A 72,089-nucleotide genomic window follows, 5' to 3' on the forward strand; every position below is an offset into this window, starting at 1 on the left:
GAAATTGCCTAAAAGGTTTCTTTCCTTAATTGATTATTAGTTGCCTTCTATAATTGAGCTTTAATAGGAATTAACTATGAGTCAATAAATATTAATGATTTTTAAGAAAAATCAATGTTCAAAATTTGAATACTACCTTTTTAAATGTAGAGTGGAATTCAAAATAAAATTAAATCCTTCATTTTAGTGATATAAAATCTTATAATATAATTTTAATTGCCTTTAATAATTCTGACTTAATAATATTAATAATACTTATTGTGAAAATCGTTATCATAATATTATATCAATAATCTATAATCTATTATCTGTAATTTATACTATATATAAATTTGAAAATAGGGGGAAAATAATGAGCTGATAGTGCCTTAATGAAATTTGGAAGATTCTAAAATAACCTTAATTGTAGTTAATTAGAAAATTACATTTTATTAGTTGATCGAATATAATTAATAAAAATTATTTTTTGAATAAATACATATAGATAATTAAACATAAAAACAAAGAAATAAATATCACTTATTAAAATAAATATTGTGATTTTGATAGATATATTAAAGCACCTAAATATCTCAGTTGAATAATCGAGATTAAAACCTAGATTATTTTAGAAAAAGGTTGAAAACTTTTTGAATTAGTGAATTAGAAATAAATTAAACTTCAAAATAGATAATTAATTCAACTTTTTAGTGGCTTAAAAATTCTTACAGTTAATAAGTAAATTAAATGCAACCAAATTAAAGCCTAAGATAATTTAATTAAGTATAAATTAATTATAATTTATCCACTTGATTAATTAGATAATTAAATTTAATCAAAATTAAAAGAATTTTCAAAATTAACTTAAGGTTATGTCTAAAATAAAATCAAACGCATAAAGATATAATGAATGTCTTGCATTTTTTTATTCCATAATATGAGGACAATGTGCTTGAAAAATTATATATAATGCACTTATTTGCTATGGGTTGCTTCAAAAATAATTCATATTAAGTCCAAACCCTTATAAACTACAATTGAATAAAACTTCAATTAAAAGAAAAAAAAACTTCAAATCCTTCTTCCAATTTTTCTTCCGTGGACAAAGGAAGAGTATATAAAAAATTACTTATTAGATGTTAAATAAGTTTTAAATATTAGAATTTTCTGGCATGTAACTTCATGACAATTAAAGAGATTAACAAGACTCCTATAGAATTCTATTCAAAACAAGAATTATCTATAAGCTTAAAAGAATGAAATTTGGAATATCTGAAATAATCTTAGTCATATCCAATTAAAAAATTATATTTTATTAGTTGATTGGATATAATTTATAAAAATTATTTTTTAAATAAATACATATAAATAATTAGAAATTTCAAAATTTTAAGTTTTATCTTTTTTAAATTTATTTTTTAATAAATATATATGATAATGAGACATTTGAAATTTTTTATATTTTATTTTTAAATATTTTAATTTTAATTTTATTATAATTTAAAATATTTTATTTAAGAGAGAGATAAAAAAATATATATTCTTTTTTTCTTTATGTCTGTATAATTTGATTGGATATATTTTTTAAAAAATAAATTTTTAAATAGAATATAAATAATATTTTATTTAGGAGAAAGGTAAAAAAAGAAAAAACTATATTCTTTTTTTTTTTTTTTGTATGATTGTAGGAAATATTGAGGATTTATTTGGAGAGAATATAACGTTTTTTTGTGTAATTTTTTTTTATTAATTAACTTATAGATAATTAAGAATTTCAAATTTTAAATTTTATCTTTTCAAGATTTATATTTTAATAAATATATATGATAATGAGACATTTGAACATTTTTATATTTTCTTTTTTAAATCTTTATTTTCATTTTGATTATAATTTTAAATATTTTATTTAGGAGAGAGATCAAAAAGAAAAAATATATTTCTTTTTAACCTTCTTTATTCTTTATGTTTGTATGATTTGATTGGATATATTTTTTAAGAAATAAATTTTCAAATACAATATAATATAACATTTTATTTAGGAAAGAGATAAAAAAGAAAACATTATATTTTTTATGGTTGAAATAAAATTTGAAGTTTTATTTGGAGATGATAGAATTTTTTTTATGTAATCTTTTTCTATTAATTAATTAATTCTAAATTTATAACTAAAAACAATAGAGAAATAAAATACTTAAATAAATTCATTAATTGACCAATACCGGATCCTAGCGTGATTTGCTTTGTAATTTTCATTTATTAATTTGACTTTAGTTTTTTTTTTTTTTTGTCCATCAACCTTAAATTTCATTAAATTATGACCTTTCCAATTCGAGAAGATGTTGATTTTTGAAATTCAAATTTATATTGTTGATATGATTTGTTTCTTATTATATTTAGAATTCTAAAATATATTTTATTTTTAATATTAATTTTTATTGTCTTTTTCGTTATTGAATTTAATTTTTAACTAATATCACTTTAATTTAGTAAGAGATTTAAGAGTAAGTATTTTTAATTTTTTTTTAATATTTTTTCTCTTTATTCTAAATCTGTTTAACTTGAAAGAAAATATTGTCTATGAAACTGGAAAAAAAATAAAATTATATATTTCTATTTTTGGTTACTTTTTGGAGTTTCAAGGATGTGTGTGTATGCATATATTCATTTCGTTAATGCACTAGGTAAGTAATATTGCTACTGTAGTTAAAGTGATTACTATTATAATTCAGATAATCTTTTCATTTTTTTTACCTAACAGTAAAAAATATTTTTTTTATTATTATTCATTATATTTTATGTGATGTTGATATGGTGTTGAGGGCCGGAAAAGAGATTGAGCGATGATTTGATTTTCTTTTTGGGCACCTATTAGGGTTTTAAGAATTAATATTTATAAATTAGGGACTGAAGGATTATGTTTAGGGATGATGTTGAAGTTTATTTTCAGACCATCTTCATCATTATATAAAAATAAATTAAGTACATAAGAAGTAGCATTACAAATAGTTTGTACGGTAGTCTAAAACAAATTAACAAATTGTATTTATTTTCATCTAAATAAAAACTTATACTGTAGTAGTATATAGATAAATTAAACGATTAAAACAGTGTTAAAAATGAGTATATAACCAGCATAATCAACGTACAATATATATTATAAAAAACACTAGTATGTTTAAAAGTACGAATAAGGAACTTTGGCTTTTTAAAACACCCCTATTAAGTTTATGGATTGACAAAAATATCATTGAAAACTTTAATTTTATTGGTTGAAAAATTTAGATAGTTTAATTTTAATTGGTAATATTAATTTCCAATTTAAATATAAATTCTATTAAGAAGTTTAATTTATTTCTAAATAGGAAATTCTTAGGATTTTACTTTTATTGGTTGAAAAATAAAAGTGGCTTAATTTTGATTAGATGTATTAATTTCCTATTTGAATCTAAATTCTATTAGAAAGTTTAATCAAATTCTGAATAGAAAATTCTCACTTTTAATCAAGTATGTTTTTTATGCTTTTATTAAAATGGACATGACAAAAATCTTCATAGACTCGACAAGTCGTCTTTTATTTAATTAAATATTATTTGATCTCATCTCTAATACACATTGCTTTTTTTCAAGTTAAGAGAAATAAGAATAATTTTGCATATGTATTGGCTAAAAAAGGAGTTTGTGCGCAAAATGATTTTTTGGCTTGGTTATGAAGAGTTTATGTTCGATTTTATTTCAACTATTTATTCTCTTATCTCAAGAGAAATAATAATTAGCCTTTATGAACTTTATATTGTTTAGATACCACATTTTACCTAACATTTTCGGTTAGGTTGGATTGTTTGGGGTGAGCCTATTGGCTTGGGTCTAGATACCTGAAAATGTTAAGTTTTTCCTGAATTTATAAAAATAAATAAACTGTTTTTTTTTTTTTGAGAAAAAATAAAACTAGAAATTTCATTAAAAGGAAACTGTATGTAGATATGGGATATAGATCAATATGTTTCTATATTTTTGTATAGGAGTCTAATAATAAACCATTTATAAAAAAACACAATCTTGATTTGAAGTATTTGATTGAGTTGACAGAGCATAATATTTGTGCCATCGGTGATCGCTTGCTCCACTTGGTGGCTATTTGTAATATCCCGAATTTTTATTTTCAAAACTTTAGAATTTTTATTAAATCAAAAATCCGAATTTTTTTTAGTATGGGTCGTGACAAAGTTGGTATCAGAGCGTAAGTTGGGACTTAGGAATCAATTGCGGAACATAGGAATTTAAATAGAGAACTCCTCTGTTGGGATCGGCCGTAACCAACAAAGGAGCTGTAGTCTGGATTGAATTCCATTTTAGTGCCGATGGACGCATCGTGCACGAGGATGGAAGGAAATCTGTATCAAACTTAGGATGAGAACTAAAGGTACATAAATAATAGGAAATTAAAATAGGTCTGGGTAACTGACATTTATAAACGAAATATTTTGAGTTTGCTAAATCCCCTCTATAAAATTTTGAAGTAGAGGATCAGTTGGAAATTGGTGTAATGGCCTGATCACCCAGTACACCTTGATCCAACAAGAGACACTGCTTCGAAAATTATTTAAAATGGTTTAGAAAAAAATTTGGAGTTTTAAAGACAATAAGAAAGTGAGTTTATTTGAACTATGATTTGAGAAAAATGTTTTATTCTTTGCTTGTTGGAAATTGTTTTTATTGTGAAGTTGCAATTAATTGTTTGATTTTATTATTTTGTCGGCATGTCAAAAATTTATTTGATTTTAGAATTTAAATTACTTATAATGATCGCATGTTTGATTAATTTTTATCATATTGTCTATCCCGAGGACTAAATTAGGCTTGCAAAAGTTAATATTGATAAAATAATAATAAATGGTATAGAATATGAATTAGAATGAACATTTCAATGAAGATAGAAATTAAATTCTAGAACTGTTACTGTTAGGGAATAAAAAGTGAAAATTGTAATTTACATTACATGAAGGGTAAAAAAAAAAAAAGAGGATCTAAGACAAATAAATTAAACTCTCAATTATTCAAGGCTAAACTCTAGGATGTAAAAAGAGAAAATTTGTAAATTATTTAAGTATAACATTAAGGAGAATAGAGACTTATTGGCATAATTAAAAAGAGTTAGACGTGAAAACAATAAGTTGTGTCTAAATACAATAAAAGGTATTTGATTGGTCAAATCTCGATATACAAAATTTAAATGGAGTAATTAAAGCAAAATAAAAGACAAAGGTAAATCAATTATGTATTTGGTTTTCATAAAGAAATGTGTAATAAAATTTAATTTGGGAAAAATATAAGTATTAAGCATTTTGTTGTAAAGCTCGGTTAATTGTAAGATTTTTATTTAAAGAAAGATTTTCTAGCAACTGTCCGATGATAGTTTAGAGGCTAAAGTAACAAAGCTTCCTATAAGTATCAGCTAGGTGGTATTGTATAGCTTGAACGAAATTTTGGTTTAAATATGATTGGTGGTAGAAATACAAGCAGAATACCTCATTCACTTCGTTTCCTCGATTTATATTTTTGCTCGCGAGCTGTCTCCTTGGTATTGGAAGCAATTTCATATAACTTTAAAATTTCCATGCATCCATTCTTATTCTTTCCCACTAGATTCAATTCGAGGACGAATTGTCTTAAGGGGGGGAGATTGTAATATCCCGAATTTTTATTTTCAAAACTTTAGAATTTTTATTAAATCAAAAATCCGAATTTTTTTTAGTATGGGTCGTGACACTATTCATAGCCACTGTTCGACTTTATGGTCTTTCTATCAGTCCGATCTGATTACCTTCAAATTTCTTCTTGAAATCTATACTTATTTCTGCATAGCTATCCAAATAACAAAAGACGCTAGACAAAATCATCATAATGGTGACAACAATAACTTATAATTTGATCTGAGAACAAAATTCCAATATATGAGCGATAATAAATCCCAATAATTGGGCGACAATAACTAAGATTTGTATATAGATCTGAAGATTATTTGTAAAAAAAACTAAATAATGTAAGACAAAAATTATAATCAATATTTAATATTAAAAAAAAAATAAAAATAAGTATAAATAACAAGTAAAAATGAGCAATGACATAAAAAATTAAATAAGTACAAATAACGAGTATAGTCAAAGTGTAACGCCCATCATAAAAAGTCCCAATCAAAAGGATTTATTAATAATGAAAAATGGAGTTAAGAAATCAACTCGGCCAAATATGTAAATTTACCCCTGAATTTTTTTATTTTATCCTTGTGGCGTCATATATTTTAAGATTAACCCACCATGCACTTGAAGTTTTATTTTTTATAATTATGATGCACTTTGTCACGCTGGAAAGGCAGAGCATGTCTTCGAATGTCCTAGAGAGCGTGCTAGCTTGATATTTACCTAAAATGGCTAAAACGATATCATATAATATAGTAGGATATTTGGATATTTTCGCCCTTCTTTGTCTGCTTCTTTTTCTAATTCTCGTTTCTTCTATCTACTCCATCTCTTTTTTCTTATTCTTCTTCACAAATTGAGGTTCTCTCTTCACAAAAAAAGCACATGAAAGACCCTTCTCTCTCTCTCCATTCGAAATTTGAACCCAAAAGCTATAGTTTTGAGATTTTTAAATTTCATAGATCCTGTTTTTTCTTTCAGATCTCTTCAATCCCATAATTTCCTTTTCTCTACCCTTTCCTATCACTTAAATCACATAATATCTTCCACCCTATCTTTGTTGTGGAAATTGGGCTTTTTCCACCAAAAGCAATTTGTGAATTACTGTACTTACTAACTACACTAAGTAAATTCCCAGGTAAGTGGAGGAGTCACAAATGGTCTCACTTAAAACCCACTTGCCTAGACAGAATTTACCTAGAAGTAATTAATTAGACAATAACCACCAAAAATATTTTTGCCCAACAATAGCTATTAAATAAATAAAGACAAAAGCAATAAATAAAAGAGAACACCAAAATTTAACGAGGTTCGGCCAATTTTGCCTACGTCCTCGGACACTACCAAATTTATATTTCACTAAAGAAATATACAAATTGAGGGAGGAGAGTATCTTGTCTAACCCACTTAAGAATTGGAAGACAAGTTTTGGAATGATTTTAAACTTAAGGAGCTAGGCTCCTTTTATAGCCAAAAGGCTCCCTATTCTAATCCTAGTTTCCCAATGTGGGATTTTTGCCACATAACCAATAATCTTGAATATGTAAACTGTTTTTTTTTATGTTTTTTGTGAGATAATTATAAATTTGAAAAATTTAGAGTTTGCACATCTGAAATTCAATACTCCTGCAAATGGATTTAATGCAAGAATTCCATAAATATAGTAAGTTGTCCCGTTTCAAAACTTTCATCTTTAGAATATTTGACCATGTGCAAGTAATCAGTTGGAGTCATATCCCAATCCATATTAACATATTCATGTTGCTATCTCGGTTAAATGCATATTCAAAACAGCTAAAATCATAAGAAAGTCAAAAGTGATGAGAACAGAGGAGTATTTTAGAAAGTGAAAAGTGCTTACCAAGATTACCCTAATTTGCTTTTACATAATTACAAAACAAAATTACATAATCTAAAATAAAAACTAAAAAAATTAACTAACCTCGAATAACAAATAGATTATAAAGAGCCCTCGTCATCTATCATTTTGCCATTCGTAAAAGACCAACAAACTATAGAAACTTAAACACCTTTTTTCTTTCTCATTTTCACACGGCCATAATAATATATTTGCTTTAACATAAAAAAATAAAGAAAATGAAACGATGTTTGTAATAAATGAATAATTTCATAAATTCATTTGATATTTAATATAATTGAAATTAACTTGATTCTAGCATTTTGTAAATAATTACTTCTCATTCTATCATTTTGCATATCATCAATAGGAAACAAGAAACAAGGATAAATTAGTTGTTTTATTTACAAAATGAATTAAAAATAATAGTATTATTTGGATAGTTTGAATAGAAATAAAAACAGAGAAGAGGAAAGACTTTGGTATTAGACAAAAGCTAAAAGATGTGTCAAATCTGTATTAATACGTGTAATTTTATTTTTCATTAAGTTATCCTAATTAGCACTAGTGTTATTCACATGCGTCAATGAGCATGGAGAGGTGCTATAAGATTATTTTTTGAAAGTTTTGGACAAATTTATGTATTTGGCCAAATCAACTCACTCAAAATTCTAAATCTTCTATCATAATTCAAAATTCAAATCAATTTTCATCTAAAAAATCACAAAGCAAAGGAAAAAATCACCACACGCAAAATCATGCTCGACTCTTCTCCTCCTTCACTGGGAAATCAAAATTGAATTTTTTTTTAAAAAAAAAAGATCTCTGCGTCAATAATAATGACCACAAATAGAACACCAAAAGAAAGAAAGAAAGACGACAAACAGGAAGGGGATTGATTGCATCAGCGATGATGCAATAACAAAAGATATAAATCCAGCACAAGCTTCATTATATAGTCAAAGATAAAATACAAAGCCGCCATAAAAATTCTAACAAGGGAAAAGGTTTTTCAATTCAACAATAAATTAAGACATATAAGTAAATTAATGAAAAGAGACTAGCAATGAACTTTTACAATACTTTTCATGTTTTTACTCAATAAGCCCATTGGGGTGGAATACTTTGCTCGTTCTTGAAGAAATTTTTAGGATCAACCTTCTTCTTCACCTCTGTTAACTTGATAAAACTATCCTTAAAGTACTTGCTTCCATAAACCTTAGCTTTCCCAAAGTTGGTCCTATTGCTTGCATTGTGGCCTTCATTTCTTTAGGTTGATATTAATTTGATATCTTGGCTGCTGTATTTATAGAGGGAAAAGCATTTATAGGCTAGGTTGGGGTTTTTTTGAGATAAGTCTAATGACTTGAGTTTAGTTAGGTTTAGACGTTAAGTTTTATCTGGATATGTTAAAAATTACTCCGTCCATTCCAAATATAAGTGTTTTTGAATTATTATTTTATATCAAAATATAAATGGTTTTGAGTATTTGAAGAGTAATAAATAACGGTTTCCAATATTACCTTTATTTATATTGGATACAATAAATATCTTCACAAATTACTCTTGATTTTAAGATAACAGATAATTTGATCAAATTACTCTTAGTTTTATTATCTATTTTTGGTATCACCAATACAATAAGTCAATCCCATAAATTTACTTAGTGCAAACTAGGATATTGTAATATTTTTTTGGTCGAAAAAAAAATAGTATTCTCTCAATTCCATTTTCTTTTTGTGAATATTCTCTCAGTTCCATTTTAATATTATAGCTTTTCAAAATTTGAAATAACCCGAATTTTTATTTTCAAAGATTTTTCATTTAAATTTAATAAACTGACAGCGTGGAAAATGTATTTAATTATTTAAATGCAAATTAATACTTCGCACTGTGATAAACCGAACTGAAAAATCAGTTAAAAATTCGAAAATCAAATGCAAACCAAAGATTCGAACCGAATCGAACTGAATCGACCCAAATCATCTAGAAACATCTTCTTTCTTTTATCTTCACGCTAAACTCATCTCACTCACTCAGTCCAGCACCTTCTGACCACCACGCAGCGCCACCAGACGCCACCAGCCAGCCTCGTCCTCCTCTCTTCTTCTTCTTCTCCTTTCTTCTTTTCTTTCTTTTCTTTCTTTTTCTTCCCTGCGCTTGTGACTCCACTGCTGGCAGAAGCGGATCGTGCCTCCACCAGCTCGAGCGTAGCTGTCGCGCGCCAGCACCACTCCTCCGCCGCTCCTCGTCGCATCACGCCAGCAGCGGCGCTCCACCCTCTGCCAGATCGCGCATCGCGCAGCGCACAGCAGCCCCTAACGCAGCACGATCTCCAGCTCGTCAAGCCGCCACCAGCCTTCTGCAGCAACGCCACAGCCTGCCGCTGCCACTGCCGTCGCTTCAGCGCGCCTCCAACAGGTCCGATCTATCGCCGCCGCCGCTTCTCTGCCACTGCCAGTCAGATCGCGCCACCCACCTACAGTCCCAGTGCGTGTAGCTTCGATCCGGCACGCGTAAATCCCCGATCTAGCAAGAAAAATTTTATTTGGGGTATAAATCAATTTTTGCTAAATTCTCAGAATTTATTTTAGTAATTTTGGTATAATTTAACTTAGTAATTTTAGTTAATTAAATTAATTTTAGCAATATTGATTAGTTAATTTAATTTAGCAATTGTGATTAATTAAATTTAATTCTAGTATTACATAAATTTATTAGGAAATTTTGATAACAATAAAACTTATGGAATTAAAGAAAAAAAAAATTATGAATTAATGGTGATATAGAGAATATGGAGGATGGATTAATTGACTGAATTGATTGCCCGATGGATGGGCTGTGAGAATTTGATAGTTGACTGATTGAGTTAATTGGTGGATAGTTGAATTTTAGGGGAAATGCTGCTGAAATTTCAGTAGAAAATAAAATTTATAATAACAATTAAATTACTTATAGAGATTAAATTGTTTATAGAAATTAAAAATATAGAATAAGATTATCAGAATGATAAATAAATAAGGAAACCCAATATATATTTATAAATATATATATAGTTTAAATTAATAAGTGAATTAAATGACTGGTAACCAAAACTAGTAAATGAATATGAAATAGAATTTTCAAATTTAAAATTCTTACTTAGTATGTTATTGTTTATGTTAAGGGTTTATAAAACTCCGTAATGCAAGGACAAAGGCTCGAAGCATGTGACTAGAAAAGCAGTTCCCTTCGAGGACAATAAAGAACTGTGAGTAGTGTTGGATAATTCGCCTCATCCGCCTGCATTCATGCATTCACGGCTAAATGTTATCATGCATTATTGCCATATTGTGATGCACTATTTATTGATATTAAATATTGCTTGATTATCTGTGAATGTGATGTTGTTGTGTCTTGTTTGTGTGGAATTGGGATGAAGTGGGTCACCATGGGTTTGTGAGATTGTTACTGTTATATGGATCCTGATACTGATTACTGTTAGCCGGGTAAATGGGAGATCGGCGCCCCCGTGTGCACCTACTGTTACCGTTATTGTTAACCACAGGTTGGCTTCTTTATTTGGGCGCACCGGATAATCTAGGTTTGATCGCAGCCCGCAGGGTGGCCTCCTGTTGTGAGCACCTGATGATCTAGATTTGATGGAGACGACCGGGTTGCCTCCTGTTGGTGTAAAAAAAAAAAAAAAAAAAAAAAAAAGAGAATGGAAAAACAATGAGAGGGCTGGTCAAGTGAGGATTAGACCGGTCGGCCAGAATGGGGGATCGGCTCCCTGGTGCACACGTGAGAGGATGGGCCATGTGGGAGGACGGCTCATCGGGGGATTCGGTGACTCCACTGACTAATTTCCACGTGATGTGATTATATGAAGGTGATAATAATTGTGATTGCTGTTGTATTGCCATTTGTGTGACAAACTGCATGATCATAAAATTAATCGGTGACCAGACAAAAATATTTTTAGCATCTGTGTGATTGTGTGGGGTGAGAGGGTTATCTAACCCTACTCATTGAGTTTGGCGCTCACCCCTGCCTACCTATTTTTTTTTTCAGGTAATAGAAGAACGAGAAATCATATGGAGTTGAGACATTAATTATAGAAGACTGTTAACGATAGAAATGACGATGTAAATGTAAAAGTAGAGTTCCGCAATTGTATTCCGGTTGGGTTGTAAATGAATAATAAAAGTCCATATTAAATATATGAACTGTATTAGTGATACATAATTGAAATAAATTATTGGGCCTGCATCCACAGTTATGAATAGGAAATGAAGTTTGCATAATATAGGCTTACTACGGGCTTCGGGGGCCTTAAGCCCACCCAGGTCCTAGTGCCGGTCCGGTCCATGGAAATGGGTCGTGACAAAGTTGGTATCAGAGCATTAAGTTGGGCCTTAGGAATCAATTGCGGAACATAGGAAATTGAATATAAAACTCCTAAGTTGGGATCGGCCGTAACCAACAAAGGAGTGACACTAAATAAAAGACGGTCTTGGTGCAGGTGGACGCACTGTGCACTAAGGCGGTTACAGAATCATAAATAAAATAAATAATAATAAGAAATAAATAAATAAATTGGAAAAGATAATTATATCTATAAATAATGATATTAACAGTTAATCAAAGCTTTGACACGCAGGAGAAATTAGAAGGAAGTGCAGTGGCCTGATCAACCAATGTACTCTTTCTAATGGAAACTGTGTCCTTAGCTTAAAATTTAAATTTTCTTCTATGGAATAAATAACGTTTATATAAATTAATTATGTAAGTGATATATGATTAATAGGTTGAAATTAAATGGTAAAAGTATGCTAGTGTATTTAATATGTGTTGGATATGGAAATACATATATGAAAATACAGGAATGTGAGTATATGTGTGCCTGTGGAAAATATATGTTGAGAATGAGTTGTTAGTGTGAACTGATAAGAAAACTAAATGATTCGGATTCGAGGAAATTAGAATGTATTTAATTAAAGTATTGAATTATTATATGTATTTGATGAAATTGACTTGATGTTGGTTAGTGGAATTTCTTATAATTATTGAGGTAAATATTTTTCTGGATGGAATAGATATATTAATTAGTAAAAGTACATAAATGATTTTATAAGGTTTGAATATTGAAGGATTTGGTGTGATTTGCTATAATAATTGGTGGTGAGTATTTTTCATAAAGAATAATATTGGTGGAATTATCATATGAAGTGAGTTTTATTTATGAATAATCACTGCTTGTTAAAGTAAAGTATATTGTGATATTCATCAAGCATTTTTTTAGTGTGTATATATAGGGAGTAATATAAATTATTGTGGTTATAAGAAAAGTATGTTGTGATTCTTAGTAAGAGATAAATTACTTTGATCTTTATGTACCTAGTGACGGATATTGTGTGGATTGTGAAATTTTATGGTTTAATATAGTATAAAGAAGAATAAAATCTAATGGTATTTAGTCTTTTGATGTTTAAAATAGTTGTACACTCGATCGTATGTAAATGACAAACAATGATTTTTGTTTAACGGGAGATTCTATAATCTGAGGAACGACTCTATAAGGGAATTAAGGTACTTATGTTATGTAAATAGTGGGCTATGATGATTAAGTGTAATGATGAATGACATCGGAAATGGAGAGATAATTGTCCAATTATTGACTTGATGTTATACGAATGAATTAGATAAGTAAGGATGGATCTAGTCCTGTTATTGTATGCATATTAAGAAAAGAATCAATTACAGAAACGTGAAGAGTATAAATTAGTATGATTTAAATGAGGATAGTCAATATTTAGAGGTTTAATAAATTAGGGATTATGGGTAACAAGATTCGATGAAAATAGGAATAATGATACATCAGCGGATTTAAGATAAAGACTTCGATATTTTGGGATTTCATGAGTGTAGAAAACTTGTGGTTTACAAGTCTTGAAAGAGTTATGGATCCATGAGTGATATAATTAAGATCCTAGTAAATGTAGGATGTTTAATAAGCTAGACTAAGCTTATGGACCAAGTATAATAGAATAAAAGTAAAAGATAACAAAGGAAATTAGTGGTTTTGGGATTGAAATGCTATTATATTAGGTGATAATTATATTAGGAAAATTATAGCTTGAATATAATTTGAATATAATTTGAACATAATTTGAATATAAAGAATAGAGGAGAATAATATTTGTATAATTGAACAGTGTCTTGTTATATCTCTTGAAGAATAGAGCTAAGGTGGATATTAAGAACTTAAATGATCATGAATAGTAATTTTATGCTGTAAATAAATTTAAGATTTATGAAAATTTAGAAAGTTAAAAGATGCTTTAGAATAAGTAGATAAGAATATGTAGTTAGACAAAAAGAAGTGAAATATGATTAAAGGTAGAATGATGGAACATGTATACTATTGAAGGTAGGAAAATGGCTTTGAGGTTTAAAATAATTATCACTGTCGGTGAGAATTCTAATAGAATATTAAATAAATAATTGATAATGTTATAACCAAACTTATGATTTGAGTTAATCGGTCTTTGCAAGGTGAGTTTCGAGAATTTAGTGGATCATAAATAGTAAATTTAGAAGCTAAAAAGAGATCAAATGTAGGAAGCTATTGAATGTCTTGTAATAAACAAATAGATAACTGAGTCGAGGATTGTAATCCTGATGACGAAAGAACTTAGTACTTAGATTCAGAAAGAAAGATAGATTTTCTGCTTGAGAGAAAGAGATAAGAAAATTTTGACTTCTGTAATTTGATAAGTGTATTATGTTTTATGAGTTATATTAATTGAACCCATATATTGAGCTTATAAATGTATCATGTACAAGTGATATGTGTTATTAATAGTAATAACTGGGAATAAGAGTTGATAAAAGGTCATGGGATATAGCTTGAGATGATAATGAATGTGAATAAATGTAACTTGTTGGTGGAAAGTGCATACATAAGGACTTTCTATTACTTGGTGCATATTTTGTAAGTACTTATTCTATTGAATGGAGAAGAAAAGTTATAATTATGACCCTAGTAGAACATAAAGGTATTTGGAATATTTGCATTTGGTAACAAACTAGCTGAGTTTTAATTTACTATGCGTTAGAACAGTGAAACTTGGTATAAGATTATTGGATGTGATAACTAGATAGGATTACTTCTTAATTATATTGGAGTGCCAACTCATGGGTGTTGATCAGATCATTAATCAATGAAAATTGCTCATTGAATGATTGAGATACCAATTAGGAATGAGAATCATTAAGACATGATTTGGAGTCGATGTAAACCTATTCTGAAATTCTTAGTAATTGGTAGCAATTATGATTGAATGAATAGAATTGTGTTATAAATGGCAGTTTGTGACATATCTTATGGTTTAAGGGAACACTTAATTAGTTAGGTCCATTGGAGGACTGGTACATTAAAACTCAGATGTTGAGGAATTCAATGAGGTATTAACTTTGTTTGGAGTAAAGAATATAGAGAGAACATAATTGAGGTTGAGGATATTCCTAGATCGTGTTAGGTATAAATTTTATAGATGATAGACATTAAGATAGACTTGGAGAAAAGGAATAACCCAATGATATTATTGTCTGAATATTCATAAGCATTCACGGGATTAAGAATAAACATAAAATAAAGGACATAGTCTAGTCAGGAGTTGAATTATGCTTTTAACATTCTTAATCATTTACTTAGCTAGAGCAAAAGACACTACTTGTTTAGGATTCTTGATTTCTAGATAAGTAAATTTCGGTCTAAAAGATTGATTAAAGACAGAACAAATAAGTAAATTGGTTTGGAGAATTTTACATCACGATTCAGCTTGTATAAAAAAAAATGTAGGCTGGATTTCTTTATGGAATTGAGTATAATTGAATGACGTTTGCAAATTTTCGAAAATGAATTAAGAATTATCCGGCATGACAACAGCTAACTTGGCTAGTTGCATAAATTCTTGTCATAATTAGTTAAGAAATTGTATGGTATGACAATTTGGGAAGAGGGATAGAGAAGTTAATAGTTAAAATAGGGACTTGATGGTGAATTTAAATTCTCTCTACATAATTGATGTACTACTTGTTTTTGTGGGATTCTCATTAGTAGGATTTGAAAAGAGATTGTATATCTATCTTTCGTTGGAAAAAGGTTAAGTTGATAAAGAGGTGATGTGCTTGGGATAGAAGCCAGGATCTCCTATCAGTTGATAGCAATTAGCTAGAGAAATGTCACGATTTTGTTTGAAATAAGCTTGTAGTAGTGGTAAGAATTTGTTCTCTTTAATTGGAAATGATCAAATAGTACTTCATGGCAGAATTTGATAATAATCGAAAACCTTCTTGAATTGGCAACAACCATCTTATCTAATTATAAACTTTTCCATGATTACTGGAGTAATGATATCAATATTTGGAATTGATGGAAAATGGACGAGTCAACATGTAGGTTTTGAATTTTGAAATAAGGATTCTAAATTGGATAGTAGTAAATTTGATTGAATATGTGGATTCTTGTATCAGTAAGACTTGGTTTGTGTATGAGTGTTTTATTGAGCGATGATCATTGCCTATAATAGCCAGTGAGAGATAAATGAGGCGATACATCAATGTAGGTCACATGATATATAGCTAATGAGATGAATAATCCTTACTTGAGCAGAGGTTATAAGGGACTTAAATTCTTACGTGTGAAGGTGAATATTAGTGTCGAATCTGTGTCTTGGGTTATGAATATTTGACTTGAGGTGACGACTTGTAGATATAGTACAACTCAAGTTTAAATTAATTATGATGATAAGGTAGATAACTTTGAGGATAGATTCATCTCATAATCATCCTACCCTTCCCTAAAAATTAGATTTTCTTCTCATATCTGCTCGTTGGTTTGTCTTAATAAGTCAACAAAAAAAAATAAAAAAATAGTTTCACCACTCTGAACTCAAAAATTTTTATCTCATCCTTTTGATTCACCCTAGTATTCTTTAGAATGTGAATGTAATAATTTTTAGCAGTTGCAACATTATGTGAGAAGCACAACCACCATTGTCGTAAGCAACTGTTGCATCCTAGTTTCTTGTTATTTTCAAAATTCGAGGACGAATTTTTTTTATAAGGGGGGAAGACTGAAATAACCCGAATTTTTATTTTCAACGATTTTTCATTTAAATTTAATAAACTGACAGCGTGGAAAATGTATTTAATTATTTAAATGCAAATTAATACTTCGCACTGTGATAAACCGAACTGAAAAATCAGTTAAAAATTCGAAAATCAAATGCAAACCAAAGATTCGAACCGAATCGAACTGAATCGACCCAAATCATCTAGAAACATCTTCTTTCTTTTATCTTCACGCTAAACTCATCTCACTCACTCAGTCCAGCACCTTCTGACCACCACGCAGCGCCACCAGACGCCACCAGCCAGCCTCGTCCTCCTCTCTTCTTCTTCTTCTCCTTTCTTCTTCTTTTCTTTCTTTTCTTTCTTTTTCTTCCCTGCGCTTGTGACTCCACTGCTGGCAGAAGCGGATCGTGCCTCCACCAGCTCGAGCGTAGCTGTCGCGCGCCAGCACCACTCCTCCGCCGCTCCTCGTCGCATCACGCCAGCAGCGGCGCTCCACCCTCTGCCAGATCGCGCATCGCGCAGCGCACAGCAGCCCCTAACGCAGCACGATCTCCAGCTCGTCAAGCCGCCACCAGCCTTCTGCAGCAACGCCACAGCCTGCCGCTGCCACTGCCGTCGCTTCAGCGCGCCTCCAACAGGTCCGATCTATCGCCGCCGCCGCTTCTCTGCCACTGCCAGTCAGATCGCGCCACCCACCTACAGTCCCAGTGCGTGTAGCTTCGATCCGGCACGCGTAAATCCCCGATCTAGCAAGAAAAATTTTATTTGGGGTATAAATCAATTTTTGCTAAATTCTCAGAATTTATTTTAGTAATTTTGGTATAATTTAACTTAGTAATTTTAGTTAATTAAATTAATTTTAGCAATATTGATTAGTTAATTTAATTTAGCAATTGTGATTAATTAAATTTAATTCTAGTATTACATAAATTTATTAGGAAATTTTGATAACAATAAAACTTATGGAATTAAAGAAAAAAAAAATTATGAATTAATGGTGATATAGAGAATATGGAGGATGGATTAATTGACTGAATTGATTGCCCGATGGATGGGCTGTGAGAATTTGATAGTTGACTGATTGAGTTAATTGGTGGATAGTTGAATTTTAGGGGAAATGCTGCTGAAATTTCGGTAGAAAATAAAATTTATAATAACAATTAAATTACTTATAGAGATTAAATTGTTTATAGAAATTAAAAATATAGAATAAGATTATCAGAATGATAAATAAATAAGGAAACCCAATATATATTTATAAATATATATATAGTTTAAATTAATAAGTGAATTAAATGACTGGTAACCAAAACTAGTAAATGAATATGAAATAGAATTTTCAAATTTAAAATTCTTACTTAGTATGTTATTGTTTATGTTAAGGGTTTATAAAACTCCGTAATGCAAGGACAAAGGCTCGAAGCATGTGACTAGAAAAGCAGTTCCCTTCGAGGACAATAAAGAACTGTGAGTAGTGTTGGATAATTCGCCTCATCCGCCTGCATTCATGCATTCACGGCTAAATGTTATCATGCATTATTGCCATATTGTGATGCACTATTTATTGATATTAAATATTGCTTGATTATCTGTGAATGTGATGTTGTTGTGTCTTGTTTGTGTGGAATTGGGATGAAGTGGGTCACCATGGGTTTGTGAGATTGTTACTGTTATATGGATCCTGATACTGAATACTGTTAGCCGGGTAAATGGGAGATCGGCGCCCCCGTGTGCACCTACTGTTACCGTTATTGTTAACCACAGGTTGGCTTCTTTATTTGGGCGCACCGGATAATCTAGGTTTGATCGCAGCCCGCAGGGTGGCCTCCTGTTGTGAGCGCCTGATGATCTAGATTTGATGGAGACGACCGGGTTGCCTCCTGTTGGTGTAAAAAAAAAAAAAAAAAAAAAAAAAAAGAGAATGGAAAAACAATGAGAGGGCTGGTCAAGTGAGGATTAGACCGGTCGGCCAGAATGGGGGATCGGCTCCCTGGTGCACACGTGAGAGGATGGGCCATGTGGGAGGACGGCTCATCGGGGGATTCGGTGACTCCACTGACTAATTTCCACGTGATGTGATTATATGAAGGTGATAATAATTGTGATTGCTGTTGTATTGCCATTTGTGTGACAAACTGCATGATCATAAAATTAATCGGTGACCAGACAAAAATATTTTTAGCATCTGTGTGATTGTGTGGGGTGAGAGGGTTATCTAACCCTACTCATTGAGTTTGGCGCTCACCCCTGCCTACCTATTTTTTTTTTCAGGTAATAGAAGAATGAGAAATCATATGGAGTTGAGACATTAATTATAGAAGACTGTTAACGATAGAAATGACGATGTAAATGTAAAAGTAGAGTTCCGCAATTGTATTCCGGTTGGGTTGTAAATGAATAATATTTTTCCTTATATATCTCTCTCCTTATTAAAATCTTTCAAATTATAATCAAATATTACAATAAAAATGATATTATTTTTAAAATTAAAATTTTAATTGACCAAGACTAAGAATATATTAGGGTATCTCATATTTTCTAAAAAGTGTTTCGATTTTATCATTTTTTTTTTCAGTGTATGGTCAGAAACACTCTCGTTTTAATAAAAATACTGAATTTTATTAATTAGTTCCATGGACCGATCTAGATAAGTTTTTTCCACGACCTAATATCTGCCACCTACTAGTCCCCCGTTATCAAAGGAGCTGGGCCTGGGGCGATCCTTGGATAATACGAAGGAATGCTTTGCTCATTCTTAAAGAAATTACCAGGATCCACTTTTTTCTTGACATTAACCAACCTCCAAAAATTATCCTTAAAATATTTTCTACCATAAACTTCTGCTTCCTCAAAATAGGTTTGATTGCTAGGGTTACTACCAATATCAAGATCCCTATAGTTAAGAAAAGCCTCTCTTGGATTCTTGCTCACGTATTGAACCATTGCATCGTAAACTTTTCTTGACAAATTTATGTAATTCTTAGAAGCCTCATTCCCTTCTTCGGTCCATGCAGTATAATACTGAATTTTAAACAAATATCCATTTCTATGAGGAAATGGGGTTTCAGTATCCGATATCTCACTCATTCTTCCTCCGTAAGGATTCCATTGCACGTACATGTTCTCTACCTGCGCTAATATTTTCCATATCTTCTCCAAATCTTGCTTCGGGATTATGCTTTTCACATAATCGGACCGGCTTTTAAAATACACTTGAGGTTGAGAAGTTCTATTGAGTAAAGCATCAATAGATGTTCCAACAGGAAATTCAGCCCAGAAAAGTGTTGATTCTATCCAACTCACTCCCTTACAATCTTTTTCCTCTAAACCCAATATTTGGAATGTTTCATTCATCAAAGAAATTAGGGGTTTGGTTTGCCCTAAGAAAAGTCCAAAGAAAGAAGCTTTAATTGTCTTATTTTGATCTGAATGTAATTTTGCTCTTATGAAAACTTCTTTATCTAATTTACTAGCAATTTCTTGCCATCTATAAACAATATCAGTTGCTCCTTCTTCTAATGTTCTTTCAACCCTAAAAACTGTAACTATATTAGGGACTTGAACCAATTTGATTTTCCAAGAAAGGATAACTCCGAAACTTGCTCCTCCACCTCCTCTAATTGCCCAAAAAAGATCCTCTCCCATAGATTTTCTATTAAGAATATTACCATTAACGTCCACTAATGTAGCATCAATAATATTATCGACAGTAAGACCGTATTTTCTCATCATATTCCCATAGCCGCCTCCGGTGAAGTGACCTCCAACGCCAACTGTAGGGCAAACTCCGGCTGGAAAGGCGTGGACTTTGCTTCTATTAGCAATGTTATAATAAAGTTCTCCAAGAGTTGCTCCAGTTTGAACCCATGCAGTTTCCGTCATAATATCTATATCTATGTCCCGGAGATTGAACATATCAAGAATCACAAACGGAACGTTAGATATATAAGAAAGACCTTCGTAATCATGCCCGCCACTCCTTATTCTGATTTGCAGGTCATTTGATTTTGCACAAATAACAGTTGCTTGGACATGCGATTCGTGCTTAGCGGTAACTATAGCAACTGGTTTTGGTGTTTCAGAAGTTAGAAACCGGCGGTTTCTAATGTAGGCACGAAGAACATTGTCGAAAGAGGAGTTTCTGGGGGTGTAAATGGCTTCAAAGATTAGATTAGGGTTTTCTACATGATTGGGAAAACAGTTTAAAAAATTGTCAACTGTAGCTAGTACTGAAAATAACGGGAATGAAACAATTAAAAATGATATGAAAACCTTCATTTCTATGCGTTGAATTAATAGAGATGCCGTTGTAGACTCAAATGAAGCAGAATTCTTAGAAAGAATGCGGTTGGTTGGATGTGGAACACAAATAATAGACTTTGACGCTGATGGAAAAAATTTAACAGGTTGAATTCTTTGATCTCATCTCTAATATAGTTTCTTTTTGTCAGATTAAAAGAAGCAAGAATAATTGGTTTGGTTAAGTGATAACTTGACTCGATTATGAAGAATTTGTGTTTGATTTTATTTTAACTATTTATTCTCTTGTATTGAGAGAATTAATAGCTTTCCATATGAACTTTATATTATTTTTGATTCTAGGTTTTTATAACTAATATTTCCATATTAGGTTAGCTTTCCATATGAATTTCTTATTATTTTGGTTCTAGGTTTTTATAACTAATATTTCCGGGTTAGCTAGGTTAGCTTTCCATAACTTTATGTTGTTTTGGTTCTAGGTTTTTATACCTATTATTTCCATGTTAGGTTAGGTTGCTTGAGATGAGAATATTGATTCGGATTTAGACACATGAAAATATTATATTTTTCTGAGATTTATAAAAATTAATAAAATAATTAAATTGCCCATAAAAAAAATTAATAGAGACGCAAAAATAGAAATATATATATTATTAAAAAAAGACTTGTGTACACTAATCGGTGTATGGTGTATTGTTCGTTTTACATCAAGCCAATTAAAAAAGATTTTTTTAAAAAAACTATTATTGTTTTATTTTTTTTAGTATATGGTTAGCAATATTTTTTTTGAACTAAAAGACCGTTTATAATTAATTTGATGTATAAATGAGTTCATATGTCGGATGTAGGTAAGTATTTTTCACACAAAACCATATATATTGATGTGGGTAAGTCTTTTTCTTGAAACCTAAATAATGATAGAAAGAGAATTGAAGAGTGAAAATAATTTACGCTAGATTTTTTTTTTTTTTTTTGAATTCAGTTGCTCCAAATGAATTTACTAGAAACGGTAAATGGAATGCTGAAACGAAAATTGAAAATTCAATAAATGGATTCATTACCAAAAACACTGATTGCGGTCAAATCTCATTTAAAGGCTATAAGTATATATAAATTCATTTGGAAGCAGCAAACAATTTATATGTTTAGACTAAATTATTAGCTAAATTTGGTAATAAAATTGAGTTTCTTTTATTCTAAAAAAAAAATTATTTTCACAAAGTATTTTGATTTATTTTTTAGTTGACCAATAAAAAATTCAATAAAATTCTTATAACATAACCATTTAGTTAAATTATAACAAAATAGAGAGACTGTCTAATTACTTTCAAAATTTCATCAAAGTATAAGAATTGGATAGAAATTAAAGCACTAAAAAATCAATTTGAAGTACACTTTTTTAATCAGATGCATTTAGTTTGGAAATTTTAATTAAAAAGTTATAATAAACCATTTTATTTAATAAATTGTATAATACCTAAATTTTTACTCCATTTGTTATTTCTTTGTTTTTCGCATTTTATTATTTTCTAATATCTTTTTTCTTTAAAAATGTCAACTTTACCGAGCTTTTCCAGAATCGTTAATATCTTTTTAAATATCTTTTTTCCTATGCTTGCGTTCTATTAAAAAGTGAGATTGTATAAGATTTAAGTATTTGGTTTTTACTTGTATAGGAAAAATTTCAGATTTTATTAAAAATAATAAATTTTTTTAGATCATTGAGGAGAGGATTTGAATCTGGATCTATTGTCAATTTGTATATGCACTTATCGCTAAAATTGCTTAAAAAGTTGCTTTCCTGAATTGATTATTAGTTGCCTTGTTTAACTGAGCTTTAATAGGAATTAAATATGAGTCAATAAATATTAATGATTTTTAAGGAAAATCAATGTTCAAAATTTGAATACTATCTTTTTTAAATGTAGAGTGGAATTCAAAATGAAATTAAATCCTTCATTTTAGTGATATAAAATCTTATAATATAAATTTTAATTGCCTTTTATAATTCTGACTTAATAATATTAATAATACTTATTGTGAAAATCGTTATCATTATATTATATCAATAATCAATAATCTATTATCTATTATCTGTAATTTATACTATATATAAATTTGAAAATAGGGGAAAATAATGAGCCGACAGTGCCTTTAATGAAATTTTAAAGATCCTAAAATAACCTTAATCGTAGCCAATTAGAAAATTACATTTTATTGGTTTATCGAATATAATTAATAAAAATTATTTTTTGAATAAATACATGTAGATAATTAAACGTAAAAACAAAGAAATAAATATCACTTATTAAAATAAATATTGTGATTTTGATAGATATATTAAAGCACCTAAATATTTCAGTTGAATAATCGAGATTAAAACCTAGATTATTCTAAAAAAGGTTGAAAACCTTTTGAATTAGTAAATTAAAAATAAATTAAACTTCAAAATAGATAATTAATTCAACTTTTAAGTGGCTTAAAAATTCTTACAGTTAATAAATAAATTAAATGCAACCAAATTAAAACCTAAGATAATTTAATTAAGTATAAAATATACTTAATTTAATTAAGTATAAATTAAGTATAATTTATCCTTTGATTAATTAGATAATTAAATTCAATCAAAATTAAAAGAATTTTCAAAATTAACTTAAGGTTATGTCTAATATAAAATCAAACGCATAAAGATATAATGAATGTCTTGCATTTTTTTATTCCATAATATGAGGACAATTTGCTTGAAAAATTATATATAATGCACTTATTTGCTATGGGTTGCTTCAAAAATAATTCATATTAAGTCCAAACCCTTAATATATAAAACATTACTTAAAAATAAGTTTTAAATATTAGAATTTTCTGGCAAGTAACTTCATGACAATTAAAGATATTAACACGACTCCTATAGAATTCTATTCAAAACAAGAATTATTTGTAAGCTTAAAAGAATGAAATTTGGAATATCTGAAATAATCTTAGTCATAGTCAGCTTAAAAATTATATTTTATTAGTTGATTATGTATAATTTATGAAAATTATTTTTTAAATAAGTACATATAAATAATTAGAAATTTCAAAATTTTAAGTTTTATCTTTTTTAAATTTATTTTTTAATAAATATATATGTGAATGAGACATTTGAAAATTTTTATATTTTATTTTTAAATCTTTTAATTTTAATTTTATTATAATTTAAAATATTTTATATAGGAGAAAGCTAAAAGAGAAAAAACTATGTAATCTTTTTTTATTAATTAACTTATAGATAATTAAGAATTTCAAAATTTAAATTTTATCTTTTCAAGATTTATTTTTTAATAAATATATATGATAACGAGACATTTGAACATTTTTATATTTTCTTTTTTAAATCTTTATTTTCATTTTCATTATAATTTTAAATATTTTATTCAGGAGAGAGATCAAAAAGAAAAAAATATATTCTTTTTTAACGTGCTTTATTCTTTATTCTTTATATTTGTATGATTTGATTGGATATATTTTTTAAGAAATAAATTTTCAAATAGAATATAATATAATATTTTATTTAGGAAAGAAATAAAAAAGAAAAAATTATATTTTTTATGGTTGAAAGAAAAATTAAAGTTTTATTTGGAGATGATAGAATATTTTTTTATCTATTCTTTTTCTATTAATTAATTAATTTATTTATTTATTTATTTTAAATTTGTAACCAAAAATAATAGAGAAACAAAATACTTGAATAAATTTATTAATTTACCAATACTGGATCCCAGCATGATTTGCTTTGTAACTTTCGTTTATTGACTTGAATTTAGTGTTTTTTTTTATTTTTTTTGTCCATCAACATTAAATTTCATTAAATTATGATCTTTTCAATTTGAGAAGACATTGATTTTTGAAATTCAAATTTGTATTTTTGATATGATATGTTTCTTATTATATGTTGAATTCTGAAACATATTTTATTTTTAATATTAATTTTTATTGTCTTGTTCGTTACTGAATTAATTTTTAACTAATATCACTTTAATTTAGTAAGAGATTTATATCTCTCTTACTTAATGAGTAAGTATGTTTAATTTTTTTAATATTTTTTCTCTTTATTCTAAATCTATTTAACTTGAAGGAAAATATTATCTATGAAACTGGAAAAAAAATAAAATTATATATTTCTATTTTTGGTCACTTTTTGGAGTTTCAAGGATGTGTATGTATGCATATATTCATTTTTCTAATGCATTAGGTAAGTAATATAGCTACTATAGTCAAAATGATTACCATTATAATTCAGATAATCTTTTCATTTCTTTTTTTTTTACCTAATAGTAAAACATATTTTTTTATTATTATTCATTATATTTTATGTGATATTGATATGGTGTTGAGGGCCGAAAAAGAGTTTGAGTGATGACTTGATTTTCTTTTTAAGCATCTATTAGGGTTTTAAGAATCAATATTTATAAATTAGGGACTGAAGGATTAGGTTTAGGGATGATGTTGAAGTTTAATTTGAGACCACTTTCATCATTATATAAAAATAAATTAAGTACATAAGAAGTAGCATTACAAGTAGTTTGTACGGTAATGTGTAACACAAATTAACAAATTGTATTTATTTTAATCTAAACAAAAACTTATACTTGAGTAGTATATTGTCACGACCCGATTCCATGGGCCGGACCGGCACTAGGACCCAGGTAAGCTTAAGGCCCCCGAGGCCCGTAGTAAGCCTGAAATACTAAAAATTTACTACCTCAAATTAATTTTAAACGTTCAGCTCATATTTATAGAGAAAAATAAACCTCAAGATTTTATCAAGTTTCGGCCCAAATTATCAGCTACCACATTTCACAGTTTGGGCCCAATTAACAATACATCACTTTTTAATATGGGCTCACAAAATAATTTCGTCTATGATAATTCACAACTAAATGTAAATAAATTCTACAACTGCGGAGTCACTAACTGATTGATATACATAGCCTTTTATACATACAGTTACATAGTGAAATAATTATGGAACTAGGGAAAATTCCTTTAGTGCCCTGCGTCGAAGAAACGTATCCTAAATCGAATTAGAGAGAAACTTACTTCCTGAAAAATTAGACAAGATATGTGAGCTTTCTAAGGAGTAACTATTATTACACAACACACACATTCACACAATTGTGTAAATATATATAAATCTAGTCGTCCGACTAGTTATATGCTCACGCAGCCAGTCACACAAATAGCATGTCACCAGTACTCACAAACAATATCACCTTCAAATAATCACATCACGTGGAAATTGGTCTATGGTGTCACCGAAACCCCCGATGAGCCGTCCTCCCACATGGCCCATCCTCTCATAACGTGTGCACCAGGGAGCCGATCCCCCATACTGGCCGACCGGTCTAATCCTCACTTGACCAGCCCTCTCATTGTTTTTCCATTCTCTCTTTTTTTTTCCATACCAACAGGAGACAACCCGGTCGTCTCCATCAAATCTAGATCATCAGGCGCTCACAACAGGAGGCCACCCTGCGGGCTGCGATCAAACCTAGATTATCAGGTGCGCCCAATAAAGAAGCCAACCTGTGGTTTTCCATATCATATAAATCACAACAGTAGGTACACACGGGGGCGCCGATCTCCCATTTACCCGGCCGACGGTCCAACCGTCCTCACAAACCCATGGTGACCCACTTCATCCCAATTCCACACAACAAAGCACAACAATATCACAACGCAATTAATCAAGTATTGCAATTAAATGCAAACATATTGATCGATTAGACATTGTAATGCAATGCGCAATTAAACATCCAAAATCAATGCAAATAAATAAATAAATAATAGTATTGACAATAAACAACAATAATAAAATAAATAACGATAATAACAATAAGAATGAAAATAAATAAGTAAATATGTAAATAATGAAATCTATAATAAAGATAATAAATAATCAGAGCACCAGATTTATTATGTACCAAATTATAGAACTACTCTAAGTAAACTTATTAATTATGTGATTAATTAAAATTTAGTCTAGTTTCTGTCAAAATTTCGACAGCACCTCCCCTAAAAATCGGACTATCTACCTGCTTACATATCACAATATCATTATCTCTTTCTCAATCAATGCACACAGCCCATCCGTCGGGCAATCAATCAATTTAAAATCCCATCCTCCTTTCATAACAACAATATCAACACTCAACTAAAAATTTACAAACTAATTCTAATAATATCCATATAAGATCATTTATTAATTAAGTTATTAGCTTTACGGTAACTAATTTGTTAAACAGCTAAAACATATTTTAGCCATAACTAATTATAACTACTACCTATTAAAATTCGATTTTTATATCGATATCGAAAATGACTAGGCCTCCCAAGTCTTAATTTATCAAATTTCGATTCTAGCCGTTAACCAACTAAAATTCGCCTTACTTCTCTTATGCACAATCGGCTAGTTTTGATCTAATGGTTATCTAATTAACTAATTAACTAATTCTAATTTATTCTTTCTCCTCAAATCACCTAGTCATAATAATAATCATGTAATTTATTTGACAATGTTCTAAACTAATTTACAATTAGTTTATTCTAAAGTCCTAAACCAGTTAACAAATCATGTTCGCTATCCAAATACGCACACTAATCAATCTAATTTATTTACAAAAGACTATAAATGTTCATATATTTTTTTTTATTTTTTTTTATTTTTTTTATTTTTTAGTTAATTCAATAAGTTAATATCTTGTTATTCAATTTAGTCTATTTAATAACTCGATTAATTTCATTAGTCAATTAATTCTTTATATATATAAAAATTAAGAATTGAATCTTAGAACGTACCCATTGGGAATCGGGCGACGATTCCATGATCAGCGCGAAGAGAAGAGGATTCTGTCTCTCGGGGCCTCGCCGGAGTGCCGCCGTCCGGTCACCGGACCACCGCCGCCGACCGCCGTGCACGGTGGCCTTGAGCCCTAGGCTTGCCTGAAACGGCGTGATCGCCGGAAAAAGGGTGTCCAAAACTTCAAGCTCTTCCCCTTCAAAATAGACACAATTTCAATTCAAATCTACGCTATAATCTTCTTCCTCGCGTTGAGTAGATGTTTTTAGAGTATTCATTTGCCGAATTTGGTGGCCGGAGGAAGGAGATCGAAGAAGAGGGAGGAGGAGGAGGAGGTGGTCACGCTACTGAAGAAGGAGAAGGAAGAAAAGAAAAGAAAAAGAAAGAAAAAGAAAAGAAAGGAAATGGGCCGGTCCGGTTCGATTCGAACCGGTTCGGTCCGATTCAGTGATTTGGTCTCATTTCGTTTGGTTTCAACATAGTTAATTGATTTTTAGGTCCGGTTTAATTTATCTAATTATTTAGTTGGATCATAAAACATCTCTTCAATTTACTTTCTAATAGTACAACAAATAATGATAATAATAAATTAATTTAGGATAATTAGTTTATATCGTAGAGTTCCATTTTATTTCATCAAAATTTCCGGACAGTCTGTTATTGGGCTTGGGCCCAATTCAAATTCAGGCTCAAGTTAAACTTGCTCGGTCTTAACAACCCATACTATCCAAAAATTCGGGTTTTTGATTTAATAAAAATTCCAAAGTTTTGAAAATAAAATTTCGGGGTATTTCATATATAGATAAATTAAACGATTAAAAAAGTGTTAAAAATGAATATATAACGAGCATAATCAACATGCAATATATATCATAAAAAACACTAGTATGTTTAAAAGTACGAATAAGGAACTTTAGTTTTCTAAAACACCCCTATTAAGTTTATGGATCAACAAAAATGTCATTGAAAACTTTAAATTTATTGGTTGAAAAATTTAGATAGTTTAATTTTAATTGGTAATATTAATTTCCTATTTAAATATAAATTCTATTAAGAAGTTTAATTTATTTCTAAATAGGAAATTCTTAGGATTTTAATTTTATTGGTTGAAAAATAAAAGTGGCTTAATTTTGATTGCATGTATTAATTTCCTATTTGAATCTAAATTCTATTAGAAAGTTTAGTCAAATTCTAAATAGAAAATTCTCACTTTTAATCAAGTATGTTTTTTATGCTTTTATTAAAATGGACATGACCAAAATCTCCGTAGACACGACAAGTCGCTTATATGCTTTTATTTAATTAAGTATTGTTTGATCTCATCTCTAGTACATATTGCTTTTTATCAAGTTAAAAGAAGGAAGAATAATTTTGCAGATTATTGGCTAAAAAAGGAGTTTGTGCGCAAAGTGATTTTTTGGCTTGATTATAAAGAGTTTATGTTCGATTTTATTTCAACTATTTATTCTCTTATCTCACGAGAAGTAATAGTTAGCGTTTATGAACTTTGTATTGTTTTGGTACCACATTTTACATAACATTTTCGGTTAGATTGGATTATTTGGGGGTGAGCCTACTGGCTTGGGTCTAAATACTGAAAATGTTAAGTTTTTCCTGGATTTATAAAAATAAATAAACTAATTTTTTTTGGAGAAAAAATCAAACTAGAAATTTCATTAATAGGAAACTGTATGCAGATATGGGATATAGATCAATATGTTTCTATATTTTTGTATAGGAAGTCTAATAATAAACCACTTATAGAAAAAATAAAAAAACACAATCTTGATTTGAATTATTTGATCGAGTTGATAGAGCATAATATTTGTGTCATCGGCGATCGCTTGCTCCACTTGATGGCTATTCATGGTCACTGTTCGATTTCATGGTCTTTCTATCTGTCCGATCTTATTACCTTCATGCATAACTATCCAAATAACAAAAAACGCTAAACATAATCATCATAATGGTGACAACGATAACTTAGAATTTAATCTGAGAACAAAATCCCGATATATGGGCGATAACAAATCCCAAATTGGGCGACAATAACTAAGATTTATATACAGATCTGAAAATTATTTGGAAAAAATCTAAATAATGTAAGACAAAAAATATAATGAATATTTAATATTAAAAAATAAAAACAAGTATAAATAACAAGTAAAAGTGAGCGATAACATAAAAAATTGAACAAGTACGAATAACGAGTATAGTCAAAGTGTAACGCACGTCATAAAGAGTCCCAATCAAAAGGGTTTATTAATAATGAAAAGTGGAGATAAGAAATCAACTCGGCCAAATACGTATATTTACCCTTAAACTTTTTTATTTCATCCTTATGGCGCCTTATATTTTAATCGTACGATTAACCCATCCTGCACTTCAAGTTTTATTTTTTATAATTATGATGCACTTTGTCACGCTGGAAAGGCAGAGCGTGTCTTCAAACGTCCTAGAGAGCGTGCTAGCTTGATATTTACCTAAAAGGGCTAAAACGATATCAGTGGGATATTTGGATATTTTTGCCCTTTCTTTGTCTGCTTCTTTTTCTAATTCTCGTTTCTTCTATCTACTCCATCTCTTTTTTCTTATTCTTCTTCACAAATTGAGGTTCTCTCTTCACAAAAAAAGCACATGAAAGATACTTCTCTCTCTCCATTCGAAATTGAACCCAAAAGCTATAGTTTTGAGATTTTTAAATTTCATAGATCCTGTTTTTTCTTTCAGATCTCTTCAATCCCATAATTTCCTTTTCTCTACTCTTTCCTATCACTTAAATCACATAATATCTTCCACCCTATCTTGAATATATAAACTGTTTTTTTTTTATGTTTTTTGTGAAATAATTATAAATTTGAAAAATTTAGAGTTTGCACATCTGAAATTCAATACTCCTGCAAATGGATTTAATGCAAGAATTCCATAAATATAGTAAGTTGTCCCGTTTCAAAACTTTCATCTTTAGAATATTTGACCATGTGCATGTAATCAGTTGGAGTCATATCCCAATCCATATTAACATATTCATGTTGCCATCACGGTTAAATACAAATTCAAAACAGCTAAAATCATAAGAAAGTAAAAAGTGGGGAGAACGAGGTGTATTTTAGAAGGTGAAAAGTGCTTACCAAGATTATCCTAATTTGCTTTTACATAATTACAAAACAAAATTACATAATCTAAAATAAAAACTAAAAAAATTAACTAACCTCCTATAAACAAATAGATTATAAAGAGCCCTCGTCATCTATCATTTTGCCATTCGTAAAAGACCAACAAACTATAGAGACTTAAACTCCTTTTTTCTTTCTCATTTTCATACAGCCATAATAATTAATATATTGATATATTTGCTTTAACATAAAAAAATAAAGAAAATGAAACGATGTTTGTAATAAATGAATAATTTCATAAATTCATTTGATATTTAATATAATCGAAATTAATCTTAATTCTAGCAATTTGTAAATAATTACTTCTCATTCTATCATTTTGCATATCATCAATAGGAAACAAGAAACAAGGATAAATTAGTTGTTTTATTTACAAAATGACTTAAAAAAACTAGTATTATTTGGATAGTTTGAATAGAAATAAACAAAGAGAAGAGGAAAGACTTTGGTATTAGACAAAAGTTAAAAGATGTGTCAAAACTGTATTAATACGTGTCATTTTATTTTTCATTAAGTTATCCTAATTAGCGCTAGAGTTATTCACATGCATCTACGAGCATGGAGAGGTGCAAGACTAATGTAAAAAAAATAGACTTAAGGTGTAAAATTGGTCGTCGCAAAGTTGGGGTGCTGTGAGATTATTTTTTGAAAGTTTTGAACAAATTTATGTATTTGGCCAATCAACTCACTCAAAATTCTAAATCTTCTATCATAATTCAAAATTCAAATCAATTTTCATCTTAAAAATCACAAAGCAAAGGAAAAAATCACCATACGCAAAATCATGCTCGACTCTTCTCCTCCTTCACTGGGAAATCAAAATTGAATTAAAAAAAAAAAAAATCTCTGCGTCAACAATAATGACCACAAATAGAGCACCAAAAGAAAGAAAGAAAGACGACAAACAGGAAGGGGATTGATTGCATCAGCGATGATGCAATAACAAAAGGTATAAATCCAGCACAAGCTTCATTATATAGTCAAAGATAAAATACAAAGCCGCCATAAAAATTCTAACAAGGGAAAAGGTTTTTCAATTCACCAATAAATTAAGACATATAAGTAAATTAATGAAAAGAGACTAGCAATGAACTTTTACAATACTTTTCATGTTTTTACTCAATAAGCCCATTGGGGTGGAATACTTTGCTCGTTCTTGAAGAAATTTTTAGGATCAACCTTCTTCTTCACCTCTGTTAACTTGATAAAATTATCCTTAAAGTACTTGCTTCCATAAACCTTAGCTTTCCCAAAGTTGGTCCTATCACTAGGGTTACTACCAACATCAAGATCTCTATAGTTAAGGAATGCTTCTCTGGGGTTCTTGCTCACGTATGGAGCCATTGAGTCATACATTTTTCTTGCCAAACTTATATGACGATCAGTTTCCTCTATCCCTTCTTGGAACCAAAGTGTAAAATACTGTATTTTGAATAAAATACCAGCTCTATGAGGAAAAGGAGTTGCGCTATCCGAAATCTCTCTCATTCTTCCACCATAAGGGTTCCATTGCATAACCATTCCTTCTGTTTTCAAGAAAAGCTTCCATATGTTCTCTAAATCTTGCTTTGAAATTATGTCTTTAACATAATCAGACTTACTTTTGAAAAATATTCCACCTGGTCCTGTTCTGTTTAGCAAAACTTCAGTAGGTGTTCCTATTGGCAAATTTTCCCAAAACAATGTAGATTCGACCCAACTCGTTTCTGTGCAATTTTCTCGCTTTAAACCGAGTTGAGGGAAGTTCTTCTTCATTAAGGAAAGAAGCTCGTCTCTTTTTCCTAAGAAAAGACCAATGAAACCTACTCTAATTGTCTTCTCCGTCTCATTGGTTGGATTTTGAATTTGAGGTTGAACTCTTATGAACAATTCTTTCACTAATTTAGTGGCAACTTGTTGCCATTTATATACCAGATCCGTTGCGCCTTGTTCTAATGTTCTATCTACTCTAAATACTGTTACTTTTTCAGGAACTTTAACTAATTTGATCTTCCAAGAAAGGATAACTCCAAAACTACCTCCCCCACCTCCTCTAATTGCCCAAAACAAATCTTCTCCCATTGATTTTCTATCAAGAATTTTTCCATTGACATCAACTATTTTCGCATCGATAATATTATCGACAGAAAGACCGTACTTTCTCATCATATTTCCATACCCTCCTCCGCTAAAATGACCGCCTAAACCAAGTGCAATGCAAACTCCTGCCGGAAAGGCGTGGACTTTGCTTTTCTTGGCGATGTTATAGTAAAGTTCACCAGTTGTTGCCCCGGCTTGAACCCATGCAGTCTCTGTAGCCATATCTATGTCTATGTCTCGGAGATTGAACAAGTCAAGAACTACAAACGGGACGTCAGATCTGTAAGAAAGACCCTCGAAATCATGGCCGCCGCTCCTGATCCGGAGTTGCAAGCCGTTGGACTTAGCGCAGATAATAGTTGATTGGATATGGGCTTCATGCAAGGCGGTGATGATAGCAAGTGGTTTTGGGGTGGTATTGTTTAAAAACCTTAGGTTTTTAATGTAGGCTTGTAAAACAGATTCAAAAGAAGGATTGTCTGGGGTATAAATGGCTTTATTTATGGGTTTGGAGCAGTAAATTTGATGAGGAAGACATTGGAGAAATTTGTCGATAACTTGATTTGAAGTACCTGATGAAACAATGACAAGCAAAACAAGTTGAAGTAGTAATGGTTTTGTTGCTTGCATTGTGGCCTTCATTTCTTTAGGTTGATATTAATTTGATATCTTGGCTGCTGTATTTATAGAGGGAAAAGCATTTATAGGCTAGGTTGGGGTTTTTTTGAGATAAGTCTAATGACTTGAGTTTAGTTAGGTTTAGACGTTAAGTTTTATCTGGATATGTTAAAAATTACTCCGTCCATTCCAAATATAAGTGTTTTTGAATTATTATTTTATATCAAAATATAAATGGTTTTGAGTATTTGAAGAGTAATAAATAACGGTTTCCAATATTACCTTTATTTATATTGGATACAATAAATATCTTCACAAATTACTCTTGATTTTAAGATAACAGATAATTTGATCAAATTACTCTTAGTTTTATTATCTATTTTTGGTATCACCAATACAATAAGTCAATCCCATAAATTTACTTAGTGCAAACTAGGATATTGTAATATTTTTTTGGTCGAAAAAAAAATAGTATTCTCTCAATTCCATTTTCTTTTTGTGAATATTCTCTCAGTTCCATTTTAATAGCAACAAAACAAGGCGACATTTTACTTTGTATCATTTTAAGTGGTTATTTAGAATTTTGAGAGTACTTAATAAATGTTTTTCTAATTTTATACATATTTAATAGGTGTAATTTATTTTTATATTTACATTTATTTTTTATATACAATTACGTTAATTGTAGTTAAATTAAAATGCAAGTACGTATATATTGTAACCGTAGTGCTTTAATATGAAATAAAATTATTGTTCGTTTTATAGTAAAATTAAATGGAGAGTTTTTAATTTTAAAAAGCGCAATAAAAGCATTATATTTTAAGAAGCGCAATAATTTTCTTAATTCTGATAAAAAAATAAAATGTCGCTATTAAATTGGAATGAAAATTGCAACAATTTTTTCAAATCATTAGCCATATATTAAGTTTAGGTAAATATTTTCCCAAACAAAGCTTTTTAGGTTCATTATACAAAAAATTAAAGGTCATAAATAAATAATGGATAGATTGACCAGAAAATTTTTTCTGGTCAAGCAGCCATTTTTATTGAATATAATTTTAAAATATAAAAATAAGATCTTTTTACATTATATAATAGTATTATTTATTTGATTTATTTGCATGACATAGATGGTTGACTTTAAATTGGAGAAAAGTCGTGATAACTATAAATATAATAGAGAAAATAATTATTATGCCATTATAAAAGACAGATATAGAAATTAAATATATAAATAAAGAGATTAAATCTAGAAATTAAAAACAAAATCTAGATATTCAATAAAAAATCTAGGAATTAAATATAGAAATCTGAAAACTACATATAGAAATTGAATATAAAAATCCTGCAAATTCAATCAAAATATCTAGAAATTAACTATGGCAACAATCAACCAAAAAAATCAAATATTATATATTTTATTTTACATTTAATTTTTTAATATTTTCTTTTTCATATCTTTCTTTTAATTAAAATGTTTAAATTATAATAAAATATTATAGCTTTTGAAAATTAAATTTTTAATTGACCTTTTAAATTAAAATATTTTAAATTACAATCAAATATCATATATTTTTAAATTTAAATTCTTTAATATTTTCTTTTTAAAATCTTTCAAATTATAATCAAATATTACAATAAAAATAATATTATTTTTAAAATTAAAATTTTTTAATTGACCAAGACTAAGAATATATGAGGGTATCTCATATTTTCGTAAAGGGTATTTTAAAATTTTCATTATTTCCCTCTTTATTCCCACGTTTTTATATATTATTATAGATAATATGGAAAATGGAAGATTTTGTTTTAATTATAGAAATATTGAGAAGTGAGTCATTTCTACCCTAATAGTTATCATTAATTCAGTAAATATTTATTTAAAATGGATGACCATCTACTGCTTTATAATCCATAATATTTTAGCGGTCCATTCAATTTTCTATCGGTTGGAAAATAATATTTACTAGCGTGTTTGAATTTTAAAATAGTGAAGTCATTCTTTCCAAAAAAGATTAAAAACAAGTCAAACAGTTGAAAAATCTTTTTTGCGTGCAACAATCAAATAGGTGTTAATCTGAAATCGATATGATTGATTCAACCCCCTTAATATTTTATGTAATACTTATTCAGGAGGTTGAAAATTCAAAATTTAGACAAGTTGAGTATAATGTCAATCAAATTTTTTAAAATTCCCAAAAATTTGAATTAAATCAATATAAAGCTATAAGTATGATATGTACAAGTTGATATTTTTGAAATAAATCAAAAATTCGAAACAAATCCAAAACTATATATATGGTATAATATTAGAAATTTTGCAAGAAGTTGACTGCTAAATTGGTAGTACTGTAAACGCCAGAAATAATTTTTTTTTTTTTTTTAAAAAAAAAAAACATGGATAAGTATTACCTTGTTCAATAATACTTGTCACATTTGACAAAATAGTTTGTTCCGAAGTATTTGTCACATTTGTAGTTTCAAGAAGTAATAAATATTTTTTTCCATGGTTACCCTTTGTATATGGTCAATAATTATTATTTCAATTTAATTATTTTCTTAGAGAAATTAATATTAAATTAAGGATAATATAGTCAATTTACTCAATAATTTAATATAACTTAGACAAATTTAATAATTTTCTTAAGGGACGTGAAATTACAAATGTAACAAGTATTATGGAACAGAGGTAGTATAAGGATTATGTAACTTTCAATCTTCATCTTCATATAATATTCATTTAATGAATATCTTTGGAACAATGTATTATGTATAAAATTCATTCTTTTACGTAGTAACATTTGCTTTTGTATAGCTTTTATTAAATTTTTTTTTTTTTTTCTATCAAAGTCAAATTTGCCAGATATGAGATATCACAGCCAGATATTCAACTTCAACATTATTCACATATTCATCAACATCTGGATTTTCAGAAATTATCAACTACATCTGAGTTATGCTGGTGGTTAGTGATAACTTATATTTAGATTGATAACTCTTGTGCTTACTTTTTCGATTTCAATAGCAATAATGGAGAGATCATTTTTTTTTTTTTAACTATGAATTAATGAAAATAAGATTTCGCAGTAAAATGGAAGACAATTTTCTAACTCATTGCTGATTTATATTAAGAAAGAAATTACTAAGACATTTTATGTAGAATTTATCATAAATGACTGCCATGATAAAAAAAACGTCATGTTCCTCTTTATTACATTTTCATTCTTTTTTTTTTTTTTTATTGGATTTAGATGTTCTTTTCTTTCCTTCATTTTTTATTGAATTTGGATATTGTTTTTTCTTCTCTTAAAATTGATAGATATTTGTTAATTTATTTTTTTTACATATATGTAAATAGCCACACGTGAAGCATGGACCAATGACTATATATTATATATATATGCATGTAAGTATTATTTCATTTACACATGTTACAAACTCATCTCAGCAATTAAAACTATGAGTGTATTTTACTAGTTTATTTTTAAAGGGCATCTTAATAAATTTTAGAGATGAAGTTTCAAAATAAACAAAATGTAAGAAAAGATTAGAAATAAAAAAAATATATATATATCATTTTTTGTCAAAAATAAATTAATAATATTCAACCTAATCTTAATGAATCCACGTCACACCCCCATACACACAAACGGCGTCAAGTCAAAAAAAAACTAGAAATGAAATATGTATAAAAGGAAATAAACGAAAAATTAAAAAAAAAACAAAAAAAACAGAAAAACTAGGTATGTATACAAAATAAAACTATAGTTTCGTTTTCATAATTGAAAGAAAAAGGTCGAAAAATTAGATTTTTCTATTCAATGGTAAATACGATATATATATATATATATATATTTCAATTCAAAATGCAGACAAAATTCATGTAATAATCAACAAAATAACTTACTAACAAAACCTGGAATCGCAGCAAATAGGAAGAAGACAAGAAAAACAGAATAAAAAACGGAATATCAACTTTAAAATAGTCAAAAAGAATGGAATCTAAACAAAAAGAATAAAAACAGAAAGAAGAAGAATAAAAAGAAGTAAACAAAAATGAAAATGAAATCGTTGAATAGAAATCGATTTTCCAATGAAGAACAAAAACGAAAATGAAATAAAAAATAATAGAACATGAATCAATTTTCCAATGAGGACTCGCACACCAGTCGTGCCTGCGACGACATCTCTCACACCTGTCTTACTGCTGAAGGGAGAGTTCACGTCTACCCTTGAAACAAAAAGAAGGAAAAACAGAAGAAGCGTTAGTTTCAAGGTGACAAACGGTAGCATTCAAATAGAAGATAAAAATCTCATTAAGTAAAAGACCAAATTAGTAAATCATGATATTATTTTAATAGTTTAGGCCAAAGTGATATTTTTTTTTTTTTTAAACTAAAGTTTCAAATATATATTTTTATTTTTATGTATCTTATTAACAATTTAAAATATATAAGGTGCTTAAATTTGTAGTAATATAATTAGAAAAGTTAAATAATATTGAATTATATATTTTGGACTGAGTTCAAGAATTAGGTTGCTTAATGTTTCAAGCTCGGCCTCTTTTGTTGTTGGGCTCAAATTTTTGTCACTATCTAACCTAAAAGTATAAAAATATAATCCAACTTACCCAAATACTGGAACTCTAAACTCTACGGATTTTCTGAACTATGTTGAACTAGGGATAATCACGTTTCAATTTCAAACTAGAACTGAACTGAAATTCAATCGGTCAAAATCAACACTAAACTGTGGTCAACGGTTCTGGTTTTAAAACCATAATCGAAATCATGAATTTAAGGTTCAATTCAAGTTCTTCATTTTTTTAAAATTGAAACCGGCGGTTTCGGTTTGAAACCGTGAAAAACACGTTCTTAAAAAAGTTCCAACTGAATTTTTTGTTTTAATAAAATTTTTTTAAGCAATTTTTAAGAATTTTTATTCAATTGATTTAGTTTTTTTTCAATAGTAATATTTATTATTATTATTTACTCAAGCTACAAATCATTAAAAACTATGTTAAAAAGTTTAAAATATATTATTTAATTTCGGTTCAAAATCAGAAAGAAAACGAAACCGGCGGTTCCAAGACTGTCTTAGAAACCGTCTAAAAGCGGTTCGATTTCGGTTTCACCTTTTTATAACCGAGACTGCAGTTCTACAACTATGGTCATTATGCCTATGTTGAACCACCTCTACCACAAACTCTTTTGAAACAGATACCATAAACCATCCATCCTCCACTCCTACTTATATCAGAAAAAACCGAACCAAATCGAATTGTCTATAAAATTAAATTTGGTTTGATTTTGATTTTTACTTACTTTTTGAATTAAATCAATTATTTTTTAATCTAAAAATAAATAAATTTAAACAAATCCTAAAATTAGATTGGCCTGGTATCTAAATTGAATACGAAGATACTCGTGAGATGAAAAAAACGCCAAAAAAAAAAAAAATCAAACGTAGCAAAAATATTTTTTAATTTTTTTCTATTACTTAAAACAAAACGCAATTGAATTTTTTAAAATCAAATTGAATCGAACCAAATCAATTGATTCATTAAGATTGGCCCTAACCCCTAATAATTCCTCTTAGGTTTGGTCAAACATGCACTTGTCTATAGGCAACAAAGAAATAGACACCCACTTATCAACTAATCTTTAAAACCAAACAAAATTGGTTTACTAAATTACATCTCAAATTACTTATATAGGCTTCACTACTTGAAAATTCTGAGGTCTTGTATTATGAAACAGGCATTTAATTACTGAATTATTAGCATTATTACACTATTAATTTTGGTATATTGCTATTGTTTAATTTAATTTGTATATTTGAAGGTATAAAACAAACAAAAACCCAAATTACTTTCCAGTATTTGAGCCATCAAGACATGAGGATGATAAATTATTTCCAGCATTTACATTTGTGCCCTTTGGAGGCAGACCAAGAATGTGTCCAGGAAAAGAGGTGTCAATGGGAATTGACTTCTCCCAAGGAAAAGATTGTTGGTGGTAAGTTGCCAACTCCACAAAATGGTCTTTTTACCACACTAGAGTCTTTCTTTCTTTCGTTTTTAATTATTAATTTGGTTTCTACTAAGGGTAAATTAGAGATTTTGTGTGTATGTTGACAATTTTATTCATAAATAAAATACTATTACATTCTTCAACTTCAACCAATTGAGTATAATTGCAAATAAGTTTTCAAATTGGGGTAATAATGATTATGTGTTTTATGGATTTGTTATCATTGCCTAAGGTAATGGGCCTGCCAACAAAAAAGACATTTCATTTTCCGTGGCTTATTTCACTTATGATACCTATAGTATACGGAGTATTGCTTAATTGTTCATATACTTCAATTCGACATTTTTAGATTAAATCAATAATATATTTCTAATATCTAATTTGAGATATTTAATTGATGAAATGTCAATTTTAAGTTAGTTGACCCATGTGTGTGTATATATATATAAACCGGCTTGTGTTCTCATATTTCAATTTGGATAAATTATACCCTTGAAATTAAACTTTTGGATCAATTGAATTCTTATTTAAATGAAAAAGAATGGCATTACATAAATTGGTAATGTTGACTTGTTTATAAATGATAGAGGTTTTATTATTTCGTATGTGTTTATGACAAGAAGATAAGATTACTTATATCTTTGTTAAATATAAATAGGATTAATACAATTCTACCTAAATTGGAAAAAAAATTCAATCAAACTTTAAATAGTAAGAACAAACTAAATAGGAATTTACAAATACCAATTTGGCTAATCAGGTATAGTTTGATTAGTCTTCTCATTAGTGTGAGGAATGAGTGGTTTCGAGTTTGAGTCCTTTTGACTATCAAAGTTTTCACCAATTAGGTGAGTCAAGCGGAAGGGATACCATATTGTGTTATTTCAGTCCATTAAATCTCTTAATGAATTTAAAAAAAAAAATAAAGATGATATTTAAAGTAACATCAATTGCAGCTGAAATAACTTTAAAAAATAATTTTTATTTTTTAAAATTTCGGTTAGTAGTCAATTTTCTAATGAAATTTAATGTAGAAAGTCATTTTATTGTTACATAAATTGAAATTGAAATTTTTTTTCTTTCATAAATTAAATTTGAAGCACAATAAAATATGTTAATACTTAATTAATACTAAATTAATCTCAAATTATTGCATTTGTTGTGGTGGTCATGATTCTCTATTGAAAAGGAGATTTTTACATGGATGAGATTTCAACTCACCTCCAATATTCTTTTTCAATATTATTACAATCCATGAAAATACATATTATTGTTATTAGTCTTAAGATGCAAGTAAACCCCTTTATTAATACTTAAAAGTCAAATCAATCCCTCAACTTTTAATTTTCTTCAATTAAACCCTTCAAGTCATCAAATTGAGTCAATTTAGTCTGAAACTGTCTCTTGATTCATGTGATGTGACTATAACTTCAGTGGATCCTTTTGGTAGGTGCATAATATTTGAATCCGTGACTGTTGAATGAAGATTCCAAAGTAAATGTATTTTGCTATGATATTGGAAAATAAAATATTGCTAATTGAAGTAGTAGGTATGGTCTGGTGTTAATATAAGAGTAGGACTTCTTGAAGTGCACCAAACTACAAAGGTTTGGGATCGTAAGATTTGACTTGTGAACTTGGAATCCCTAATTTTGTTAGAATATTGCAATAAATTTATAGTTTCAAATAACAATATGGTTGGTCTCTTCGCTTTGTTTTAAAAAAATACGAAGAGCGAGAAATTTTAAGTTTAAGTTCTTTCGAACACAAAAGAAGTTTTACTAATTTGAAAATCTAAAAAATGACGACTATTTCCGATTGTGTAATTTATAATGTTATTCTGATCCATTTGGTCCATATTCAATAAATAAAATAAATCAATCGCAAAAGAAAAATTGCTAATTTAATTTTTATTTTAGATTATGAAGTTGCAATCAAGATAATTAATCATATTTATGCATATAAACTTCAATTACTATAGTATATTATAATTTCAAATTTCAAATTATCATAAATATAAATTAGTTCCATCTCTTGAGGTTATTTATGAAAAAAAAGAATTATATTATGATGGAGATATAAATTGTGTTCCACAATAACTTTTTAAGTAACTTTTAGCATTTTGACTGATTAAGACGTTAAAAATAACGTTTGAACTAGTTTTTAGAGGTTAACGTAACGTTTTGGGAAAAGTTAACTTATTTAACGTTTATCTTTTAGCGTTTCATGAAAAGCTACTTAAACAGCTAACAGATAAACACTACGGAAACAGATAATATTACCGAAGAGACCCTTATATCCAAACATCTATTGTATGGATTGATATTAAATAGAATATTTTGCTTTTTACAAATAAATTTAAATGGTTAATCAACTATGACTACACTAAGAGGCATAAAATTTTTCAATCCGTGGCTAGTTCCAACATCTAAATTGTTAATTCAACAATTTTGATCATATCTTGTTAATTTGTTTCTCAAAAGTAAAAATAATCATAACCAATCATATCGATTATGTAATTAAAAACATAACCTACTTTAAATTGTTTGATGAAGTCTAATTAAGCTCTATTTTTTTCCTGAATTGATTTAATATTAGATTGAGCAAAATATTATTGTGGGTTACACAAGCGAAACAACGTATTTTGAATTTACATGATTCAAAGCAAAATCTCAGTTTTCTCTGTATTTTTAAAGAAAGGAAAGGACCTATGAAACTATAGCCATTAACACTATTTAATTATTTATATATGTGAGTTGAAGATCATCTAGATTTCCATGAAAGAAAATCAAACAACAAGTCAAAGACTCACCACAAGTAAAGAATTTCTTTTCTAGATTTTTGGTAAACTATCTAACATTAAAAGGACACTTAAAAAAATTAATAAATTAAATTAAGAACAAATGATCAATTAGCAATTTATTAGGGGACCAAAGTCAATGAAGGGATGACTTTTGAACTGCGCTTGTGATAATTGGGTTGTTCATGACTTCATATTTTTCCAATTAATGAATTTCAAATTCTGAATTAATAATGATTGCCCCTTCCGTTCCACTTTAATGATAATAAATATATATTTCGGCTTATTTCACTTTAAATGTTCATTTAAGATTTTAATACTATATTAATTAATTTTTTTTAATTTTATCTATATTTATTAGGTGTCATTTATTTTCATATTTACTTTTAAAAAAGATAATTTAGACATTTATAATGTATTTTTAGAAAATCAATAAATTCCAATCATTTTTTTAATCCTTGTGAAACGAGCAAATATTGCTATTAAAGCAGAACGAATTGAGTACAATTTTGGTCAAAGATTATTGTAAAATAAATTATATTATCAAATTTATTTCACCTCTAGACAAAATTTTTAAAAATATAAATTCATTTATAAGCATATTATTGTGTTTGGATTTAATTATATAGTATATGTTTTTACTAATTTATACTCATATATATGATTCTTAAGTTTAGAATTAAATATTAAATTTTATTAAGTATAACCAATTTCATAAAATTAAAAATATAAAATTCTAAATGAATTTCATTTATATAAACGCAAAAATGTGAATATATACATAAATTTTTTGTGAAATTCATTTTTATAACCAAATCAGCACCACGTATTTGATGAATATTATTATATATATTGGTTTACATCCATACCCACAACTTTGGGTTAAAAAAATAAATATTTAAAATTTTCATTATGAAAGACAAAAAAGATGAACTATAGGATAAAATAATCTAAATTTATTATAAAAGAAAAAAAAAAGCTTTTATCATTATAAAAAATAAAAGTACATAATGGTACCTCAAAAAAGAACAACTAACAATTAAAAAGTGGTCAAAGTTATGAACTGAGTTAGGGTTTTACTTTCTAAGAGAAAATTGGTTGAAGTTCCATAAATTTACATCTACTACTCAATTTTAGTTGACATAAATAATTTATTAAATATTTATATTGGAATTCTACCCAAGAAATTAACAATTAATTAATGAATAATGATGATGGTAGGTGGAAACTCCTATATTGACTTTATCTTAGTTTGCTTTCTTGGTTTTGAAGTGGATGTTACTGCCATGAGACAAAACGGGGTACAAGAATTTTTTTTTTTTAAAGAAAAATCATAGACTCGTATCAAATATCATAAAGGATAAGAAGCATTACGGAATAGAATTTCACACTTTAAAACAAGCATGATAATAGAAAATCCGAGTTAGAGAATGAGCTCCTATGTTAACTTTTCTTTTACACCGTATAACTGTAATATTAGCCCTAGACAATAACAAAGTCTTACAATCATTAAGACAATATTTGTTAGCTCATCTGATAATTTTAATCTTGAACAAGTTAGAACCTTAAGATGTTGGAAGGCAATTTGCTTGACCAAGTATCATGGAGCTCGATTTTATAAAATGTTTTATAGCATTAAACGTGAGTTTGTTATAACTAAGCAACATAATTATTATTTGTTGATTTGGCAAGTGCGAGCCCCGTTACCCATGACCTGGGGGAAGCGCTAGGACAACTATTTTAGGAGCCAAATGAAATTTTTTTAGACTTTTAGGGGCCAAGTGCCTTTTTCATATATTTTGAAGAATTAAAATATAAAATCCTTTTTTTAATTGGCCCCCTTAGTCTCAGTGGAGTTTCGCCCCTGTCCATGACCTTTATTATATAATTAAGACACTCTACCGTCAAGCCACTTGTGACATTTATTCTTTGGAAGGCGTGTGCACGTGTGTAAGTGCATGTACACACATATATGTTAAGCTTAACTAAATAAATTTCTAAATTATAATAAATAAAATAAAAATATTGTTAAATAAATATATAAAATTGTATTCATATAAAAATTATGGTAAACAAGTATATTGTAGTAAGTACTTTAATAATTATTATTTTGACATAGTTAATTATGTAACTTTTAATATATAAATACTTTTATTATTTATCATATAACGTTTATGAAGAATAATAATTTTTATATACATTAAATAGATGACATTATATTTTAGACTTATATGCGACATATATTATAAAAAAATAAGTATTCCTTCCATTTCATTTATTTGGACAAACTTTTCATTTAGGGTGTCCCATTTATTTAGACAAAGTTGTTATTACAGTAAAAAAATGATGGTACAAAGTCCATATTGCCCTTTATCACGCTTTCAATATTTGAAAATATCAAGACAGTGGCATACAAAATATAGAAAATGCATTTAATGAGGCTACATTTATAAGGCAATTGTTTTATTTATTTCTCTCTCCACTTTAATTAAAAATGTACGAAAAAAATCAATTTATGAGCGTAATTTTAGTTCATTCTTATAATTCTCTTACAACAACAATGCACATCTTAAAAGACTATGCACATTCCAAATTCTAAATCAACCATTTTCAGTTTTAACTCAAACTTAGAAATTGAAAATCATACCTCTCCAAAATACGCCTCCTCCAACTAAAACCCTGCCACTGCTTTCTAAATACTTTTTTTTTTTTCGATTATAAATGACATCAAAAAGTAAGAAGTCTGACTTAACATGAAAGACAAAGTATATGGCGACAGATTCAAAGCCATCTTCTTCCCAAGTCTTATATCCTAGGAAAAAATCATCAAAAGGTAAAGGTAAGCTGCCCTCTACCAGTTTCGCTGAGAAGAAAAAATGTGGAGGCAAAGAAAAGAAAAAGAGTGCATTCATAACCCTCTTTTGCTCCAAATAAAAGCTCTTCAAGAAAAAAAAAATCCCTCCACTATTCATAAAAACCTCATTGCCTCCAAAAACCCCCTACATTAAAAAAAAAAACAAAGAAAAGAAAAATTATCGAAAAGCAAGTGGAATCCACTGAAGAAGAAGATGAATCCACTAAAGAAGAAGAAGAAGAATCTAAAGCAAAATCATAAAACGAAAAAAGTAGTGAAAATGTGTAAGTTGATAAAAACAATGCTCATGTTGTGAAAAAAAAAAAAAAAAAAGGGATAAAGATGAAAATCCTGCAAATGTTGATAAAATGCATATATGCACTGAAGCTAGTGCGCACCTTTTACTCATCTATGTAAATCTAGAAAATACGAAATGCGTACAACTTAATATAAAATGCATATATGCACTGAAGAGGATTGAAACAAACATATAATAAAATATCCGCAAACACAATGTATTTTATTTGCACGATTTGCTTCGATCATTGTCTTATTTTAAACTTTTTAATCTTAAATTATTACTTTTGAGTTTTAGTCATTCATTGACTTTAGTGGGAGAAAAGAGCATGACATTATGACTTTAAGTGAAAATGGGAGTAATAAATGTAATCTTGATGGTAAATTTGAAAAAATTTTCTTCCCTTAATTCATGTGTGCAAACCAATTTTTGTCCGAATAAATGAAATAGAGGGAGTATACGTTAAGAATTGAAATAACTATTATAATACCTATAATTAACTATTTTATAATTATAATATTTAATATTATTATAAAACACACAAAACAATTAGTAATAATATTAAAATTAAACATGAATAATAACTAATATCATCATTATATTTAGTGTCTCTATCTATATAGTAACTAATACTGTAATGATATTTATAATAATCACTTTCATTCTAATTTTATTATAATTATAAATATTCTAATTATAACTACTACTATAATCATAATATTATAATCACATATAATATTTTACTAGTATTAATAATTATCGTTTTTTCTTTATAGTTATGACTAATAGTATCATTAGAATTATTTCACTTTCTATTATAAATCATATCTAGTATTATAATAATCAATAAATCGGTATTAAAAATAATTTAATTATTCCAATGAATTATATATATATACATAAAGATTATAATAATAACTATTTTTTAATACTTAAATTATTGTATAATTAGAGTATAGTATTCTAATAGACTCATAGTATTGTAAATATAATTATTTTAATTATAATTAGAAGTCTAATAAATTACTTGTAATTAGCTAGACTCATGATGTGCCAAAATCATTTACCGCAAAAATTATATATATCCTTAATTTTAGCACTTTACTCAATTAAATAAGAATGCCTAATTAATGATTAAAGAAATCTTGAATTGTGAACGTTTTTAATAATTTTTACCAATTCTTTTAAATTTTTCAATCAATATAGTGTAAATTTTTAAATCTCATCCCAATTTTTAAATCTCATCCCTCCATCTTTCTTATTCTGATAAATACAATCCCACAATAACTGATGAATGTTATTTCTATCCTAACCCTTCTTGCTCACCAATAGGCATTCATGATTTTTAAAACTCATCACAAGTAGATTCAGGCAATAAGATGAGCAATAAAACAGCAAAGCCTGCACAATAGACTTAAGTAACACCTTCCTTCCGGCTATAAAAAGAATTTTATTGTTCCAATTATTAATACGATTTCGGAGTCTGTCTTTAATGTAATTAAAAATTTACTTCTTATTACGACCTATTAAAAAAGGGAGACCAAGATAATTACTCCCACATAACAGAATAAAAACTCCTAAATTATCAGAATTAAATTCTACATATTTTCAGGCGCGTTAGGGCTAAACATAATATCCGAATTCTGAAAATTAACCATTTCCCCAGAAGCCGTCTCATAAATCGAAGAATCTCTTTCACCCTACGGGTCTCTCTCTCACTAGCCTTGAAGAAAAAAATCGAGGCATAAGGAAATTTATTAAATCCTATCTTTGCTAGCATATATACCTTCCAGACACTCCCAGTTGACCTAAACAAAACATAGTTGTTCATCTATAATTATTTATGTTTTCTATTTAAATTTTTTTTACAAATAAATTTTTAAATAGAAAACAAATTTTACAAAACTAAAACTCGTTGTTTATAGAATTTTCAAACCCATTCTTCTATTCTCTATTATCTATATTCTTCTCCTATTTTTTCTCTATTATTCAAAGTAAAATATAGCTAATTACTTTATTCTCGGCTAAAATTTATTAATGATTTTGTTGTAAGTTGTTAATAAATACTTTGTTTTTCTCCAAAATCTGCGGAAAACAGATACAGTAAATAATTGTATGAAATAAAAATGAAAAATAAAAACAAAAAACTTATAATAATAAGCAGCCCAGAAAAACTCATCAACAGTATCTCTTCTCTCTATATATAAACCAATCTTTGTACACCTATTACCTTCATACAACATCTGATATACAGTTATCTTCTTATTAACTATGGAATTCTTTCTCACACCCTCAATACTCATAACTAGTTTTATTATTTCGTCTCTTGCTTTCATTTTCTTTACGTTTAAACACCAATTACCTGGTAGTAATCATAACCTTCCTCCAGGAAGCATGGGGTGGCCAATAATGGGTGAAACACTTGAGTTCTTGTTTGGGAAGCCAGAAACTTTTGTCTTTAAAAGAATGGAGAAATATTCTCGAGAAATATTCAAGACTAAGATCCTTGGAGAGAAAACAGCAGTCATATGTGGCCCTAATGGACACAAATTTCTCTTCTCAAATGAACAAAAGCTATTCAAAGTATTCCGTCCTCATTCAATGCAAAAGCTTTTCCGTTCACATCAGTCAAGTAATATGCCGCCGGCCACAAGTGAACAGGAGACAAAATTACTCCGGTCACCGGCTTTTTTAAAACCGGAGGCATTAGTAAGATACTTGGGGAAAATGGATTCTGTCACACAACAACAGATGCAAAATGATTGGGAAGGAAAAGATTCCGTCATGGTTAATCCTCTTGCAAAGACACTCACTTTGTCTCTGGCTTGTCGATTCTTTTTAGGAATTGACGATCCAGATCGCATATCAAGACTTGTTGGTTACTTTGATGATATAACAGTAGGTTTGCATTCTGTTACTGTAAATTTTCCTGGAACTATTTTCTACAGAGCTAAAAAAGCTGTCTCTGCAATTCGCAAGGAGTTGGTAAGTGTTGTTAAAGAGAAAAGAGTTGCGATTTCGATATCAGGAGCTCCGTCGCAAGATATTCTTTCCCACATGATTGTTGCTACTGATCTTTCTAGTAAATGTATGGCAGAGATTGAAATTGCAGATAAAATTATGGGTCTATTGACTGCTGGTTATAGTACTGTAGCTACGGCTATAACTTTCTTCATGAAATATGTTGGTGAGAGACATGATATCTACAGCAAGATTCTTGATGGTAAACTTTCTTTCTTATTATATTTTTATTCTTCGTCTTTGACTACAACTATTTTAAGGGATGACATTAAAAATTTTCAGAAATTTAAATGGCAAATTTTAAAAAAAAAAATTAATAAAGGGGCTGTTATATAATTTTTCACTCAGAGAATAGCTTCCGTATTGATAATAAAATTACTCTAATTATAACATGGAGGTTACGAATCTGCAAAATAAGGAAATACTACGTACATCGACTCTTTCTAGAGCTAAATATCAAATGTTTCTCAAATTGAAGCGCCTTTTGTACAATTTTTTATCTAAATCCTAGGAGATTGACATATACTAAGTCTATTTTGTGCTAGAAATTCAAATTTTTACTATAGGAAAAATCATTAGAGTTTACCAGGATAATTATGTTGCTCACATTTAAAAATTGAAACAGAGCAAATGGAGGTGGCTTCAGCTAAAAAAGCAGGGGAGTTGTTGCAATGGGAAGACATACAAAAAATGAAATACTCATGGAATGTGGTGAATGAAGTAATGAGGCTTACACCTCCACTTCAAGGAACTTTTAGAGAGGCCATAACTGACTTTACATATGCTGGTTATACTATTCCAAAAGGGTGGAAGGTAAATGTCACATCCTTTCATCATATTAAATTGAAAATGTTGCTTTATTTCTTGGACTTTATTAAAATTATTAAAGGATGTATAGCCATAGAAACTCATATCATAGATGAAAATCTAAAAATAATTTTAATTTTCTTAACATTGTTTAAATATAAATGCTGCAGATATATTGGACAGTAAGTACGACAAACAAGAATCCAGAGTATTTCCCCAATCCAGAGAAATTTGATCCATCAAGATTTGAAGATAATAAATCAATTCCTCCATACACATTTATACCCTTTGGAGGAGGACCCAGAATGTGCCCTGGAAAAGAGTATGCTAGATTGGCAATTTTAACTTTCATTCATAATGTAACGAAGAGATTTAAATGGGAATTGGAATTTCCTCAGGAAAAGATTATTGGTGACATGATGCCAACCCCAGAAAAGGGTCTTCCTGTTCGCCTTCAACCGATTCAGAAAGCCTGAATTTTTATTACTTGTCTATACCGGGTGTATATAGGTTACCACTAATCTCCCCAATGTTAGTGGTAATTCAAATACACCTTATAAAGAAATATGATAAGGGCTTTCTTGTTCTAGTCAAGATTTTCATTAGTAGAGTGACACAAACAACATTGTCTGCCATAAACTTTCTTGAATTTACTGTGTATAATAATTGAAAGTTTGGTTCATATTGTGCTTAGTGCTTACTGACTTAATTTCATATTAATTTTGAATGGAAGTAATAATAATTTGTTTTAGGCTCCCAAGAGTCCTTTTCAGACCTCATATGTTTCTACTGCTAGGTCAAAAATTGATTACAAATATAGTGGGTTGGTGATGCATACTTTCAATTCAACTGAAAATATTTTGAATTTTATTTAATATTATATCAGACATATGTACAGTTATTGGCGCAAATTACATCAATTTACCCCTATATTTTGAAAAAAAAAAAAATTATGATACCCTAAATTATAAAATTAATCGACCATGAACTTTATTTTTTGTAATAATTTCACTTTCTTATACTAAAAACGGTACATTTAAGATTTTTTTTACGTTTAAATGCAAAATATTAATTTGATATGTGATTAATATAACTTTTGAAATAATAATTTTACATTTTTAATTTTTTTTTTTTTTTACTTTTATATGCAAAATATTAACTTGATATGTGATTAATATAACTTTAGAACAATAATTTTACATTTTTCAATAAGTGTTTATTCGATCTCATGTTCCAAATGGAGATGTTCAATTGGTCAAATGAGTACAATTTAAATTGAAGCGTTCAAAGGTTCAAAATAAAAAATGAGGATGCTATAAATTTTTTTATGAAAAATACAAGATTAAATTTATATATTCAGCCCTAATATGAACATTATGAGATGTCCTGCTGATATTTTCTTCTCAGCTCCTCCTACTATAATGCGAGCTCAAAGAAGGAAGAGATAAGAGGATCCCATGAACATGTGATCAAAAATCCATAATAGAGTCCGATTACAACAACTGAATTGATTATCTTCATGCATAAGGCTAGTCGATCATCTAGTATAAAATTTCAAAATCACCACAGACCTCCCTTTGTTTTTCTTTTCTGTTGCAATTTCTGAATTATTATATGATGACTTTGAAGGAACCTTTCTGATATTATAATTGGGATGAAATTGCTTCAACAGTAGGGAGGCTACAACCTAGTTTGGACCGGAACCAAATCAGAAAAAGGAATTAAATCAGAAAAATTTCAAACCGAAATCAGCTCAAGAATCTCAATTTGAAATTGAACCAAGATCCACCAGACGGATTCAGCTTTTGGCCTCTCCCTAAAAGATTTTCAGACCAAAACCAACGATTGTACCAGTGGCTTAGATTCAAATCCAATCCCAAACAAATAAAAAAAAGAAAAGAAAAGAAAGAAAAAGAAAAAGACCAAACCAGAACCAAGACCAAACTTCATGTCCAGTCTCAATTCCACTTTCCTCGAGTCCTGAACCACTAGTTCAATGAACCAGCAAACCCGCTTGATTTGTACTAAATTAGATTGAATTTAAGAGTTTGCTAAGATTTATAATAGCAATATTTATCCTAGAAGTTGGGGATTTTGACCAAAACCCCTTGTAAGAGCTAAAAAATGAGAAGTTGGGAACTAACCTTCTAATAATATGCATCTTTTGCTCGGGAACAACCCTTTCGTACCAAGGATTCTAACATTGAAATTGAAGAACAAAATAGATCAAGATTACCCTAATTTGAGAGGATTTCAACACATGATCCTGAATTCGAGAAGGCAGGTAAAAATTCCCCCTAATAGTTAGCGATTTAAGTGAAGTCATAAACAAGATAAAACCACTAAAAAAAAAACCCCAGAAATACCACTTCCAACATAGCCTAAACACTAATATGAGCAGAAGCTTCAATGCAGATAAGCCAATACAAAATTCTAAATATTTTCTTGCAGATAAGTTCAATTAAAATGCTGCACTACAAGAATTTGTGTCTAGTGATCATATGTGCTAATGTAATTTTTGGTAAGACATGCTTAGCAACATAACTTTTAGTATCATTACAGCATTAAAAAATCCTATAGCTACAATAGCAGAGGGATACACATTAGTTCAAAACACTAGAGAACTCGAAATTAGATGGCAAAATGCAAATAAAGACATCACCGCTTGAGACAATTCGTTCTACAAACGCCATCCAATAACTTTCTTCACAAAACTGCAATCAGCCTGGAACTGAAATAAAATGTGATCATGGTTAATTTCTAATTAGTGAAGAATTTACTTTTGAACATAAAGAAAAACAATGCAACTGAAGCAATTTTACAATTGAAACATGCAATACCAATTAACGAAGTGCAATTACTACATATGGATCCATGATAAACATCCCAAATGTGCTAGTCAAAAGGAAGTCCTTAGCCAAAAAGAAAGCCATATGAAGTAATTAATGCAGGCAAAATATGCAAGAGGAAATATTAAACTGCACACTTATAGTAGCTTTCTCAAGGAGCAAAACAAGAGGCATATGAAGTTGTAGTGCTTACAGGAAAATATACAAAAGAAAATACTAAAAGTGCAATTATAATCGCTTTCCCAAGAAGTTTCAGCATGCTAATACTGATCTACATGAGCAGATAAACTCAAACTCAGTGCAATTCCATCCCCAATATAGCCTACTATGGACGGGTCAAGCCTATGCAGACCGAATGACAGTTAAACCCAACATCTAATATAGCAAATTTAAAATGTTCAATACAAAATAACTACACTGGTAAATTTTTGTCTAACCCTATTTTCCTACCAGCACAATTCACTGATAAATTATAAAATACACCTCCAAACAGCTAAAACATACAATATTGGCTCAACCATTGCAATCAGTCAGCCGAACTAATGATCTGAAAACTTGACAAATTAATTGGGAGTAAAGAGCAGAACAACTGAGATATATTTAGAGGCAACCCTCAATGTCTGTCTAACTGAAATGATAATTGGGATTATCAGGTAACATATTGTCCCACAAGTCCAAGTCCTATCTAGTGTCTGCAAATGCAAAAATAGTTTAGGAGATGCTTGAATGTAGCACCTAACAGCATGAGCTAGTAACTGGGTCAGATATCTATGATGACCTAGCACATTAGCAGGCTTGGATTGGTAACCTTAGATTGGTTGCAATTTCATCCCTAACCAATCTTACTGTTTAATCAGGTCCACGCCAGATTGAATTTTGACAGGGTGAAATTTTAGTTCTTACACAATTATTTTGGACTCAGGTTAGCCCAGTCTTCTTGCCACAACTCTTGCAATATTAGAAGTCCCTTTCTAGTAATCCAAAAAAGATCATATAATACTAGAGCATTAAATCATCAAGCATATAACCATGCCAGCAGAAGTATAATATTCTATAGGTCCAGCCTGGCTATTAATACAATAAATCCAGTGGCGCAGCATTTTACCATCAGCTGTGTGAGCAATTAGACTGTTTACAGAGAACCCCTTATTATAACCCTGGTGACCTCAAATTTTTCATTATCTGTGACCCAAGAAGTGACATAACACTCATTTTCCAAGCTGGTTCACAAATACTGCTTCAGTTCTCATTTATAACAAATGCTCCAGTGAAATGGCATGTACGTCTAAGAAAGTCCAAGCACTAAAATAGGAGTTCATTTACCTTGACCTGTGTAACAAGAAGAAGATTGTTGCTGAGGGAATGGTGGAATGGTAGTCAAGAGAGACTCCATATGTGACAAACTCTTTGGTGATTAGAGAAAACCCAAATTTTAGCTTTAATTTTTTCATGATTTGCTTCCTCTATTGGCACTTTTTGTAAGTTCATCTGCTTTCACTGTGGAGGAGGATAGTCAGATTTAATCCCTAGCATAGGTTTAGTTTTCACCATGGCATAGAAAAGTATGACACATGGAGATATGAAGAAGAACACTAAAAGCTAGAAGATTATTGACTATTCCCTTGTTTTCCTTCTTATTTTGTCTCACATGGGTTAATATAGGACTTTCAAAGCACAAGAAAATGAAAGAATCACCTGCTCTTCAATTTCTCTTTCTTAACTTAGTAGATACTAGATAGTACTTATTATTTTGGAACTTCACATTATTAAGTGTGTTTCTCATGATTGAACAAGGTTAAATGGCAGGAAAGGTCAGCATTTGTTGTTGGTTAAACCTCTTATACATATCATGGATAGATATATTACTACATTAAACAATCCAAATTCACTAAACAAAATTGCTTATTTACTAGATAAGATTTGTCATAGACACTAAGAACTAGGAGCACAGTCATTAATCTATACAAGTACATGCAATGCAGTCCTTAATTGTTCCTTTAAAATGAATTCCTCCCTCCTCAAAGGATGCATTGTCCCTTCATGAGAGCCAAAATATTATCTTATTGTCCACTATTTTGGAAATCGATTCCATGCCATCACTTAGAAGATATTTTACCTCATGCAGCTGTTTTACTCATTCATTACAACACAATAGCATAAGTATTAATCTTCACTACTTAAATCAACTCCATTCTATACTTGGAGCATTTTTCCCTCTATATAAGTATTTCCTAATACTCAAGACAATGCAATCAAGAAGACAGAAGAATATCCTTTCAAACTAAAGCTGACGAATATAAGCTGCAAGACTACAACTCAACTAAGCCTTAATCCATATTTTGGGGTCTATATGTGTTCATTTCATCCATGCCAACCAATTTGGGGCAAAATCTTTAGTGAGATCTCGAGCCATTAAGTCCTTTCTCACGATTTCTCCCCAAGGTCATCCCAAGTGTACCTCTCATTTTTTTATTCCCAACAACATTAGTGTACTGAACCTCAAATAGCACTGCATATGCTGGTCCATAATGCATGTTGCTTTAACAAGCAACAAGGCAACAGCAAGGCAGGATTCAAGAGGATGGTTATGCACTTAAACAAATGAGAAAATAAAAATTCTGAAACAAGATCCACTTCCAAATGGATAATCGGATGCCAAAAAAAGACGTCCAATTAGCTTCTAATTCAAACTAGAAAAGCCAAAAAGGTAAACCACATCCTAAATCTCTTGGAAAAGAAAAGAGGCAGATACATAATTCAACCTTGGAAACTGGGTAATTTGCTACATATCTTACCAATAAAATTAACATGGAACTCAAGTGGAACTTAACTAATAGTTGACCTAGACAACAAGAATAACAGACAAATGAAGTATCACGTCTCAAACAAGGGAAAAAAGGACCTTTAGTTGAAAAACATTTTGTCATAAAGTAAGACATCCAACACTAAATTATGTCATAGACAAAAAAATAAAAAATAAAATAAAATAAAATTAACATGATAAGGCACTTCAGTCTCATTGAAATTAGCAAAGGAAAGTCCTGCTAAAACCCCATTAGGTGCAGCTCTTAAGCCGTGAGACAATCTTGCCACTGCATGAATACCCTCTATCTCGAGACAATTTCTAGATTGCACCATTAGTTTCACTATGACAGAAGATAATTGCCTTTGTATACATGGAAGGCTGTTTTCTGCACATATTAAGAAAATATAGCATACAGCACCAACTTGTGCTCTTTCATTTAGAGATGAAGAGCGTTAAACAGTTTAACGAGTTATCCACCTAATGTGCTCCACCAGCTAAAAATGTCAACTTAGAAAGAATAAAACTTGCCGTGTTTAAGATGACAGCACACATAATATGAATCCACATTAGGTGATTAGAGATGAAACCAGATTCACTGTAAAAAATGATTAAGAAAGGACACTATGCATGTATAAAGTATTCGAACAATGTCAGATATTTATATGAACTGATTACTACATCTAGATATTCTGGAAAAATGCATTGGTCCACACTCCATAAATTCAACATAGCTGAACATCTATTTTGGTAATTAGCATGAAACGAGGATCTAATATAAGGAAACCTAAACTGTAATTCCAGTGGGGCGCCATACGAACTGAGAGATAAGTTATATATAAAAGAACAGGAAAATCGAGATAAAGGAAAAATCAAGTTCAGGGAATTTGCTTAAAACATTAATGCCACACTCTAACATCGAAATAAGGCAAACCTATTCATTGCTGTTGCTGATTCTGCTGCTGCTGTTGAGGATTGGGAGGAGGTGGCATACCGCCCGGACGAGGCGGTCCATAAACAGGGACACCACCAGGTGGAGGAGGCATTACAGGACGAGGGGGCTGGTTTTGCATTCCAGGTCTTGGCGGAGCCGGAGGTCCTCTCATCATGGGCGCTTGCGGCTGTGGTGGCATTCCCATTGGTCTCTGTCCAAACTGCGGTGGTGGCATGGGGTACCCCTGTTGTGGTGGTCGAGCTGCAAACTGAGGTGGAACATTTGGAGGTGGACCCCGACCCATTGGTGGAGCCTGCCCAGGATAAGGCGGAGGAGGCATCTGACCAGGAGGCCTTATAACAGGCGGGGCGCTACCAGGCGGACCCTGTGCTGGATAAGTCATAGGCGGAGCAGAAAGTTGTGGATGCGGAGGACGAGAGAGCTGCGGCTGCATCATACCAGGTGCAGGTCCACCAACACCACGAACCGGACCAGCAAGACCAGGCTGAGCCTGAACAAGAGGAGCAGTAGGTATTCCACGACCAGCTGCACGACCAATTCCAGGACCAGCAATAGCAGTAGCAGAGACAGCCTTGGCGCGTGACTCTTCAGGAGGAGGAGGACCTTCAACAGTCATGGAAATGACCTCTTCACCCCGGAGAAGAACAAGGCCAAGGGTACGGCGGTCCTCTCGCTCCTCGTTGTTCTTCTTGCCCTTAGCAGGTGGGAGCTTGCGAAACTCCTCGCAATCACCAAGGACGAGATTCATATGGCGGTCGAAGGCCATGAACTTCCCGACCAGCTGCCGGCCGTCCTGAATGGTGACCCGCATCCGATAGTTGATGTATTGGAGCATCTTGGAGCTCTTGGACATCGACATTTTGCGAATCTAGGGTTTCTCTAACTGGGGTATATGGTTTCTTTTAAAAAATTTTGCTATACACTCTATATAAAGTATAGAGTGTAGAGCAGAGAAAAGAAAATGGTGGAATTGGGTTAGAGATGAAAGGGAGAAAGAAAGACTGTAAAAAGATTGGGGATTTGAGTTTAGGAGGGTTTTGTTAGGGCACACGCGTTGCGCAGAGACAGCCGTTTGATTTCCTATTAAATCTAATGCGTTTATTTGGGTTTTGAACTTTTGAGGAGAAAATTACTTGTATGTACAGACTCACTCGTGAATTAAACTAATTACAGTAAAAAATTTTCAAAAATATTTCTATTTTTTTTTTTTCCTTAATATATGATAAGAAATACTCATTTTAAAGAGAACTCTTACTCTCATTGATCTAGGTAAAATTTTCTCTTTTGAGAATTGAAATTACATCAATATCTTTAATCTACTGGCTAAATTATATTAATGGTTATTTAACCTTATGTTAATTTCATAAGGTGATATAATTTTAATATATCATCTTTAATACTAATGTGATAATAAAATAAAATATTTTTATTTTAAAAATTCATATTTTTCCTTATACATTAATTTAGAATATACCTATTAATTTATTTAACAAATAATGTAGAAAAAAAATGTTCCCTTTGTCGTTTATATTTTGTAGCATTTTTTATATTTATTTGTAATCATGATTTTATTTTTGTGATATATATAACTTTTAGTATCATATTACTGTTTTGATTATTGCATCAGTGAGTGATCTCCAGTCAAAATAAAAATTAAATTTCAGTGACTAAAAAATAACAAATTGAAGTTATGTGACCTAAATAAAACTAAGTATATAATTAGATGACTATTAACATAATTCACCCATATTTATGTGTGTGTGAAAATAGGGAAAATAATAGGATTTTTAATTTTTGACAATTTTATAAATATTCTAAAATATCATTATTTATGGCTAATTATGAAATTGTAATTGAAATATCCAATAAATCCTTAAAATATATTCATATATGATGTGGAGAATTTTATTATAAAATTAATTTTTTTAAATAGATATAAAATAATTAATGCTTTAAAAATTGTAAAGTTTCAAAATTTATATATATATATATATATATATATATATATATATATATATATATATATTGTCACGATCCATTTCCATGGACCGGACCGGCACTAGGATCTGGGTGGGTTTAAAGCCCCCGAAGCCCGTAGTAAGCCTATATTACTTAAAACTCGCATTCTATTCACAATTGTGGATTCAGGCCCAATAATTTATTTCACAAATATATCCAAAGTACAATCCATATAATAAATGTTTATACTCTATTTATTCATTTACAATCTAGTTGGAAGACAATTGCGGAACTCTACTCCATAATTCACTATCCTTTGCATTTACAAATTCAATACAATGATTATTACTCCTATCGATCCGTATTTCGTTCGTTCGATTGGACTCCAGGATTCTTCTTTCCATCTATTACCTGGGGAGGATTGGAGGGGGGGGGGTGAGTACTAAACTCAGTGAGTAGGATTAGATAACCCTCTCACCACACACAATCATACAAATGCTAAAATATTTTAATGTGGTCACCCGTTTAGTTATATGATCATGCAGTTTGTCACACAAATGTCAATACAATAGCAATCACAATTATTATCACCTTCATATAATCATATCACGTGAAAATTAGTCAGTGGAGTCACCGAAACCCAATGAGCCGTCCTCCCAAGATTGACGTATAGTGCGACTTGTTAGATATATTGGGTCATATGGGATTCCCCCGTTCTCTCCCCTAATTGAGATATCCTCTGTTTGGCCCATCCACTCACATGTGCACCAGGGAGCCAATCCCTCATTCTGGCTGACCGGTATAATCCTCACACTGCCGGTCCTCTGATTATTTTTCCAGACTCTCTCTCTCTCTCTTTTTTTTTTATACCAACAGGCGGCATCCTGGTCGTCTCCCTCAAATCTAGATCATCAGGCGCACACAACAGGAGACCACCCTGCGGACTGCGATCAGATCTAAATTATCAGGTGCGCCCAATAAAGAAGCCAACCTGTGATTTCAGTATTATCCTCTTTTTTTATATGTATACCAATAGGAGGCAACCCGGTCGTCTCCAACAAATCTAGATCTTCAGGCGCTCACAACAGGAGGCCACCCTGTGGGCTGCGATCAAATCTAGATTATCAGGTGCGCCCAAAGAGATCAACCCGTGGTTTTCCATATCATACAGATCAAAACAGTAGGTGCACACAGGGGCGCTGATCTCCCATTTACCCGGCTAACGGTAATCATAATTAGGATCCATATAACGATAACGGTCTCACAAACCCACGGTGACCGACTTCATCCTAATTCCACACAAACAAGGCACAACAATATCACATCACAAGTAATCAAACAATTTTTAATATCAAGGAATAGTGCAGCACAATATGGCAATTCAACAAAATAATGCATGATAACATTTAGCCGTGAATGCATGAATGCAAGCGGATGATACTAGTTATCTAACACTACTCACAGTTCTTTATTGTCCTTTAAAGGACTATCATTAGTACAGCAACCTTCTAGCTTTTGTCTCACCATCCCGGAGCTCATACGCATCTAGAAAGAAAATCCTGTATAAAAATCCTAATCTCATAAATATACTTTGCATTCATTGTTACTTTTTGAGGCTCTATAGCTATTTATCTTAATTTATCGAACTTAAATATATTTATCGTTCATTTATTCTAATTTATAACTTATATTAAAGCATTCTAATTATTCTAATTTATAACTTATATTTTTATACTAATAATAAATACCACGATAATAATACTAATAAAAGTTTTAGTTTTTATTACCTATTAAAGATATAACTAGTTTAATTCTTCATTAAGTGTTTTATTGAAAATTTGGCAGCATTTCCTCAATAAAACGGACTATCCAAGTTTTACATAATCCACATGTCATCACGCAGCCCATCTATCGGGCAATTCACATTAACTGATCCGTCCGCCATAACCATCATTCATCCGTTCATTCAATTCACATCGTCCATTACAATTAATTGTTCTATAACTATTTATTTGTTAATAAAATTCCTAAAATTTATTATTAGCTAGGAATTTATAATATGTAATTTAATTTATTTAAATACTTAATTAAATTCATTAATTAATTAATTTAGGATTTATTCAAAAAGTTCGAATTAAGCTTTAGAGTGTACCGATTGAAAATCATATTTTATTTCCGTGATCCGCGCGAAGAGGAGAGCATTCTGCCTCTTGAAGTCTCGCTGGAGTCCCGCCGGCCGGTCGCTGCCGTGAACGGTGGCCGGAAAATCGGCCTTGCCCAGAAATTTATCACGATGATACCATTCGACTCGATTTTTCGTCAAGAATCCGATTTAAGCGTCAATTGAGCGAGATCAGTCCCCTAACTGGCCGGATAGGACCCGACAGTGGCTTCGCCATCGCCGTTCATGGCGTTTTCGTCAGCCAAGCTTTGTCGCCGAAACTGATGGGAGGAAGAGGCTCTTTGGGAAGAGAGGAGTCGATCGAAGCATGTCCCTCGCCTTGGAGCTGCCGGAAATAGCGTGGATCGCCGGAGTTTGGAAGAAGAGACTGTCGCGAGGAAGACAGCTCCATCCGCACCGTTGCAGGTCCGATTTGCGTGAAGGGAGGCTGGAATCATGACCACAGGCGCCAGACGAACCGATCGCCACCTTGCTCTCGTCGAGTGGTGGCCGAAAACGAGAAGGAGAGGGAGGAGGAGGAGGAAGTCGCGCGATCCAGGGGAAGGAGAAGAAGAGAAAAGAGAGAAAAAAGAGAGAAGGCGTTTCTAGAGGGTTCTGGGCCATTCCGGTTCGATTCGAATCGGTTTGGTTCAACTCAACGAGCTCGATTTTTGTTTGATCATCTGGTTTTTCTCTTAGTTTCAGGAAACTTTAAGCCGGTTTACGGTTCCTATTTATCAATAATTAAATATTTACTGAATAACCCATTTTATTCTTTCTAATGTGCCTTATTTAATTGATTTAATCAAATTTAGGATTACTAAGTGGTAAATCTAATTTTATTATTATTTTAAGTGGTCTGATATCAATTCTAAGAAGTTTGAATTATTTTCGACTAGGTGTTCCGATAACTTGTTTTGGGCTTGAGTCCAACTCGCAATTTAGGTCCAGATTAAAATTGCTCGGTACTTAAGCTCATAATGTCACAAATTCAGATTTTTGATTTATTAAAAATTCAAAAGTTTTGAAAATAAAAATTCAGGGTATTACATATATATATATATATATATATATATATATATATATATATATATATATATATATATATATATATATATATATATATATATCAATAAAAATTCTATTTTTCTACAATTTAGTTGATGTCTTTTTAAAAATATATTTTTTTAAATTGATAAATATAGATAATTAAATTTTTAAAAATTTGTCTTTTTAAATTTATTTTTTAAAATATACATATACTCTACGATTTAATTGAAAGCATGTTTTAGAAATTAAAATTGAGATAAATTATCTAACTTTCTAAAAATTTAAATTGCTCTCTATAAAATATTATTTAAGTATAAAAATTAATATTTGATAATAATAATTAAACTTTTTTTAAAATTAAATCATATCTATTCACGGATTAGGTTCGTTTGATTTACTTATAATAGTTAAGAGCTTCAGCCTCCTATGTATTATGCGTCAAAATGCGTTAGAAAAATGGCTTCAAAAAATATGACCCAATTTAAAAAATGAATATTATTGATACTCCAAATAGCATTTCTCTAAGGCCAACCTGCAGATAAATTCATCTACACATTCAATTATAATATTCTTGTAAATCTACAACCTTCATCGATTATAAGAATCTTTTGTGAGGGCAATATCATGGAATTAAGTGGAAATGAACACAAGGTAATCTTTTTGGCACATTCTCACCAACTAATTTTTCATGTTACTTCAACAAGTTCTTAGATTTTAGCAGAATATGGAGTTGAATTCCCAACTTGATTGTCCTCCACTATATTGTTTAATAAAGCATATATAACTCCAATCTCACAACATTCAGCCTCAAACTTTTTGATACACAAAGACATATTCTCTTTGCTAGTTATATAGCTCTTTGTTATCAATTGCTTTGCTTCTTCCTTAAGAGGATACAAAGTGTACCTCTTGTTGTTCTTATAAAAAAAATAATAAGTATTAGATCTTGTCTTATGATCCATATCATGATCAAACAACTAAGATGTTTCAACAAGAATATTCCCAACATCCATTGGCACATCATATAAAGCTTCATTTTCTAAGTTACTTCCTATAGTAAATTTCACCAAACATTAAGAAATTACCGGTATCTTGTACCTATCTTTAACCAACACACTTTCTGTAGGTGAGGATGTTTTGTTGTAGAAAGTTTTAATTTGTCTATTGCATCCTTAGATATGAATTTTCTATGCTTCCTCAATCAACAACAAGATAACAAACCTTACCTCACAAATTAACATGTGTACGTAAAATACTACGCCTCCTCCAATTCTTCTTCTATGTTTTTATTTGTTGTTGTCCTTACCTTTCACACCACTAAAGACTCACTTGGAGTAGGATGGATATTAATTTCTTTTATCTCTTGATTATATTTATAAAAAAAATGGATCTAACTCTTCCTCAAACTTCGCTAACTCACCATTATTTATGGACAAGCAACTGAAAAATATGCCATTTCTCTCCACAAGTAAAGCATCAAATCTAAAAATTGTTGCCTCTTTTGGTTCTAGATAAAATATTATTATTTTTTCCACCATAAGGTACAATACTTTTTTTTTTGTTTCTTTCAGCATCAATTGCATTTCTATTATTTTTATTTACTGCAGTAGTCTCTTTCCAATTTAATTGGCCTATTTGATGCTCATATCCAACTTCCAAATTGCTTTGCCAATTGATTTTTATATATAGGGTTTTTAGTACCAAAATGAAGAATTCAATTTTCAACTGTTAAAGCATGTTATCGAGCATCTTAATATTGTGTAAACGAACTACTTCAATCTCATCACTAATAGACTGATTTAAACTAATTAGATAACGAGAAGTAATTTATTTGTTACTTTCAGGTAAATCAACTCAAATTGATTGATTATCAAACTCAATATTGTACTCTTCAATTATCACCTTATTTTGCTTCAAATAATGAAACTTTTGTCTCCAATCTTAATTTTCATGTGCTCCCAAATGTTGTTTTGAGCTTGCCTTGGCTGTCTATATTACTCTTCAACTGTCTTCCATCATTGAAGTGCAACACCCTTCAATTTAAGCTTTGCGTATAACATCTTTCGATTTTTAGTCATGGTTTTCCATTCAAAATAGTTCATACAAACTAGCTTCCCAATCTAACTAACCTTTCCTACATAATTTTTCAAGAAAATCAGCTACTTCAATTTTCACCCTTTTATAATTCAAATCAATAGTGTGCAACAACCGCTTATCTAATCCACCTTTTGTCGCTTGGTATGTAGATCAGTTTTCACTTCCTCAACTTCTTAATCAATCTCAAGATCCTCTTAACTCTCGAGTTCTTTGTGGTTGCTTTCCGAAATCCATTTGGGCTCCCTAAGGTTACAAGGTTTCTACAGCCGAAGTCAAATCCTTAATCATTAGTCATAACTCAACTAATTCTGTTTGTTAGGATTCGTTATCTCTACCTTGACCTCTAACTCTACCAACCATGAGTTGAAACATAATAGAAAAAAGATCTTATAGCAATTTAGGATCTTTTTACACTCTATTACCACTTGACACAGGGGAAGAATTTAAGGATTAATTCTCAATAATTAAGGTTAAAATAGATTAATTGTGGTTGGAACAAGATAAGATAATTCATTTTAAAGAAGAACTTTAGAATTAAAATTTTGAATTGCAGGAAAATAATAGAATTCTTAAACTGGTAATTGTTGTTCTATTTATGCTAGTTATGAAACACCCTGAATTTTTATTTTTGAAACTTTCGAATTTTTATTAAATCAAAAATCTTGATTCTCAACTATTTGGGCTATAAACACCAAACAATCTTAACTTGAGTCCAAAATTTTGCGAGTTGGGCCTAAGCCCAAGTATATTGTCGGAATTTTCGATTTGAGAACAGTTAAATTGGGTCAAACCATTGACTTGGACCAAACCGGTTCGAATCGAACCGGAATGGCCTTGAACCCTCTAGAAACGCCTCCTTTCTTTTTTTTCTTTTTTCTTTTTCTTTTCTTCTCCTCCTCTTCTTCGGCGCGCGACCTCACCTGGCCCTCTTCTCCTCTCGTTTTTCGATCACCGAAGACCATCGCCACGCCTTGCCGTCGCCTCCACGCCACAGCGGATTCCAGCCTCTCTTCCTCTCTCTCTCCTTTCTTCTTTGGCGAGCGCAGCTATCGCAAGGAACCTGCGATTTCGTCCGATCGGAAAATCACGTCGCAGTTCACTCGATTTTCTAGCGACTCCAATACCAGCGATTAGCGATGAAGCTTTGGTCTCTTCCTTTCTCGCATTCTCTCTTCTGTTTCCGGTTGGCGCAGTAAAACGATGAGCTAAGATCGCGATTTGCTGCGTTTGGGACAGTCGACTCATCGTTTCTCTGCTCCTCCAGCGAAACCAGCCAAGGATCGGCCGGTTGAGCTCTTCCATTCCCTCTAGCGACCTCACCGACCACGATCCTCTTCAGCTCCAGCCAAGCTAAGGCCAGCAGAATCAGATCTTGGGTAGTAGAGCAAATTTCGGTCATTTTGACCGAAAAATTCCAATTTTCAGCTCGTTTTACAGCTAGGTAAGTTCATTCTCTAACTTCCTTTTTGCATCATTTGTGAATTCTTTGTGCTAGGATATGGAATTTCATGTATTAGCGAAGCTAGAGTAAGGATTAAATCCCTATATATTCTGTTTATGCAAATTTTAGGAAAAGGTTGATTTTATTTACTAACTATAATTAAAACACATTCTAGTGCGTTTTTTGAAGTGAGTCATGTAGCTTTAGATTAGAATTGAGTATTGAATTTAAAGTGGCAGCCTCTAGCTAAAGAAGATTATAGTTTTGTTGAGTTAAGTCCATATTTGGTGGTAGAACTATGTCTTTCATAACTTGTTGTTAATGTAAAGGTTTAATGATCGAGATAGAACAAAAATGAGAATTTTCTTGAAATGGCAGCAACTATTTTTAATTATTCCTATAAAGTATTGCTGGATATAGTACATATGGGGTTGTAAGTTTAATTTTTGCAAGGGATTGGTTAATTGGTGGGTAATCTATGATTTCAGCATAGGAGAACTCTGAATTTTTGTGTATCGGCAGCAACTACCTTGAGATCTTGTGTTGTTTCAGAAGGACAAATATATATAACGAGTGTACTTTTAAGATTTTCTTACTATTTTGATGTGTAAAAATTTTTAATTATAATTGATACACAGTTAAACGAGTTAGTACATATGGTTTTGTTTGATGAGGATAATGATTTATAGGTCAATAAACTGAATCATGAGACCCCAATTAATTATGACAAGGAATATATAAGTTATCGGTGTATATGATTGTTAACAGTATACAGTTGGATAGTTTTAACTAGTAGAATTGATGTTAAGCAAATAGCTATTTTCACTAATTTGCTTTTTTATTTATTTTCTTAACATTATATAGTAAGTTAAAGTTTGGCATTGACGATTAAATATTAATGTGATTGCTTTGGGTGGAGGAAGGGAAATAAATTTGTTTGATTGCCCGACGGATGGGCTGTGTGCATTGATCGATAAAGATATGATAATATTGTGATATTTGACCAGGTAGATAGTCCAATTTTTAGGGGAGGTGCTGCCGAAATTTCGATAGAACTTAGATTAATTTTAATTAACAACATAATTAATAAGTTTAGTTAGATTAGTTCTATAACTTGGTACATAATAAATATAGTGCTCTGATTGTTTATTATCTTTATTACTCATTTAATGATTTACATATTTATTTATTTATTTATTTCCATTATTATTGTTATTATTGTTATTTATTTTATCATTGTTGTTTATTGTTAATACTATTTATTTATTTAGTTATTTGCATTGCATTACGATGTTTAATTGATTAATATGCTTGCATTTAATTGCAATACTTGATTAATTGTGTTGTGATATTGCTGTTCTTTGTTTGTGTGGAATTAGGATGAAGTGGGTCACCATGGGTTTGTGAGACTGTTTCTGTTATACGGATCCTGATTCTGATTTCTGTTATATTCTGATTCTGTTATATGGATCCTGATTCTGTTTCTGTTAGCCGGGTAAATGGGAGATCGGCGCCCCCGTGTGCACCTGATAATTTTGTTTATTCTGAAACCACAGGATGGCCGCTTGTTGTTGCGCACCTGAAAATCTAGATTTGATTGCAGCCCGCAGGGTGGCCTCCTGTTGTGAGCGCTTGATGATCTAGATTGGATGGAGACCACCGGGTTGCCTCCTGTTGGTATGGAAAAGAAAAGAGAGAATAGAAAAACAATGAGAGGCCTGGTCAAGTGAGGATTAGACCGGTCGGCCAGTATGGGGGATCGGCTCCCTGGTGCACATGTGAGAGGATGAGCCATGTGGGAGGACGGCTCATCGGGGGTTCGGTGACTCCACTGACTAATTTCCACGTGATATGATTATAAGAAGATGTTAATGATTGTGAGTGCTGGTGATTTGCCATTTGTGTGACTGGCTGCGTGAGCATAAAACTAGTCGGACTACTAGATTAATATGTTTACACATTTGTGTGACTGCGTGTGTGGTGCAAAAATTATTACCCCTTAGAAAACTCACATGTCTTGTTTGATTTTTCAGGAAGTAGGTTTTTCCTTTAATCCGATTTAGGCTATGTTTCTTCAGCGCAGGGCAATAGAGAAATTTTTTTTAGTTCCATAATTATTTTGCTATGTAATTATGTGTATAAAAACTATGTATACTAAAGAATTAGTGACTCCGCAGTTGTAGGACTTACATATATGTAGGCATGTATTAATATAGCCAACACAATTCTGTAAGCCTATATTAGAAATGTGATGTATTGTGAATTGGGCCCGAACTATGGAATGTTGTAGAAGATAAACTTGGGCCGAGAAATAATAAAATCTTGAGGTTTATTTTTCATAATCATATGGGCTGAATGTTAAAATTCTATTGAGATAGTAAATTTCGAGTATTTCAGGCTTACTACGGGCCTCGGGGGCCTTAAGCTTACCTGGGCTCTAGTGCCGGTGCGGCCCACGGAAATGGGTCGTGACAAGTTAGGACACATCCTAATCCTACATTGAAAAGTAATCACAATAAGCTAATACTTAAATTGAAAGCATTCTTGTTTAACTAATCCTAAATAAAGAAGAAAAACCGAAAGTTATTCCTAATTAATTACTCCCTTTGTCTCAAAATATAAATCGTTTTTTGGGTGAGTATTTTGTCTCAAAATACAATAAATACTTTTACAAGTAACTATTGATTTTGAAATAAAAGATAATTTAGTCAATTTACACTTGGTTTTGTCATAATCTATGAGAATTAATTGTTTCTTTAATTCTTGTACAAAAACTTTAAATGACTTATATTTTGAGAGAAAGGGAGTAACATTCTCTTATTTAGTCCTAAATAAACAAAGAAAATATAAAAAATCTTCCTAAATGCTCGTGCATCAAAGGGTGTGTAATTCCTTCGAATTTTTGGTACCACAAAAATATTTCATTATGATATAGAATATAAACAACTCCATAAATGATTGTCTTCCTTACTTTAAGGTATTTGCATGATTGGAAGGCTGCAAAAGTCTAATGTGTTAAATTTCCTTTAATTCAAAATGGAGAAAAAGTAGATATTTGTAAGATTTCTAGCAAAGACTAATCTCATATGCAAGGTCGATATAGCTCCTTGATCGAAATTGTATGAATTCAAAATTATGAGACTGAAGTCGGGCTTTTGTTGTTGGTTTATCAGACTGAAATGCTTGGTTTTGTGAGATATTGTCATCAACCAAAAGACAATCTTTTAGGAATTGGCTTAATTATAAAATTAATGCATGAACTCTTAAAAAATTTCTATTTCAGTTTCTCAACGGAAAATGTTTGCAATCAAGTTTCTGATCCGATAAATTTTTTTCAATCAAGTATCTCTATCCCACATGGCTCACCGGAGACACGAGTAAGATTTGTGGGACCCACTTAATAGTTAAAAATAGCTGAATAGGACGAGTTGTGGCTGACACGTTGGATTTGATATGTCAAACAATTTAGTGTAAAAACTGATGAACAAAATGGACCTTTATAAAAGAAAAAGGCAACTGACCTATAAAATCATTCTCATCCCAAATCAGAGAGAAAGAAACCCTAGCGCAGTCAAACTTTAACCTCAAACAAAATCAAATCACTCTTGTCTCAACACTAAGAAGCCTTCCCTCGATGTTGATAAGCGTATTAATACTTTAAGGAATATAAGTAAATTATTTCTCATGAAACTTAACAAAAACCATAAAAGCCATCACCAAAACCAACAACGCAAAAGCAAATTTCATTGGGTGGTTATACGGGCATTTGCAGACTCAATAACATATCAAGATAAAATCCACTTAACAGTTTAATGCCGAAGTTAAATTTCATGGACAAGGGAAAATGAATCGTCAAATTAGACAAAATTAATTAGCTAATTAAGTAACACTGGTTAAAGCTTCATGTAGATCAAAAGAACTAAAGAGTGGGTTATAGAGAGAGAAGGATCTGGAGACGAAGAATTCTTGCGCCATAAACCGTCCCACTAATGGAATCAGTGGCTTTAAGGTGAATTGGAGATACAACTGCGCTTTTGTTTTTGTTTTTCTATTTCTTCTTCAATTTCTTTGAAGTCTTTTTATTTTTCTTCGATTTCTTTGGGATAATAATGATTTGATCGATCAGTTGTCTTTTCTTTTACTAAGGGCAATTTTGTCTATCGATTTTTACACTAAACTGTTTGACATGTCAAATCCGATGTGTAAAGCCACAAATTGTCCTACTTAGCTATTTTTTGAACATTAAGTGGGTTCCACAAATCTTATTCGTGTTTCAGCGAGCCACGTAAGACAGAGACATCTGATTGAAAAAAATTTACTGATTTAGAAATTTGATTACAAACTTTTTCTATTGAGACAAGTTTTTAAGAGTTTAAACACTAATTTTATAATTAGACTCAAACGTTTTTCGTTGAGATACTGAAATAAAATTTTTTCAAGAGTTCAGATAATTAAGTCTTTGGGAATTTGGTTGTGAAAGTAAACGGTAAACAAGTTTTCGAGCATTTCATTCAACTAGTACATATGAGTCTAAATTTCTTATACTCGTTGAAGATACACGCGTTGTAGCCATAAAATTTAATGTGTTTGTACAAATCATTTAAGATACATCCTTTATTCTAAAAAATATATATATATAATATATATTATTACAAAATTATCAATGAAAATATGCACTTTTTTTCAACAAAAAAATAAAATTATATAAATCATAAACTTGGGCCATGATTCTCTTTTCTTGGGCCTGTAGCAGTCCATTCCCTGTATTGCTTAACCATCCGATCTTAATAATTTCTCTTCTGAAATGAAAAGAGTCTGAAATCTAAATCTGTAGATCTACCAAAAATCAGTTGAAAGGAAACGAAGACAAAGAAATCAGAAATGGCAGCACCAGACCATCTCTTCAGTCTACGAAACAACTTCTACTTGGGAGCTTACCAAGCCGCTATCAACAACAGTGACCTCCCCAATCTCTCCCCAGACGACGCCGTCGAGCGCGATTGCCTCGTTTACCGTTCTTACATTGCTCTCGGCAGCTATCAGCTCGTTATCAATGAGATCGACAATTCGGCTGCCACTCCTCTCCAGGCTGTGAAATTGCTTGCCTTGTATCTCTCAAGCCCTGCTAACAAGGTTTGATTCGCTTGATCTCGTGGAAATTTTTTCTTGATTGAGTTATATTAGTGCTTATTTTGTTGTGATTTAGTTTGAGATCTGAGTTTTTGATTTGGTTTTCCGTTGAGTTGAAGATTTCTAGTCCTTTTATTGATTCAAGTGGCATGTGAAATTCGGATTGGTGGCCCTTGATTTCTGGTCTTTTCTTAAAATTTTTGTCTGTTGGCCTTGTATTTATGAATTTGAGTTTTCTTTGTTTAGTTTAGCATTGCCTAATATTTTCTTTTGTGGTTTCATTCAAATACTTTAATTTATAACCAAACTCGGTTAACAGTTCCACGGTGAATGCTAGATTTTTCTTTTTCACCATTCCATCAATCTAACAAAATTCAATTATTTTCTCTGGGCAATTCTGTAATTCACATTTCCTGCCTTCTGGTTTCCTATAGAACCAAGACAATGGAAAGGATTAGAATTCCAAAGCTGAAAGCTTTTATTCTTTTGGAACCTAGAAGGATGTAAATTTTACACTTTATTTTGAATCAGGAATCCACTATTTCAAGTTTAAGAGAATGGCTTGCTGATTCAGCCATTGGAAACAACGCTATTTTGAGGCTCATTGCTGGAACTGTATTCATGCATGAGGAAGACTATAATGAGGCTCTAAAACACACAAATGCTGGTGGGACTTTGGAATTGTAAGTCGAATATGACTTTGATATTATTACACATATCTGTAGATCCATCTTTAGAATGTTTATCTTCTCTTGGTTCTTTTTCATTCTTGGAACTTGGTGGGACTATGGAATTCTAAGTCCAATATGACTTTGATATTATTGCACATATCTGTAGATTCATCTTTAGAATGTTTATTTTCTCTTGGTTCGTTTTCATTCTTGGAACTTGGAAGTGCTAGTGCTGAAACACTTGATATTTCTTGCTGTTAATTTTCCTCTTTTGCAATGTTTTCTTGTTTGATTTATACTTTCTTGTCCTCCATCTGAACCCAACAACTCTACTTTTACTTTTACAATGTTAGGATCTTAATGGTTATATTTATATTTCTTGTCATTCATGTTTATGTTATGATGACACTGTTTTTAGTTGGACGGTCAGCTTTGAACTTTAAAGTACAAGATTTCATTGAACTTTCTTCTTAAAATGGGGTAATTTATTTTAATGTTAATTGATAACAATAATATTTGAAATTCATGTTTCTTATAATATAGTGCATTTTAAAAAAAAATAAAATTAAATTAAAAAAAAAAGATATGATATTCCTGCTAGTTCCAAGCATGAATTTCTGTAGTTCATGCTTTTTCTTTCACAATTTCACCCATTAAGTAAAACTTTTTCTTTCCCTCAACTAAATGGCTGAATTTCCATCACCTTTGCCATCTTCTAAATGCCAAGGAAATGAAAATAACCTAGAACTAGACTATTATTGTTTTCACTGGTTGATGGCTTTAGTGATCCCTTTTTTGTTTGGAGAGCAAGGAAGAATAAGGAGAAGAGACAAGAAAAAGGAATTAAAATAGAGGGTTGGGGGGGGGGGGGAGAGAGAGAGAACAATGAAAGAAGGGGAAAAAGAAATAACCAGAGACTGAGGAGTATATGGAGGAGCAATTATGATAGAATTAAACCAAACAATCAAACTAAAAAGGTGTCTACTTAGCTTTATTTCCAAATCATGTGAGTTTATTTTTTAAATATATAGGGAGAAATGCAAAATTGAATAATATTGTAAGTTTTGAATTGAGAATTGTAGGTTTATATGTGTTTTTGTGCAATTTCTATTGGCATGCCTGATTTATATCACTTGAGATCTTGCTCAGATGTACTAAATCGTGAACCAAGTAATGTCAATTATGGCTATGTTAGTATAGAAGTATTGAACACCAATTTTATCCTTCTAATCATAGTGTCCTCAATCATTTACTTATTACAATAGTTGTTGAAGGATAAGAGAGTAGAAGTTTTGCATGGCTACTTAGCTATTTCTAGTATATTAATGTAGATGGCTGAGAAAAGAAAGATTTAGGATTGGCCTAGATGTTTGTGATGACTTCATGGAATCATGCATAAGGAGAACTGAGTTGGGGAACATCTTCAGCACAGCCCAAATCTTTGAGTTCCAGCAAAGTGACAGTGAATGGATAAATGCTGCTGAAAGATTTTTGAATCAGCTTCCAGGACATGAAATGCCACCCTGTGGTCTGG

The 72,089-nt window shown here is 30.4% G+C and overlaps 5 protein-coding genes and 2 long non-coding RNA genes across 7 annotated transcripts in view; 3 read left to right on the forward strand and 4 right to left on the reverse strand.

The window, feature by feature from the left end:
- The first annotated feature begins 9,356 nt into the window (after nucleotides 1–9,356).
- LOC149493079 (uncharacterized) lies at nucleotides 9,357–19,091 on the forward strand. Its single transcript, XR_016322908.1, has 5 exons — nucleotides 9,357–10,086; nucleotides 10,700–10,783; nucleotides 11,587–17,426; nucleotides 18,040–18,123; nucleotides 18,928–19,091. It is a non-coding gene; the product is annotated as an uncharacterized LOC149493079 (long non-coding RNA).
- Nucleotides 19,092–19,338: 247 nt separating this feature from the next.
- On the reverse strand, nucleotides 19,339–20,934 carry LOC105636946 (berberine bridge enzyme-like 17). Its single transcript, XM_089726862.1, has one exon. The coding sequence runs from the start codon at nucleotides 20,932–20,934 to the stop codon at nucleotides 19,339–19,341; it is 1,596 nt and encodes a 531-aa protein (XP_089582988.1).
- A 4,729-nt stretch (nucleotides 20,935–25,663) lies between these two features.
- Nucleotides 25,664–28,097, reverse strand: LOC149493080 (uncharacterized). The gene is made up of 2 exons (XR_016322863.1): nucleotides 27,754–28,097; nucleotides 25,664–25,998 (listed from the first exon to the last, which is right to left on the reverse strand). It is a non-coding gene; the product is annotated as an uncharacterized LOC149493080 (long non-coding RNA).
- A 3,785-nt stretch (nucleotides 28,098–31,882) lies between these two features.
- Nucleotides 31,883–33,713, reverse strand: LOC105636945 (berberine bridge enzyme-like 17). Its single transcript, XM_012220355.3, has one exon. The coding sequence runs from the start codon at nucleotides 33,649–33,651 to the stop codon at nucleotides 32,050–32,052; it is 1,602 nt and encodes a 533-aa protein (XP_012075745.1). The 5' UTR covers nucleotides 33,652–33,713; the 3' UTR covers nucleotides 31,883–32,049.
- A 14,053-nt stretch (nucleotides 33,714–47,766) lies between these two features.
- On the forward strand, nucleotides 47,767–50,213 carry LOC105636944 (beta-amyrin 28-monooxygenase). Its single transcript, XM_012220354.4, has 3 exons — nucleotides 47,767–48,834; nucleotides 49,258–49,445; nucleotides 49,610–50,213. The coding sequence occupies exons 1-3, from the start codon at nucleotides 47,883–47,885 to the stop codon at nucleotides 49,913–49,915; spliced, it is 1,446 nt and encodes a 481-aa protein (XP_012075744.2). The 5' UTR covers nucleotides 47,767–47,882; the 3' UTR covers nucleotides 49,916–50,213.
- A 1,650-nt stretch (nucleotides 50,214–51,863) lies between these two features.
- On the reverse strand, nucleotides 51,864–57,130 carry LOC105636798 (uncharacterized). Its single transcript, XM_012220146.4, has 2 exons — nucleotides 56,026–57,130; nucleotides 51,864–52,170 (listed from the first exon to the last, which is right to left on the reverse strand). Exon 1 carries the CDS (start codon nucleotides 56,903–56,905, stop codon nucleotides 56,030–56,032), a length of 876 nt encoding a protein of 291 aa, XP_012075536.1. The 5' UTR covers nucleotides 56,906–57,130; the 3' UTR covers nucleotides 51,864–52,170; nucleotides 56,026–56,029.
- Nucleotides 57,131–69,544: 12,414 nt separating this feature from the next.
- Nucleotides 69,545–72,089, forward strand: part of LOC105636797 (Coatomer epsilon subunit) — a 5,559-nt gene continuing 3,014 nt past the window's right edge. The window contains exons 1-2 of the mRNA XM_012220145.4: nucleotides 69,545–69,887; nucleotides 70,416–70,567. Of these exons, the coding sequence (XP_012075535.1) occupies nucleotides 69,636–69,887; nucleotides 70,416–70,567 (404 nt within the window). The 5' untranslated portion in view covers nucleotides 69,545–69,635. The remainder of the gene's footprint in view (nucleotides 69,888–70,415; nucleotides 70,568–72,089) is intronic.

This window comes from Jatropha curcas, chromosome 10 (assembly GCF_041381405.1).
Source record: "Jatropha curcas cultivar XTBG-Jc1 chromosome 10, XTBG_Jcur_1.0, whole genome shotgun sequence".
NCBI lineage: Eukaryota > Viridiplantae > Streptophyta > Magnoliopsida > Malpighiales > Euphorbiaceae > Jatropha > Jatropha curcas.

What these genes read in the sequence shown, in the direction of transcription:
- LOC105636946 (XM_089726862.1), bottom strand. Translation starts at nt 20,934, where the DNA reads ATGAAGGTTTTCATATCATTTTTAATTGTTTCATTCCCGTTATTTTCA.
- LOC105636945 (XM_012220355.3), bottom strand. Translation starts at nt 33,651, where the DNA reads ATGAAGGCCACAATGCAAGCAACAAAACCATTACTACTTCAACTTGTT.
- LOC105636944 (XM_012220354.4), top strand. Translation starts at nt 47,883, where the DNA reads ATGGAATTCTTTCTCACACCCTCAATACTCATAACTAGTTTTATTATT. An exon ending in CTACAGCAAGATTCTTGATG is followed by an intron (nt 48,835 to 49,257) that starts GTAAACTTTCTT and finishes AAATTGAAACAG; the next exon opens with AGCAAATGGAGGTGGCTTCA. An exon ending in CTATTCCAAAAGGGTGGAAG is followed by an intron (nt 49,446 to 49,609) that starts GTAAATGTCACA and finishes TAAATGCTGCAG; the next exon opens with ATATATTGGACAGTAAGTAC.
- LOC105636798 (XM_012220146.4), bottom strand. Translation starts at nt 56,905, where the DNA reads ATGTCGATGTCCAAGAGCTCCAAGATGCTCCAATACATCAACTATCGG.